General features: G+C 42.4%; 1 protein-coding gene and 2 long non-coding RNA genes across 3 annotated transcripts; 1 reads left to right on the top strand and 2 right to left on the bottom strand.

Moving 5' to 3' along the window:
- The first annotated feature begins 31215 nt into the window (after nucleotides 1-31215).
- Nucleotides 31216-63897, top strand: LOC139433239 (THAP domain-containing protein 5-like). The gene is made up of 4 exons (XM_071202163.1): nucleotides 31216-31607; nucleotides 59943-60074; nucleotides 60901-60987; nucleotides 61349-63897. Exons 1-4 carry the CDS (start codon nucleotides 31560-31562, stop codon nucleotides 61355-61357), a joined length of 276 nt encoding a protein of 91 aa, XP_071058264.1. The 5' UTR covers nucleotides 31216-31559; the 3' UTR covers nucleotides 61358-63897.
- On the bottom strand, nucleotides 63444-64388 carry LOC139433240 (uncharacterized). Its single transcript, XR_011642802.1, has 3 exons — nucleotides 64145-64388; nucleotides 63849-63899; nucleotides 63444-63533 (listed from the first exon to the last, which is right to left on the bottom strand). It is a non-coding gene; the product is annotated as an uncharacterized lncRNA (long non-coding RNA).
- Nucleotides 64389-70975: 6587 nt separating this feature from the next.
- LOC139433237 (uncharacterized) lies at nucleotides 70976-71543 on the bottom strand. Its single transcript, XR_011642801.1, has 2 exons — nucleotides 71344-71543; nucleotides 70976-71123 (listed from the first exon to the last, which is right to left on the bottom strand). It is a non-coding gene; the product is annotated as an uncharacterized lncRNA (long non-coding RNA).
- Between the last annotated feature and the right edge of the window lie 546 nt (nucleotides 71544-72089).

Below are 72089 nucleotides of genomic sequence, written 5' to 3'. Positions count from 1 at the left end.
AGAAATAAAGCAGTTAGCGTGGATCTCAGGTAGTTTATTCCTGAAGTGGCGTGGAAGCGGTGCAGTTCGTGGGCTGTGGGTGTGATTCCTACACGACGAAACCTGGATGTTCGATATTTCAGATCGAGCCGCCGTTTAAAACTGGGGGTAAATAACAGTCTGAGGCCGAATAAGCGAAAGTGTCAGTGGACTGTTATCTGTTAAATCCTTGGGAGAGAGCGCTAACGTCACCTACATTGTGACGAGACCGGCTCTCGTTTCCCTTGTCTGTAAACATTAATTTGAAAGGCTGACGTAAACATAACGTTGATCGCAAGGTAGGCAGAGAGTCCTGCGTGACGACATATGAGGCACGTTATCAAGCTAGACAAACTGTACGGGGAATAAATCTGTGTGATTTTTACCTGAATAACCTGTGTGAGCATTGTCTGTGGTAATCAGACATTCGCTCAGAAGAGTGAAGCTCATTTGTGCTCTGCTGCTGCCATCTAGTGGCTGAAAGGGGGGGAAGCACGTTAATTAAGTCAGATAAATAAAAGCGAAGTCAATATATTGCGTATATTTAAATAAATGAGCTGTCTGTAGGTTGTCATTGTTGATTAGTACAGACCTTGTTTTATGTTGGTAAATGTAATGGTACAAAAGCAAGCTATTCATCACAATTGGATTTTTAGGTTATGAATAAAACGAAAAGTAGTAGCCTAAGGGATAAGCAGAAAGGTTTTTGAACGCTTGTCAGTTATGACAGGGGTGCTTATGCCCGCTTAGGTTTTCGATGTGCGCCATCACGTTAAAACAGGATTGGTGGCATTTTCAGTTCATTGCTTGCTTCCACACGCCTTCCCCCTCCTTGTCTCTTTCACGACTATAGTTAATGCATTAGAACGATTGTCGCTGTTCCGGAACGGCCTTTCAAAATAAAAGCCAAAGGCCGCTGTTCGCCAGACTTCACAATAAAACAGTAATTAGCTTAACGATATATTTAACTTATATTGCGTCCTTAAATATTGATTTTAATTCATTACAGATCTAACCTGCTTGCAACACAACTTAGATAAACAATTTCAAGTGGTTAAAGGGGGTTTCCTGTCTGGCTCATTTGATTTAGAACTGAAGTAAGGGAGAATAGTGTTTTATGAGTCATTCCTCATGGTTTATAAAGATAAATCATCAGTTTGTCTGGACTTTGATATAGAGATAGGATCATGGTGGAGAAGGAAGACCTTTTTTGGTTTCAAATTAAAGAAGAGTTTAAAGATGAAGTAAGCAGGACTTCAATTGGCCAAAAGAGATTTTAAAGTTTAATATTCTTGGTTAGCAAACAAGACATCTGATTATTATGTCACACATGATAATCTTGTTATAGAAACTAGCTTAAAATATTGGAGAAAATATGTAGATGTTCTTTCGTAGTGTGTGGAATATGTGATGCTGGAAACATGTACGTTTTTCAATGTATAGGAGAAAATGGTTTCCTGAAAGAGTTATGTTGGGTAAATATGTAGCAATGGATGAAACAATTTTTAGAGTGAGTTTTTTGTAATATCATTTGTAGACATCAATTAGGTTGTTTAGATGGCATTTAACAATTAAGACAGATAGTATGATTACAAATAGTCAGAGTGGAAAGGGTTGGATTTATTTAACCTCAGTGTGGTAGAGTTTTTATAGGTAATGCGTCCCGAGACCTGGACTCCCCCTCTGAGTTAGAAAAGGCTACGATCCCGACCCTCCAAGCAGACAAAACACCTAACCCAACGGGAGACTCCTCCTTCTCCATCGAACAGACAGAGAACCAGAGCTGAAACAACAACAACAAGACTGCAGCCAGAACTATCTCCACCTGTGGCATCCAGAACCAAACAGCATGCTGGCAGGCAGAGATCTACGCTCATCAGTCCCTCAGACGGGACCATGAAGTTCCAAGCTGAGCACAAGAGCAAAGTGTGGGACATGAGAGCAGAATCCGCCCTCCATAAAAACAGCAGGGAGACTGTAAAGGAGGAGATGAAATGCAAAGCAGTGCAAGAACATGAGCATGATGGGGCATGCAGATGTAACTGGGCCAATGGCTGACAGCGGATGAAGTTACAGCTGATGGACTGAAGAGAACACATAATCGGAGGAGTTGGCATGGTCGATTAGAAGTGAGGAGGCCGGGGTCACGGCTTGAGAAAACCAGAGGAGGGGAAAAGGAAAACGGGAATGAGTGAGTTTACACATAAACACACTTATTCACAAAACGCACATTTAAAGCATAAATACGTAAAGACAGAAAGATTTATTAAATTAAAAATAGCAGTAAACTATTAGAGTAAAATGAGAACACACTGAGGGTTAAAGGGGGCCACATGACAGAGTACAACCATATTCTTCAATCTTTTCATCATGTTAACAAAATATTCTTTGACATTTTTTATTCACGTGTGAATAAAGTAGTGGGATAGTTTTAGGAACCACTCTATAAGACAAATCTTTATCTGTATGGATAATGTTAAAGGGAGAGCTGGTGCCAAGCCAGATATCGTATTCCAATCTAAATAATTTATTTCACCATTGTAGCATAGTTATTACCATAGGAAATATGAAATGACTTCTGTTTTTAAATCCTTGATAAAGGAGGAAGTAATTGTTGCATGTGCGGACATCCAGGGTTCCACACACTGCTAAAGAGTTTAACATTGATTTTTAGGTGGACCAGAATTGAAGACGTGTGGTTGTTATACCATTGTTATCGTGAACAAAAGATAAATATAAATAAGTGAAGATAAGAAGATGTATTGACCATAAATTAGTCAATTGGTAAATAAAAAATAGCGGAAAAGAGGAGAACTATTAAAGGGAAGTGGAAAATCAGTCTAATACACACTGATAAAAAAAGGGGGGGGGGCATGAAGGAAGTATGCACTGGACTTTTTATTCGTGTGTGAATTTGGTAGTGTTTTAATTTGTTACAGTATTGATCAGTTCAAAGGGAGAGTTTTAGTAACAGCTCTATAAGATCAGATAAATATTTATTTATATAGGTCATGTTGAAGGGAAAGCTGGTTCTAAACAAAATATAGTATTTCAATTTGAGGTACTGGTTTCATGTTCAGACACCCAGAGTTCCACGCACTGTTAAAGAGGGTAACATTGTTCTTTAAGTGCACCAGAATTGAAGATAAATTGATAGAATGAGTTATGGAATACATAGCAGATCTTTACAGATCCTAGTAATGTTTTGACACAAGATAGTGATGTACACATGTTTTTGAAATAGATCTATTAGTCATTTTAATACGAATTAGGTGTAAATGAATTGCAGTAATAGTACAATAAGGAAGTGACATTTTTTTGGCTAGACACTTTTCAGGGAATGTGGGAAACAGCAAGGAGGGGTTGGAGATATCTTGAACATTATAGTTGTAATTGTGAATTAATAAATGATGGCGCTCCATATATACAGATTTGTATAGACGGAGGATGCTGGCCTGTGCTGGAACATCAAAGTCTCTGCAGAGCAAGACACATGGCCAAAAAGACTGAGACCAACTGACCGACAGGGTAACTTGGGAAGGCACTGTCAATGACTGACTCTGCGGTGAACCTGACCAAACCTGACTTTACAACCTGACAGTGTGAGTGTAAGTGAGTGTATGTCTGCACCTGATCAGTGCAACTGCATGATTTAAAACGATGACTAATCAAGCATGTTTTGGACTAACACATTATTTATGGGTGATAATAATGTGTGAAATGAGAGGTTTCCTAACATTGCACAAAAGGGGAAACCGTATCTAATCTGCTTGATGATGTTTCACTCCCACAGGAGGTGGCGGTTTGAAGAATGTGAAACTCAAACTATGACATTTGGAATTCTGTTTCTTTTAGGACTGAATGATGGAGAGAAACACTCTCAAGGGTTTACTGTGGAAATGATGGATGTACATTTGGGAAAAATGTTTGCTATTGTCTTATAATCCATTATGACCTGAAGTTTTTCTTCCCATACAGGTTTTTGTTTACACATGAGAGAATGTGTAAAAAAGGGGGAGTGTAAACTTTACAATGTACATTTTTCATTTAGGGACTGAAAGGAACCGGCTGGCCCAACTCCATTGTTCAATCTGACCATTGATTGACAGTTTTAGAATTGACCTGCTCCATATTTGGGGATAACACACTGTTTGATGAATGTTGACATGTCTCTAATATTGATTGAGTTATAGCAGGTAACACAGATAAAGAATCAGTGGCCAAGGGGCTACCAGAGAGATGTCAGTCCAGAATGGAATAATGGAAGAAACTGACCTGTGAGTAATGTGTCAACTAATGTTTCAACAGATATTAAAGTAACTAAGGTTTGAAATGTAGAAAGAACATATTTACAGTTAAAGTTAAAACATAGTAATGTAATGAGATAGAATGTAATTTGGACAACATCATGTAACTAGCCTGGTAAAGAAGTAAGAGCCATAGACTTTATTGTTGAGGTCATTATGGGGATATACATTTAATCTAAATACATAATAGAAAGACATTTGATGACAGTTTGTTGGAATTCTGTATTCATTTTTTAGTAGGATAATATCTAAGAACTGACGGGTAGAAGCAGTATCACCAGGAAGCCATTCACTTTGTTAGTATTGTGATTTTGGTTGTTTTTGAATCCATAAGATTAGTGTGTTTCTTTACCAAAAACATTAGCAGTTCAAATCATATTTTTTGATTTTTAATGGGATCTCAGGGATTTCATTTAAATAAATACAGATGCTTGTCAGAAATTCAGAGCTATTGAAATATGTTATTTAGTTTACCTAAAGATGTTGTGGTTCTTATTTAGTGGGCACAGTCCAAGTATTAAGATTCTGAAGCTGCACAATTAATTTAGAAAACCTGTGCTCAGACGTCTGTTGTTTTAAGACACCCCACCAACAGGCTCCAAGTGGCCACGCACTGGTGGGTCAAACAGCCGAGGGCCCCAGAGCCCGGAGCGTAGGCTTGAGGGATTTGTATCAGATTTCTCCACACAGGTTGTGGATGCCAAAAGGGGGACCCGAGACGCAGGAGGCTGACTGTCAACCCCAGGCTCTCCGGCCCCGACCGAGTGACCCAGAGGACATCCAATGACGTCCGCCTACAAGGAAAGGGGGACAACTGGTACACCTGCGAGGACCCTAGACGACATCAGGACGGATCGGGCTCTCATCATGGAGGTCGACTCGGATGCGGTCATCAGCGGACTGGAGGAGAAGGACCTCGAGGACATCCATCCAGCAGTCGTATGTTGTCCCAGGAGGCATCATCATCGGACCGGAGAAGGAAGATCGGGAGGACATCTATTCAGCAGCGACTCGGAAGCCGCCATCAGCAAGCCGGAGGAGAAGGAAGACATCTCTCTAGCAGGCAGCCCAGAAGCCGCCGTCAGCGGATCAGAGGGGACAAAGACACGGCAAGCCAGGATGGCACAGGGGACTCCACTCTCCGCTGAAACAGGAGTGTGTGTTAAGTGCAACAAGACGGTGTATGGAGCCAGCCAGGCCTGCCAAGCTATGGGCAGCCTCTACCATGACAGCTGCTTCACCTGCAGCGGCTGTAGTAGGGAAGGCGTTCTACTATGACGCAGGAAGGGTTTTCTGTAAAGAGGACTTTAAAATCTACTGTCTGAAAGACTGCCACAGGGTCCTGGCGCCTAAATGTGCTGCGTGTAACCAGCCCATCCTGCCCTCAGAGGGGTCTGATGAAACCATTCGAGTTGTATCCAGAGAGGACAAGTATGGAGACTCAGCAGACAAGGATGCATTTTTTGCAAGTGCCTTGTGTAAGTTGCACTCTTGTTTAAGAGTGCAAAAGAGGGAATTGTAAGGAAATATTTGTATGTATTCATGCAAACTGTGAAGGGCTGTTAAGGGTTTTATTGCTGTGGGGGAGCTGGAACAAGACCCCACTGTGGTCTCTGGAATGTGATGGGGGGATGTGTGGAGGCTGCAGAGGCTGCAGAAATAGGAGACAGTGAGGGTCAGAGGTGTTTGTTTGAGATGACTGAGAAAGACGACCAGTTGTCCTTAAACTCCACCCCCTCCTGTATCATTTGGTATGAAAGCCTATCCGGCTTGCTGTTCGCTCTGTCTCTTCTCGTGCTGCTTGGACTGGAGGTCTGGCGGCCTGTGGGCAGGAGCCAGGAGTAGGCCAACTCCTGACATTACACATATGATACGATATGGTTGTGTATGGTAATGTATTTGATTGTATTGCATTGTATATTACCATTAAAGTGGATTATTGTTTAACGGTTAAGTGTATGCTCTGGATTTCCTTCATGTAAGATAACAGCTTGTGTAGGGACGCGGGGAGATTTGGAAATGCGGCCTAGTTATCATTTATATCTCCTAACAGTATCTACCGGAGATCGTTGTGGTTAGCATCTGGTGCTAGCTAGCCAAGCTAACGGATATAAGGAACTTTTTCAACAACAAGGTGGAGGGAGAACTCTCTCCTGTCAGACTGAGAGTCTCAGATAGTCTACATTTTTTGGCATGCCAAAGATTTTGCCATCGCTCACGAAGTTGCTGCCGGAGCCTGAGAAACTCCACCGGCGATCATACGATGGCTTAAGATACCATCGCGAATGGCCTGATGTTGTTACGATCAGAGCCGAATTTGAACATTTCCTTTATCATGTGTCCTTCTTGTGTCAATTGCCCCTGTCACACTGTCGTATGACCGCCGGTGGAGTTTCTCAGGCTCCGGTGTTCGAGATTAACTGGTTTTTGAATGAACTGGTTTACAGCAGGCAGATGTGTCGGGGGCATGGCCGTCGACGGAAATACACATTTCGATCGCTTCTTCTGTCGCTTACATACATCTTTTGGTATATTTGGCTCGGTAGGAATATACGGTGGCCCTGAAGTGCAAGACACTACAGCATTTCAGAAAACACCACAGCATTTCACAAAACACAACAGCATTTCACAAAACGCCACAGCATTTCAGAAAACACCACAGCATTTTACAAAACACAACAGCATTTCAGAAAACACTACAGCATTTCAGAAAACACCACAGCATTTCATAAAACGCCACAGCATTTCACAAAACACCACAGCATTTCAGAAAACACCATAGCATTTCACATTGGACGGAAAGGGTATTCCTTTAGTGATGTTTGTGATTGGACAGAGCCAGCCAGAGAAGCATTGCTGTGATTGGTTGTTTTTGCTGCCAGTCAAGAAATGACGCTTCGTGATTGGTCAACACCCGACAGAGAAATATGTCCCAACACATCAGCCGTTAGCACACACTCAGAGCTCACAGCTCCTCATATCTGTTCAGAAACTGGACAAAAGTTAATGTACAAACCACAGACTGTCTGTGTCATGGTGAATACAGTCGCTACAGTTTCTTTATTTATGTCTGTATGACGTTGTTGTGAGTGTGGACGGAGCAGCTACAGGTCAGTTTAGCCTGATGGATCCGATTCCATTCAGAAAACACTCATTTTAAAAGCTTTTCGCCTGCCGTCTTATCTGCAGACTTGCCAAAGCGTTAATTCATGGTTTTTACTAACCGTTATCAGTATGTAGTTACTTCGGCATCACTTTGAAACGTGTATTACAATTAAATCACGGTCAAATATGTTCATTTTGTTGTAGTTGGTATCTCCCATAGGATTTACATGGAGATACGCCCCGCCCCCTCTCAGCGCCTCTTGTTTGAATGACAGGAGCAAACACAGCTGACAGCCGCGGTGAAACTCGAGCGATTATTAGAGCAATGCGAATATTGGGTGGTCTACCATAGTATTTACATGGAGATAAGCCCCTTAAAAACCATGAATTAATAAAGCATTAATTCTGTGTTTACTACTGTGACTGTCATTCAAACAAGACGCTGGAGAGGGGGCGGGCCGTATATCCATGTAAATCCTATCGGAATCGGATCGATCAGGATAAACTAACCTGTAGCTGCTCCGTCCACACTCACAACAACGTCATACAGACATAAATAAAGCAGCGACTGTATTCACCATGACATAGACAGTCTATATTTTGTATATGTTGAACTGTTGTCCAGTTTATGAACAGATATGAGGAGCTGTGAGCTCTGAGTGTGTGCTAACAGCTAACGGCTGATGTGTTGGGCCAATCACGAAGCGTCATTTCTTGACTGGCAGCAAAAACAACCAATCACAGCAGTGCTTCTATGGCTGGTTCTGTCCAATCACAAACAAGAAGCGTTCTCCCTAAGAAATACCCTTTCCATCCAATGTGAAATGCTGTGGTGTTTTCTGAAATGCTGCGGCGTTTTGTGAAATGCTGTGCTGTTTTCTGAAATGCTATGGCGTTTTGTGAAATGCTGTGGCGTTTTGTGAAATGCTGTGGCGTTTTCTGAAATGCTGTGGTGTTTTGTGAAATGCTGCGGCGTTTTGTGAAATGCTGTGGTGTTTTCTGAAATGCTGTGGTGTTTTCTGAAATGCTATGGCGTTTTGTGAAATGCTGTGGCGTTTTGTGAAATGCTGTGGCGTTTTGTGAAATGCTGTAGTGTTTTGTGAAATGCTGTTGTGTTTTGTGAAATGCTGTGGTGTCTTGCACTTCAGGGCCAATGTAGGAACACTTTGATGCACATTCAGTACCAGTGTGTGAGGTTGTGGTTACCATGGCGATATCCTGACGCGTACAGCGAGGACTACAAAAAGACAAACGAGGTGGCTGGGGATTTCTGTTCAAAACATTGCAAGCTCGAATAAATAATTTAAACCAGCTATTGTTGCCAGACTTATTACTGAATATCGTTCTTAATGGGATACCGAGTCCATCTTCAGACAGGCTCCATGTGAAGCGTACGTTGTTAACTCACAGTTTGAAAGCAGCGTGGAGAAGTCTTCAGCTGTGGTAAGCTGTGATCCGCTCAGGTAAACTGCGATCTGCCCAGGTTAAACTGTGTTACAACTTCTGTGGCTATCTACCAGCGATCATATTTAATATGAAAGACTACACACACATGTATCCTTTATAAAAACGGTATTCTGCAGCACTCATCAAGATAAGATGTGACTGTTAACTCGTTTTGCAAAGATATTAGCAGAAATGTCATTGCTGCATGTGCAGGGACATTTAGACTTTAAAATGCTGCTTGGTCATTAATGTTGGTCTCGGCAAACAACATTAGGAACCTTCTATTCAAACATAATATTCAGTGTCCATCGACATGAAAATAACAAAAAAGTTCATGCTGGACTCAAACCCGAGTCCCAACAGCAAAAATCACTCAAACCCTGCGCATTATGAGTATGCCATGGATCAACACAACATATTAGACCACCACTAGTGTTGCACGGTGTATCGATACATGAAAGGTACCGCGATACACTGCCGTTAAAAACGTTACGATTCCTCCTTTTCATTAGTATCGGTACTTTAAGAATGACGGGGAAAAGTACTCCGGTGAGAAATCGCTGTTTTAATAAGAGCCGTGTGTGTTCAGCACTCTGCTTCCACTCCCTGCACTCCACTCAAACTTGGCTAAGCACCTGGCCGACCGGCATCCAGAGCTGTTTAAAAAATGTAAAGTTGTAAAGACAGGTTAGCGAATGTGATAGATAACATAATTACATCATGCTCAAGCCCATGCCCTCAAATCTAAGTCAAACAAGTGTAATTGATTTTATGACAAACGAACGTTTTCGTAGTTTGACGAGGCAATTAATGGCAATGATAACTGTCTAATATGGCTATCTTTTTAGCTAACTTACCAATGTGGCTAACATCTGCAATGTACATTTTGTCAATAATTATTGATATTCCTGTACTATTACATGTTAATAAAATATAAAAGTTAACTATCAAAGAAATCACATAAACTCAAGTATAAAGAGACCATGTTGTAAAAAAACACTTAACAGATAAACTACAATTGTATTGATCATGAAAATAATAAAAGAAAAGTATCGAAAAATAATCTGGATCGCAATTCTTGACTTGGTATCGGTATCGAAACCAAAATGTTGGTATCGTGACAACACTAACCACCACAGCTCAGCTTGTTACATTAACATTGTTAAAAAGTTCCAGAAAAATGCAACCCGACCATCATTTATAATGTGAGCGAGTTGATGTACACTTTAAGCCATACAATATATAATATACATATTATAGTAGGCATTTGCTTAGAAATAGTATACTGACTGAGGTCTGTATCAAGCCTCATTAAGACCCACCGAGATCAGATATTATATTACATCAGCCTGCGAGCCCACATTATGTTGTGATAAGTGTTCATTTTACATATAAATGTGTTCTAGTACACACATAAAGTTCCAATATGCAAATCAGGCCATGTGTTTCGTTGTAGTAGCAAGGTATAATCATCACAGACAGATGGAAAGACAACAATAAGGAATTCATATTAATATTACCAAGTTACAGAAATAGATACAACAAATATAAGAACAAAGATAAAAGCATAAACTTTAAGATAGAAACAAAAACATGTCCACAGCAGTGTAAAAATTATAAACGTGTTTGTAGTTCTCATCGTATGTGAGTATCCTCGTCATTCAGTTTGTGTCGCTGTATCGATGCATAACGAAAGTTAACCAAGTAAACAGTAATGTGAATGAATGACTGCTGCAGAATACCATTTTTATAAGGGATAAATGTGTGTGTCGTCTTTCATATTAAACATGATCGCTAGTAAATAGCCACAGAAGTCGTAACACAGTTTAACCTGGGCGGTCCACAGTTTACCCTGGGCGGATCCCAGTTTACCCTGGGCGGATCGCAGTTTACCTGAGCGGATCACAGCTTACCACAGCTGAAGACTGTTGTGTCTCGTCAGATTTGTTAGTATTATTTCTCTGTTTAGTTAATATCGTCAAGTCCGTGTCTGCTAACCCTTTTTTGTTGTCTCTCATTTCCTGTTTTACTTTGATAATCTCCTCTCTCATTTCAGGTAGTTCAACTCCTACCCATGTGTGTTAACTGACCTGATTACCTGCCCCGCCCTTATTGTTTGCACCTGTAGAGTCCCTTGTGTGTGTATTTATTCTGTGTTTTCTCTGTGCCAAGTGCCAGATCGTTTCGGCCCTTGTGATACTTGTCAGCCAGTTTGTTATCTGAGCTACAGTGAATTTAAGTTAGTTTTTTTGTAAAGTCATTTTTTGGAGTCCTAGCTTTACTTGAGTGATTGTATTGCCTTGCTTATCACCACAAGTAAAATCCTTTTTTTTAAATCATCTTTTGTCTGGAGTCGTGCATTTGGGTCCTATCATTTTTGTGTGCCCCAGTCGTAACAAAGACTTCTCCACGCTGCTTTCAAACTGTGAGTTAACAACGTACGCTTCACTTGGAGCCTGTCTGAAGGTGTACACAGGTCTCATATGGACTTGGTATCACATTAAGAACGATATTCAGTAATATCTGTCAGCATTAAGTAAGTCTGGCAACAATAGCTGGTTTAAATTATTTATTCGAGCTTGCAATGTGTTGAACAGACATACCCAGTCACCTCGTTTGTCTTTTTGTATTCCTCGCTGTACACGTCCGGATATTGCCATCGTAACCACAACCTCACACACTGGTACTGAATGTGCATCAAAGTGTTCCTAAAAGATTTATGTAAATGACAGAAGAAGCGATTGAAATGTGTACTTTTATTTTGAAATTCAGTTCCTGAGGAATGGCAAAAAAGCCAGAGATTATAGAATTAAACTAATACATAAAAACAAGGATAATTGTGTGTTATTGTTGAGTAAATAACAGTGTGTTATTTAGAAAATAATAACAAATTAGAAGGCTCTGAGCCCCATTTATTTTCCTCGTGTACGGCAAAAAAAGTCCGACATTATACGATTTTAAATAAAAACAACAATCGTGGCTTGATAATGAGTAAGAACATGTTTTTATGAACCACACAGCTTCCGGTCTTCCAAGACCCGACCGGACAAAAAGGCGTGGTGCAGGCACAAAATATACTACCAATAGAAATACATTGCTTTGAAAATTGTTTTGTGTGACACGAAAAAAAGGAGAACATTTTGTTGGTGCACACGAATCAATAGATTAAATGTCGTGACAATAACACGAAATGCCGTAAGACTGGGTTGTTGAGTCTGGATACATTCTAAATCATCAGTAAAGTCTACGACCATATTTTCATGTGTGGTTCGGGTGCCATCGCATGGCCTTCTGTAGGCAACGTATTTGCTTCGGCTGTTGCTTGGCTGTTGACCAAGTTCGGGGCCATCTTTGTGCGAAATTCACAATTCCATATTCGTGTGTCCATCTGGTGTCGATAATGTGACGCGGGCTTTAACCATGACACTCCAAGTCAATGCCCATATAATCCTGGATTCTGGTTTCCTACTTGCCTCCTCTGTACCAAGCAAGAGGCTCACCCTCCGTCCTCCTACATGTTTTGCACTATTCCTGAGTTGACAACAACCACCATACTGATTTGGCTCTGCAGCCTATGTCCACAGGGAACAAATATGCCTCCCTTCTCTTGTTCTGGCACTCCTGAACTAATGATTCATACTTCAAGGCCTTTCTCTCGTGGCCCCGTTAGCATTTCTCCTCCTACGGCAAAGTCAGCTCAACCAGAGCTTGCTATAAGAGGTAATCTTTGGAGTTTTTCTGAATTAATAAGATTGCTTTTTGCCACCTTGGATTCCAACCGAATAAAGGGGGATATGTAGTTTAAAATGTATAGGCCTACTGAAGAGAGCTTGGCTAAATTATTGGTTGTTTCGATATGTGCTCTTCTCAAGGCCCTCTAGAGCAGTGATCTGGAACTTGTGAACTGTGAAGAGCCAAAGAAGCATGGTTAGAAGTCCATGCTGGTAAAGCCAGGTTTTAAAGTCTGGATTTTTCCTTCTTCCTTCTTGAACCATTTGTCAGGCTTTCTAACATTAGTAAATGTGGCTCAATCTGTCATTGATACATTAAACCCCCTCCCAACTTGTTCGGCCAAAAATATGACTGAATGATAATGTTGCTCTGTTGTGAAAATGTACAACCGTCAACTTCAAGGGTCACATGTTTATGATGTGTTACATTTCATTTATAGTGCTTCCAACTTACCGAGCAACTCAATTATTGCTGGTTTAAAGATGACGCTGATGACAGAATGATGTTGAATTATTGCTTTTATCTTTTTTTATAACAATTAATTTGCAAGTTTCATGCATTGGAAAACATAATTTCTTAATGATTATATGTATCACCGATTCACTAAAAACATTCCACCAGTCATGCCTTACTAAATTGACTCTCATGAAGAGTCTCTCTCAATGACTAAAATAACTAGGCATGACTCTGCCAATGTGTTTTTTGTGAAGTAGATTGTGAGGATCTGCAGTACTTCCTCATTATTTTCCCCCTTCTGTGTTTGTGTGTCTGGCTGGGCGAGGCTGTCCCACTTTCGATTCCCGCCAACTCACCTCCTCAGCTGCTGTTCATCTCACAGATTGCCACTACTCACCTGCACTTGCTTAAAACCCTGGTTCCCATCCTCAGACTTCGCCAGTTCTTCGTTTATTCTTCAGTGGTAAACTATGGTCCAAGCCTACTAGTGCTTTTCCTAGTAACTTTTTGATACTCCTTGTGACAGGAGATTCTTTCCTAATCCTGCTTGTTTTTCCTGTTCCAGATCCACATACTCCAGCCGCTCTGCCTGCCACGTCCAGCCCTCCCTCCTGGTCAGCCCAGCTCCACGTCTCCCCTCTATGTGAGTAGTAATAAGGATGCCGCTTCAATCACATTAGTATGCATGAAAAGTGACAGGTGGGCCCGCCCCCAATTATGCAAATGAGCTAAGTCCCACCTCCCCGTGTCCGAGATCCTTTGATGTGAGGGGTACAATTATGCTAATGAGCTAAGTCCCGCCTCCCTTTGTTCGAGATCCTTTGATGTGAGGGGTGAGGTGTCATCACACGTAGGTGTGAATGCCCCCCTGTGTAGCGCCTTTGTTGTCTAATCCTTTGATGTGAGGGTTGAGGTGTTATAACAGATAGGTGTGAAATGCTCCCCTGTGTAGCGCCTTTGTTGCCTAATCCTTTGATGTGAGGGTTGAGGTGTTATAACAGGTAGGTGTGATTTCACACCGGTGTGTTATAAGCCTCTGATGTTAATCTATGTGTTGATTAAAGCAGTCTCTTTGAAGTTATGCGTGTGACTGTCTGGCCACTGTCCCCTCACAGCCCTTTGTTGTCTAATCTAATTAGCCTTTGATGTCTGTCCTTTGATGTGAGGGTTGACATGTTATAACAGGCAGGTGTGATTTCACACCGGTGTGTTATAAGCCTCTGATGTTAATCTAGGTGTCTCTTTGAAGTTATGCGTGAGACTGTCTAGCCCCCGCCTCCTCACAGCCCAGGCCTCTCCCCCTTTCTCCACCCCTTCCTGTCACACGATATGAGGCCAGAAGATAGTGGGGGGTGGAATTAGGTGAAAAAAGAAATCCATGCAGACTAAATAAAAAGCCAGTCATTTCCACTCATCAAGTCACCTTTCAAAAAAAGAAAAATGGCCAGGAGACGCATCGATATGGGTTTAATCAGCGAGACGCCTGTGACAACTTACCGCCATCCGTCCGGAGCGCCAATCAAGAAACGGATGCAGTATCTGTGCCAGGTTCAGACGCCTCCAGCCGAAGATCTTCATGAAGAAAGGAGTCTGGAAAATGGATATGTTTGGGGTTATGTGTTCAACTATATGGCGATTGAACTGCATTTCTACAATCTGAAGAATGGAGAAATGTATGGACCCTGCAGTGTTAAAGCAACGTTGACCTCAACAGATTGGGCTGTGTTAACTCTGGTGTCTTACAGAGATCTCCACGCAACCATTGTATGTATCGGAAGAAGTAGTGCATCAAGAAACCAGCGTGGAACCAGCTGTGTACAAGATATTTGCAGTAAAAAGCAAAGGAACGCAGAAAAGCGAGATCAAAGAAGAGTTTTCACCGCTACCCCTCAATGTTGATGAAGAAGAAGGAGAAATCCCCCCGCCACCAGAAGTGAGAAGAGTCCTGACAAGCACCGTCTGGGAAACTAAAAGCGGACCATCTGGGCGATGGTATTACCGCGCAAGCCGTTTGGTGACGCTGGGGAAGGACTCTGATGATTTTGTTTTGGAGTATTTCAACTCTACATGTGGGGTTTTTCAAACATCCTTGCGGGTGCCTCTGACTGCTTGGTTGGAAATGATAGATGAAAAAGCTACAAAGCTTAAATAACTTTTTAAACAGAGTCAGACATCGATGGACATTATACTGGTGAAAAAGACTCTCACTTTTGCAGATGACTCCTCCTCCCACTCAGCATAACAAGTCACACCCTCCTCACCAGATCATTTAAAACTAAGGACCCCTCAAAGAAAAGCATGGTGTTTTCTACCTATGTAAAAGAGCGTCTGGGTTGTCTTACGGAAATGTGTTATCTCTGTATCAAGATGATGTGATAACAAATGATGCTGCTGTAACACATTTTGTGAAAAATACCAACGGTGTGAGAGACGTCATAAAGACACTCATTTTAACCACAGTGTTTGTTCTCTACAAATGTTTAAAGATTGTTACAAAATGTAAAAAATAAAAAGGTCTGGAGACAAAATTAATTCAGGTGACTCTGTCTTTATTAGGAAAACAAAAATATAATACAAATGGTTTAGGGGGTAAAATGTAACCATCTTGGACTTAATATTCTAACTCTCCTTAAGCGTAAGCGGGAAACTCGGAGGCTCTTCCTCCTCTGCGGATATCACTGGCTGCGGATATCACTGGCTGTTGCATAATGTGCAATACCTCGTTTCTTCAATAAGGCTTGAAAAACTTGGTTAAAGAATTATTTCCCTGCGTCTGTTTGTATCTTTGTAGGAATCTAACTTTTGTGAACTAATGTTTTAATTATTTTATTAACTGCAAGGAAGTCTCTTTGAAGAGGGTATTAATAGTTTAAAGATCTTAATGCCCCCTTGATCATGTCTTTTTTTTTTAAAGACTGTTTCTCTAAAAGGCACGTTTTGTGATTTTAACACTTTTTAGTGACACTCGGCAGATTTGTGTGTAATTCTCTCACAAAGGAACTGTAAGTCTCTAAGAAGAGTAAGTCTCTTACTTTTTGGATAGAGTTGTTATGTATGACAACTTTACAACTGGTAGAAAGTTAAGTACTTTTTCTGAACAGATTTTCTTTAAGACTGTGACTCTTAACATACCATCCCCCCAAGAGCCAGACATACTCATCCCCTTTTCAACGACCCCCTGCAGCAGCTCAGGTGTGAAACCCCCCATACAGAATGTCAGTCACTGTGTAAAACCTTTATTTTCTTAAAGACTGTGACTCTAAAAGGCAAATGTGTGATTTTAACACTGTTTCGATGAAGCAATGCAGTCTTGATAACTTGACTAACATTACTTTTTTAAATATATGTTTTTTAGATGCTTTACTTTAATTTATTTCATGTTATTTTAACCCAACATTACTGTGTGTGTGTGTGTGTGTGTGTGTGTGTGTGTGTGTGTGTGTGTGTGTGTGTGTGTGTGTGTGTGTGTGTGTGTGTGTGTGTGTGTGTGTGTGTGTGTGTGTGTGTGTGTGTGTGTGTGTGTGTGTGTGTGTGTGTGTGTGTGTGTGTGTGTGTGTGTGTGTGTGTGTAATTATCTCACAAAGGAACTGTAGGATACACTTTTATTAATGCAAAACCTTAAAGGTGGGGTAGGTAAGTTTCAGAAACCGGCTCGAGATACACTTTGTATTATATTCCATGGAATGCTCTTAACATCCCGATAGCAAGGCAAGGCAAGTTTATTTATATAGCACCTTTCAGCACCAGGCAATTCAAGGTGCTTTACAAAAATGAAAGACATTCAGATAAAGGCATTTAAAAACAGTAAAAGATAATAAAAGAAACATTAGAAGAAAAACTAAAAATATAAGACATTAAGAAAATGGCATTTAAAATCAGTCATTAAAAATAAAAGCTAATAAAATAAACATTAAAAGATAAAAGTTACAGTGCAGTCTAGGATATGAATAGTTCAATTATTTCGGTTCTTGATTTTTTATTTATTCACAGAACCTCCCTTTGGAAATCCGAACATTTCCGTCCCGATTGTTAATTTAGACTGATTGTTTTCACCATGTTATGCTCGCATGACATCCACAATCGGACCCTCAGGAGGGTGTACTAGCCCCCTACTCTGCTTTGTGTTACCAAAACACTATTTTTCACCCGTCGGTGATGTGATACTTGTTCCTCAGTACAAATCATCCAAAAACTGATCGTAAACCCTGGCTACGATGGATATCCCAAATATCCTACTTTCGAGCAGTCCCTCTCATAAATGTCATGGAGTTTCAGATGGTTTTCACCATGTTTTGCTCGCATGACATCCACAATTGGACCCTCAGGAAGGTGTACTAGCCCCCTACTCTGCTTTGCGTTCCATAACAAAGTCTTTAAGTGTTACCTGATAGCAATGAATATCTTAAGTGCCTTTTGACAAAAATTCCATTACACAATGTCATTTCAGTCAGACAACTCACGTGTTCCTTTAACATGTTTATTAGAAGCAGCATATAGTTGAGTTTGGCGACTAGGCTCGGGCATCATCACTCCATAGATATACATAGCACGATGAGTGATGATTAAATAACTAACCCCCGAGCCTACAGGTGGAAGCTGGGGTGGTGGTGGGGCAGGCAAGCAGCAGCGACGTAGCTGCAGCAATAGCAGCAGCAAGCAAGGCATGGAGAGAGATCTGGCAGGTTAAATAGAGCGGCATATTAAGGAGACTCTGTTTGGTTGGTTGTAGATCGGCAAGGGGGCGTTATGTATGAATGCAGCATAAGTGCTCGAGTTGACTGCCTGAACTAGCTCGCAGGCTTCGCCCTATTTCAGTCAGACAACTCACGTGTTCCTTTAACATGTTTATTAGAAGCAGCATATAGTTGAGTTTGGCGACTAGGCTCGGGCATCATCACTCCATAGATATACATAGCACGATGAGTGATGATTAAATAACTAACCCCCAAAACTGCGTGGAGATTAGATACTATCCCCCAAAACTGCGTAGCCCGAGCCTGACGCTGGTGATGTGAGACTGATAAGTAGAGGGCCTGGCGAGCTGCCATGTGGCCATTCCCCCTAAGCACAGCGGCTTTAAGGGGAATATACTACTAAGTGAGACTGCTATGTGTAGGCCCGAGAAATAGCCCAGAGCCGATTCTTCCCTGAGCACAGCGGCTTTGAGAGGAATATACTACCTATATATGCTACCTAATGAAACTGCTATGTGAAAGCCCGGGAACAGCCCGAAAAGCCATCCCCATTAAGCACCGCGGCTTTAAGGGGAATATACTAGTGACTGCTATGTGAAGGCCCGGGAACAGCCCGAAAAGCCATCCCCCTTAAGCACCGCGGCTTTGAGGGGAATATACTACCGAGTGACTGCTATGTGAAGGCCCGGGAACAGCCCGAAAAGCCATCCCCCTTAAGCACCGCGGCTTTGAGGGGAATATACTACCGAGTGACTGCTATGTGAAGGCCCGGGAACAGCCCGAAAAGCCATCCCCCTTAAGCACCGCGGTTTTGAGGGGAATATACTACCTAGCGAGACTGCTATGTGTAGGCCTGGAAGTGACCAGTGCCGACCCCCCCCCCAGCACCGCGGCTTTGAGGGGAATATACTACCCATCAAGACTGCCGTGTCTAGGTCTTTGAGGCAGCGACAATGAGCTTTCCCCCCCAAGCATGCAGCTATGAGGGGAATATACTATAATGAAATAACTATAATCTAACCCAGCAAGCACCTGATATGCAATAACAGGATTCTACAGATATACATCTTTGAACGTTACTCATCATCGAGTAGTGCAAGAGCTCATGGTTGTTTGTGCTGCAAGGATCTCATTCATGTGAGGCATGATATAGCGCTGGTGGGCAGAAGATGCCCGACGGCCCAGGATACTCAGGGTTGAGGTAGGCAGATATAGAGCTGCGGTTGTGGCTGTGCAGATTCTTAAACAGTGGGAATAGCGATCTGGGGGCAGGTCGCAGCTTAGGCAGAGATCACACAGCTTGGAGGAGAACCCTCGTCGTTGGGTTTGCAGCCATCGAATACACATGGGTGCCGACGCATGTGTCAGAGGGCAATGATGCGAGAAGTTCAGCATGGAAGATAAAGGACAAAGAAAACAGTGTTAGTTTTAGCAATGATTATTCGGGGTTCCTTGACTCCCCAATCAGAAATGTCAGACATTGAATGTTTCAAAAAGTGTGTATATTTGATCTCCAAAGTTAATTCAGTATGGGAGAGATTATGCTGAGGATTGAAAGGTGAGAGCTCTGTGTATATTCACCACCTGAGAAACCAATAGAAGCTGTAACAACTGCATCTGACGTTTATCAATGTATAGTGAAACCCCTTTGCCTGAACTTATACATTAACCTTTGCACGGGTGCAAAGTTAATAGGCAGTCTTTATTATTGCGTGGCCTTCTAAAGGCCCTTGAGGAGCAAATTAATTAACTCTAGCGTGGCTTAATACTTAGCACTTGAAGATTGCAGGATTCGAATGAAAATACAATTAATGCATGAACAACTATTGTATAAGTACACAGAGGAGGTTGGGACAGAAGAAGATAAAGTACCAAGCTAAATTGTATGCTCTGAATCATGCTCTTGGTTGGAGGCAGAATATGGGAAATCCTTGAGGGCTTGACGTGTAGATCCAGAGTCGTTTGGTTGAACGAGGGCATGGCAAGCTGGTGGGCAAACCACTCATTGTGAAATCCCCCGAACCAGCAGAAGGCGCAGCATCTGTAAGTACCTAGAGAGGATCTGAGGACACCGCAAGGTCATTATAAAAGAATGAACATAACCTTCTACTCATCGCAGAGGGGCTAGACCAAAGATCTGAGCAATAGCCATCTCTAAGATTGCATTCATGCTGAATAGTCCGCGTCTTTACACCAGACGCAAGTGTATTACATCATTTAATTTACAGAAGGTTGGGTTTGCGTTCACCCAGGCAACCTCAAACAGACTATGAACTGTAAACTATAGTCATTGTACGGAGAAGCTTTTTCAACAATTGGCGGGACATTAAGCGGATAAAATGCAGATCCCAGCCATTCCCACAGTAGCCTGCATCATGGAGCATTGCAGGTTATTTTCATACTGCTGTTAATCTGGAGAGCACATCAACAGACTCTGCGGCCGGCGCATAGGATTATAAATCAGACAACGTGCATTAAAAACATTATAACACATAATGAGACGTTGCAGTGAGGAGGTTTCACCGATGCCAGGTGGCTCTGATGAGATTGTACCACTGCCTTTTCTCTGTACACAGGGGACCAGTGAGGTAAGCAGTCACCAGAAGGAATGCATGACCCTATAGGTTACTGGATGTTGCACACAGCATAGATGGCAAAACAAGCGATGACGCGCAAATAGTTGTTTCCCATGTTTTGATGCGGACTGCGTCACACCAGCAATGAACCTCTCCAGAGTTTACTAGCGAGCGACCCGAGACCACCTCTTTTAGACGGAGCAGAGGTATCGGACTGCTTCCACACCAATCCAACGAACCGCATCAAGGGGTTAACGCTACAGGGACCGATTCAATAGTACTAACCAAGCAGGTGTGAACGTGACCTAAGACTATGGTGCCTGAAGGTCATCACGTCATTGGAGGCAGTCGCAATTTCTACAGGCTCGCACTACCTGTTAGCATCTGGCATCTGTTAGCATCTAGCTCTCCTGCTTACAAACTTTTAGCCATCCCTGCTTATACAAGTAGTAGTTTTAGTTGTCTGCGATCTGCCGAGGTCGGCTGTACTGAGGTGTTTTCCCTTCGGAGACGTCGCGAAGAGACGGAGCGGCTCCACCTGTTGCTGCCTGCGATCTGCGATCTACGGAGGCCTGCTCCCACCTGTAGAATATGGCTGTACTGGAGAGGTTTTTACCCCGGAGTCGTCGCGGAGAGACGGAGTGGATCCACGCTTCGGGCTTGGCCTGCTTCCACCGGGCGTGTGCTGCTGTACACAGGAGGATTTTACCACCGCAGAGGCCTGCTACATGCCACATGCCATATGCCACAGAAGGCATATGGGATGTCTGCTTTCCCTGCTATGTCATCTACAGAGCAAAGAAACGGGAACAATGTTAGTAGTTAATACTCTTAACAGAATAATTGTGAGGAACTAACGGCTCAATAAAGAAACGTTGCTAGAATAATTCCTCCTAGCACTAGGCTAGGGGCCTGTCGTGTTTTTAAACATTTAAATAGCAGCACGTGTAATACTCCTGGCTCCTTCAGTGCAAACTTCAGTCTTGAGTGCAGGTTTCAACAGACATGGGTCCCTGGGAGCCAGCATAACCTGCTAAGAAACCTTGATTTAAGCCTGTGATAAGGTAATTTGACGAACATCTGTGATTAGGAAGAGCTTGGAAACGATTTGCAGCATGAAGCCTCCTGAGGCACACCCAGCGAGGGGCAGATATTGCAGGTAGCGCTTAATTCCTGTGAGGAAAAACTCTTCTTTGGTAGGTGATTCAATGTACATGGCCGCTTGGTAGAGAATGATTCATGGTATTCATAGAAAAGACACTGTAGGAGATTGAAGTCTAAAATGATGGTCAAAAATGTATCGAGCTTCCCTTCATATTCACGTGATGGAAATTATTAATTTATTTCCGTTTTTCATTTCATTGATTTATAGTAGTATAAATACTTATACACATACAACTTCTGTATAATTGCCTCAAATATGACTTACTGCAGGCCAAATATTTCCATAATAAAACATTGCTTATGCAGAATAGTATTATATACCTGTCAGGAAGCAAGGACTCGTGGCTGGATCTGGGACTCCAATTCCCAGACTCCTCGGGAGTGTGACGTCAGCGGCACAATGTGGTTGAACGCGGAAGTAGAAACATTTGTTTACATTGCAGGTAGAGGAAATCGAGTTTGTTCACGGGAATATATCGTGCAATTAAAGGCTTTAAGCGCTGATTTTACTTCGAGAAGGTAGGACAGGATGGCAGGTACTTTGGGAATGCAGGAGTCAGCTTGCTCCTGCCTTTTTTGGTGTTTAAATAGCCACCGACCGAGAGACAGTGCGACTCTTAGCTGACACACAAGAGAAGGGTTGTTACCAGAGCTGGCGTAGAACTCGGGACTTCCTCTGGCCCAAAGGATATTCAAAGTTACTCCAGATGAGGACGGAAGGGACACCTGAATGTGTGTCGTGCGGGAGCTGTGGCTCGTTCCAGCGGCGTCTGAACCATGCTCTGAGCTAGCCTGTGTTTCGGGAATGAGGCATTTCTTACGGCTTCTTGCGTATGATGATTCGGTTCCGGAGTCGGAGATTGCAATAGACATTTGCAAGGACAGCACCGGCAGGCAAGCAGCAGCAACATGAAACACAGCAGCACGAACATGAACGCAGCAATAGCAAATGAACGCAGGCAAGCAGCAGCGACGTAGCTGCAGCAATAGCAGCAGCAAGCAATGCATGGAGAGAGATCTGGCAGGTTAAATAGAGCGGCATATTAAGGAGACTCTGTTTGGTTGGTTGTAGAGCGGCAAGGGGGCGTTATGTATGAATGCAGCATAAGTGCTCGAGTTGACTGCCTGAACTAGCTCGCAGGCTTCGCCCCATCTGTGGAAGCCGTAATACTGTAAAAAGCCCTGCTTGCCGCCCTGTCTGTCAGCCTTCCATCTCGCGCACGCACAAATGTATCTCGTGCCCTCATTGGGCGTACCGTAATTGGGCGTTCATGTGTGTTGGAGGAGGTGCTCTGTAAGGAAGTCTGAAGGAAGGGGCGGATTCTTTTCGGCTGTGTACTTTCAAATGTTAGTGCACTCGAGCCGGTCTCTGAAACTTACCTACCCCACCTTTAAACATTTTTGAAAATAAAATACTTTGTCTGAATACATGTTCTTTAAAGGCACTTTTGATTTTAACGCTATTTCAATGGAGCAATCCAATGTTGTTGACATCAATGCTTTATTCTCTTCTCTTGTGTTACTAAGACACTTTAATGGATGCAAAACTTTATAACCTGGTAAAATATTCATTAATTTGTAAGGAATTTGTTTTCTTTATGTTTCTCTAAAAGGCAAGTTTGTGATTTTAACACTGTGTCGATGAAACAACGAAGTCTTGATAACTATAGGTTTACTTACGTAACCCCAGGGCTCAGAGTAACATTCAGTGAGATGTCTCACTATGGGATGCGCCTCATCGCGGAGCAAACAGCAGAAGCATCAATCTCATTACGCCAATCCTGATTGGCTGGTGATCTTGACGTCAGCGTCAGGGGAAATCACCCCCTATAAGTAGCTTGCGCCACAACGCATGCGTCATTCAATAAGCAGCATCTTACTTCATGTTACTCTGAGGACTGGGGTTACGTAAGTAACCTATATTTCTCATTCATAACACTCCGTTCAATGTCTGACTATGGGATATTGTAGCTCCCGTATTGCCAGACGAGCTTATCTCGAAAATCACCGATCAACCAGAATTTAACAGGTAGAGTCCCGACTCAACAAGGTGCCCAGCACTGCTCGGGCCACGCTTGGAGCGGAGACGTCTAGCCTGTAAAAGCGGACAAAAGTGAGCAGCGAGGACCAGCTCGCTGCTGCACAGATGTCTTGGATGGAAACACCCTTGAACAAAGCCCAGGATGTAGCCAGGCCCCGAGTCGAGTGAGCCCGCAGACCCGAAGGTGCTTGCAAATTCTGACTCGTATAGGCCAAAGCAATTGCCTCCACAATCCAGTGGGAGAGCCGTTGCTTAGTAACAGGCTTGCCCTTGTGAGGGTTAGCCCAGGACACGAAGAGTTGGTCATTAAGACGAAGCTCTTTTAATCTGACCATAACCACTGCCAAGTCCCATAAGGGCACCAGCGACATGGAGACAGGGAGGAGCCTGGGAGCTCCCTTCATAAAACGGCAAACCAAAGGATGTTGGCTAGCCGTCTTACCCTCAAAGCCCACATGGCATGCAGCAATAGCAGCCAGGTACACCTTGATCGTGGAGAAAGCTCTGTGTTTATTGATCAAGTCCTGTAGAAATGATAAAATCACCCCGACAGGACATTGAACAGAGTTGTGTCCTGACAATATGTCCCTGCTTGGTGGGGGCTGCCATGGCTGCCAGCACAACAGCTGATATATCTCCGCCAGTCCGTACGTTGCGGGCTAGGGCGGACACATCAGAGTAAGTGTGTGGCGTTGCTCCTTCACTCTGGCCAGAGTTGGGCGTAACAGAGCCAGGGGTGGGAACGCGTACGGAGGACCCGGAGGTCAATCATGTAAGAGTGCGTCCCCGCCTAACAGTGCGTTTAAATCGTGCATTAAAGAGAACAGCTGTTATTGAGCATTTTTTCTTTATGCGAACAGATTTAACGCGGCTCCGCCGTAACGCACCCACAGCGGACTCACGATCCTTGGATGTGGAGTCCAGTCTGCATAGAGTGGTGCACCTCTGAACAGTAGTTCTGTCCCGAGGTGCATCCCTCTCGGTACCTGTGTCGCTCTCAGAGAGAGGAGACGTCTGCCGCTCCAAGGGATCAGTTTGTGTGCCAGTGTGTGTGACTGGAGACAACGCAACCTCCCTTGGCGCTTCATACACGATATTGTGTTGTCTGTCCTCACGAGGACATGGTGTCCTCTGAGAGAAGGCAGGAAGCGTTTTAGGGTGGGGAACACCGCTAAAAGCTCCGGGTAATTTACGTGCGCCCGCTGGAGGTCTCTGCTCTAGAGACCTCTCACCGGGCAACCCTCGTAAATACCCTATCAGCCTGTCTGACATGCGTCAGTGGTGACCACCTTCCGTGAAAGGACAGCACCCGTAGGCGCGTCCCGCACTAGAAAAGTCGGGTGTAGTGCCACTACGCATTACATAATAACCAATACTCTCCGCACGCCGTGGCGCACAGGGTTTAGTTTTATTATGAGACCCATGTTGAGCGGGTGCTTTACGAGGACATTTGTCTGCGTAATCTGACTCTGCTCGGCGGGCATTATAGATAAGACCCTTCTTTCTAGGAGAGAGAGAGCCTCTCTCTCCAGAATATGGGTTGAATCTCTCTGGGCTTGTGAAAACAGATAAAGTATAACCGGCACTGCGCATGCGTGTGACGGTGGTGCCTTCACAGCTCCAGCCGGCACTGCGCCTGCGTGTGACGGTGGTGCTTTCACAGCTCCAGCCGGCACTGCGCCTGCGTGTGACGGTGGTGCCTTCACAGCTCCAGCCAGCAATGCGCCTGCGCGTGCCGGTGGTGCCTTTACAGCTCCAGCCGGCACTGCGCATGCGTGTGACGGTGGTGCCTTCACAGCTCCAGCCGGCACTGCGCCTGCGCGTGTCGGTGGTGCCTTTACAGCTCCAGCCGGCACTGCGCCTGCGCGTGTCGGTGGTGCCTTTACAGCTCCAGCCGGCACTGTGCATGCGCGTGACGGTGGTGCCCTTAAAGCCCCAGCCGGCATTGCGCGTGCGCGTGGCGGTGGTGCCTTCACAGACCCGTCAATAATCCGCCTTTTTATAGATGCCGTAGCTGCTCTCAAAAGGGGAAGAATTGGCGGGCTATTTATTGGTTTTATTGATTTTCTTTTCATTTTTTTGAGCTGCGCCCTCGGCCTGAAGCCTGGATGCGTCAGCGGCAAATGTTTTATGACAGAGGAATCAATCAGCATGTGACATGTGTTTGTGCGGACTTGAGGATGGTGTTTAGGCATCTCTCGAGGCGGCGGGAACACAGTCACGGAGGGGAGAAGGAGGGGCTGTCACGCCGCACGCTTCTTCTTCCTCGACTGCTGGCCGAAATTCTGGGTTGGCTGAGCCTGAGCTGCAGCCGGAACCGGAGATTTTCTCGGCCAACTTGCCCTTGTCTCCAGCCTGGGCTGGGGAGTCGGGGTGGGCTGCGACCTCTGCTTGACCGGTGCTTTGAACCGGGCAGAGTTCGCTTGGGTGAAGGACTGCTGCTGCGAGGGCAGCGGCTGGACCCTTTGAGGGAGGCAGAGGCAGAGGTGGAGTGCCTCGTCCTCCTTCTTCTTCGTCTCGCACCTCCTTTGCATGGAGGCGAGAGCGGAGCCGATAATTCCCTCTGGAACGATGGGCATATCCAGCACATCTTCCCTTTCTCGCTCAGGGAGGTTGGTGAGGTTGAGCCATCTCGCTCTTTCCTGCACCACCATGATCCCCATGACTTTTCCCGTGGCCTGGACGGCGCAGCGCTGGACACGGAGGCAAATGTCCGTGACCGCTGCCATCTCGTCCAGAGTGGCTGCTCCCGGGCTACCCAACAGGTCCTCGCAGAGCTCCGCTTGGTAGGCGGTTAGAAGCGAGGACACGTTCAGGGCCCTGGCGGACAGCGCTGCAGCTTTATAGGACTTTTCAGTCATTGTGGACTGAAAGCGGTCCGCCTTTGCTGGCATTTTCCAGACTCCTTTCTTCATGAAGATCTTCGGCTGGAGGCGTCTGAACCCGGCACAGATACTGCATCCGTTTCTTGATTGGCGCTCCGGACGGATGGCGGTAAGTTGTCACAGGCGTCTCGCTGATTAAACCCATATTGATGCGTCTCTTGGCCATTTTCTTTTTTTGAAAGGTGACTTGATGAGTGGAAATGACTGGCTTTTTATTTAGTCTGCATGGATTTATTTTTTCACCTAATTCCACCCCCCACTATCTTCTGGCCTCATATCGTGTGACAGGAAGGGGTGGAGAAAGGGGGAGAGGCCTGGGCTGTGAGGGGGCGGGGGCTAGACAGTCTCACGCATAACTTCAAAGAGACACCTAGATTAACATCAGAGGCTTATAACACACCGGTGTGAAATCACACCTGCCTGTTATAACACGTCAACCCTCACATCAAAGGACATACATCAAAGGCTAATTAGATTTGACAACAAAGGGCTGTGAGGGGACAGGGGCCAGACAGTCTCACGCATAACTTCAAAGAGACTGCCTTAATCAACACCTAGATTAACATCAGAGGCTTATAACACACCGGTGTGAAATCACACCTACCTGTTATAACACCTCAACCCTCACATCAAAGGATTAGACAACAAAGGCGCTACACAGGGGGGCATTTCACACCTACGTGGGATGACACCTCACCCCTCACATCAAAGGATCTCGAACAAAGGGAGGTGGGACTTAGCTCCTTTGCATAATTGGGGGCGGGCCCATATGTCACTTTCCATGCATACTAATGTGATTGAAGCGGCATCCTTGTTACTACTTATGTGCTCATCGTCAACTCCTTGCCAGTGTTGTGGACAAAATAAAGCCTTTTTTTGACACTTCACCACTGTCTCAGTTTTAGTGCTTGCATAGCGGATTCTCATCTCCAGTCACTTCTCGGGAAGCCTAGCATAGATATCTAAAAATAAAGTGAGACATGGGTATGCCTGGGTATGCCTAACATGTGTCGGTTAAACTGATTTGAGTCATAATGTTAAGCTGTAATTTCTCCCAGTAGTTACAAAAGTAATTACATATTGTAATCCTAGCTGTGGTATCATTTGATATCATTCTGCTGTGTAGAGTAGTTAGGGTTGGAGAGAGAGAGAGAAGTCTTAGGTTGACACCCAAAACCATTCCCAGTTGTGATAAGACGGAGCAGGGATGCAGATTCAGTTCCCAGTAGGCTGATCACTAGAATGGAGAAACTGTCTGGACCGCTAAGGGGGTCTGCTTCGACACTGGTAACTGGCAGGGAAAACTACCTATGTTGGGGGAACAGTGCTTGGAAACCTCAGAAAGCTACCCAGGGGAAAGGAAGGACTGCTCAGGAGTGTGGCCCAGATGCAGGGAAAAACAGGCGGGAACACCGAGGAGGGTGATCACAAAAGTCAATTTATCGAACTGTACACACTACTTAAAATCAAAGTGCAGGCTGAAAACAATGAAATGATGTACGACTGGAAGAACAGGCTTAAAGGTGAAATACAATACAGGGTTATGGCTCAGAACAATTTGACATGGACATTAGCCAATCTTTGATTTAAACAGGCTTGAGCAGAGGCTTACAAAGGTAAAGCTGGAGAAGAGAAAGAGGCTTGCAATGACAGTGAGACAGATACATGTTCAACAGACTTGGTTCGATGCACAACCTTTGGTTGAGGGACAGAAAACAAAGGATCAGACTGAGATACAGGTTCCAGGTCTGGTACGGATATGGGAACTGGCTTAGGCAGTGAGAAAGGAACACATTCAGGGTGAAGCAGAACCATATAAAGACTCTTAAAGACCCCGTGAAGTGTGCGCCTGTGCATGATCTGTTATGCTAATACCAACCTGATCTCACCAGAATGCGTGACTCCACCACGACTCCTTAACACCACAATGCGTGGTGGAGTCACGAACTTTGTTACATTTGCGTGTCGGCACCACGCAAACAACCCCAATGTAAAGTGAATGAGGCTCCTTTGTCGTGGTGCACACACGCATTTCTACAACGTGCATTGTGTGTAATGCAACTGTTAATTTTATTAAATTAGTTTGTTTTTAAGGAAGGCCAGAGCTTCAGCTGTGTCAAATAGATTGTTCCCTTTAGTTAACGTTATTTAAAAGATAATGATCATGTCTTGTATTACGAGCGTCCATTCCCATTGGATAACGGAGAATTTTACACCCGGAAGTAAGTAGCCTATTCTCCTTACTCTCGATTGATTTTACAGTGATATCTTTACTACTCATCGACTAAAAAACACCAAATTGTCCTTGTTAATTACACAACATTGATTGGTTTGAATTGTGTGCAATGCTTTTGTATTTTCCCCCTTCGATTCGGAGAAACAAATATTTTTTCGGAGTTTTTGGACGGCAGAAGACACTACACTACCCAGAATCCTCAGCTATCGTTTGGGACTACACCATGAACCCCGTGATCAGTCCTCAAGTTCTTTGATTGGTTGACCTCCAACTGCATTCCATATGAAAAAAAACGTTTCGTAAAAGAGAAAATCATACTTTATTCAGCAGTGCTTGCTTTACTCTTTGATAGTCATCACATGAATGCATTGTAATAAATGGTTTGGCTGCATTAAATATTACACATCTGTCTTAGTTCTTTATTTATCTACAGAGATCGGGCATCAGAATACACCGGAAACTATTCTTTTACCGTTCTGTTTTAATTTCACAATAAAGTTAGTAGTAATATTTTGTTTTGATATTATTGTTTTTTATTAACTACTAGACGACTGGGTCATGTTAAGACCATCTTTATTTGGTTGCTATGGGTTTTTCCATCGCTTTTGTGTTACAAATATCAAAACAATAACAAAATAATATTCGTCGTAAACTAAACCGGAAACAGCAGTATATTTTATTTTGTTAACACTGTAAACTTGACAGCCTTTTAACCCAAACCACCTACTGGTTAAAGCACGTTATTACACGTTTAGAGTAATTGCAATGCAGGAAGATTGTGTTGCTTTTTAATGACTGTTTAAAATGCCTTTTTCTTAATGTCTTTCATTTTTGTAACGCACTTTTGAATGTGTTATATTTTATGAAAACATTCAAATATTAAGAGTACATACAACATAGTGGGAAAGTAGAAGGTCAATTATATAAATATAGAATAGAAAATATCAAGAAGATACTCAAATGATATCTAGAATAAAACAGTTTAGTGCCTGATAGGAGGATGTGCTAACTAATAAGGCTTTAATTAAAGAAATGTGCAGAATACGACAGTGTAATGGTGGAAGTATACACACATTGATAGATGTCTTGTAATGCACTGTTGATGAACCTGTGACCCAAGTTGTTCATTCATTGCATAACTACACTGTTGTGTATATGATATGTCAATAAACCTTAGAAAATCTTGAAATCTTGAAAGGGATGTGCAAAATAGCAATTATATACAGTCTTTAATGAACTATTAGAGAATAACGAGTAATGAATATGCTTTAAACGGATCTGCAGATAAATATTTAGTCTTCTCAAGCAACCAACTATCAAATATCTCGCCTGATTGTTGGCACTTGACAATCACCTTCACTGAATTTCATTCAGGTGTAACTAAAGTCTGATTTAAGGGTTGTTTATATTTAACATCATTAATCCAAATCTGTAAAGTAACTAAAATAAATGTAGTGGATTAAAAATACCAGGTTAACCTTAAAGAAAGCCCTCAGGATTATAAAAGACCACCTTCACCCCAGCCACAAACGGTTCTGTCTGTTGCAGTCTGGCAGGCGGTACCACAGCATTCGGACTAAAACCACCAGACACAGAGACAGCTTCATCCCACAGGCCAGAAGACTATTAAACACCTGAACTTAGAAATAACATTCATCTGGCTGCTACTTAGAAATTATTTATCTAATATATCATATTCCAATCACTTGTATATAGACTCTTATTGCACTATTTCACAATTTTTTCTGTGCATCTGTTTTATTGGGTAGCACTGTTGGAGGAGCCTGTGACCTAAGGGGGAGGGGGGTAGGACACGTTCGATTCCTGTTTTGAATAGTGTGCCGTAGATGGGTTTCATTCCATTTCAAAGTCCTTTTGGACGCTCTGTGTAAACGTCGCGCATCCAATCACAGAGGTTGAGGACGCACATGGTGTAGTCCCAAACGATAGCTGAGGATTCTGGGTAATGTAGTGTCTTCTGCCGTCCAAAAACTCCGAAAATATATTTGTTTCTCCGAATCGAAGGGGGAAAATACAAAAGCATTGTACACAATTCAAACCAATCAATGTTGTGTAATTAACAAGGACAATTTGGTGTTTTTTAGTCGATGAGTAGTGCAGATATCACTGTAAAATCAATCGACAGTAAGGAGAATAGGCTACTTACTTCCGGGTGTAAAATTCTCCGTTATCCAATGGAAATGGACGCTCGTAATACAATACAGGGGACATGATCATTATCTTTTAAATAACGTTAACTGAAGGGAACAATCTATTTGACACAGCTGAAGCTCTGGCCTTCCTTAAAAACTAACTAATTTAATAAAAATAACAGTTGCATTACACACAATGCACGTTGTAGAAATGCGTGTGTGCACCACGACAAAGGAGCCTCATTTACTTTACATTGGGGTTGTTTGCGTGGTGCCGACACGCAAATGTAACAAAGTTCGTGACTCCACCACGCATTGTGGTGTTAAGGAGTCATGGTGGAGTCACGCATTCTGGTGAGATCAGGTTGGCTAATACATATAGTAATGACCAAAATTGTCCATTGAAACCCATATCAAAAGATGTTGGAATAGCAACTAATTTGATGAGTTTTGAATTTGCTGCCGTGAAATCCGCAGTTGACCTCCGCCTTCGTGGGCGTGGCTTGCGAGCTACTGCGTGACGTCACAAGATGGTCGCCTCCGAAGTGTTTACATTCATCACAGTGTATTGTTTCTCTGTTTCAAAGTCGAATTTATCAAAGTTTTTGAGCGAGTATTTTACTGGAAAGTGTGTCGGAGTCGACTGGAAGTGATTGCCAATCGAGAAAACCTGACAATGGAGGCGACAGTGAAGAAAAAGGGAGGAAAAACACACGGGAAGCGATGCATTGCCGCTGGCTGTAGTAATGTCAAGTCTGCCGAAGTGGCGATGTTTCTGTTCCCAAAAGATGAAGGTGAGTCTGGCTGGTGTCATTGTTTCGTAGATTCGTTGATTGTTCATGACAAATAAAGGCCACTGGTCGATTCGAGAGAGAGAGAAAGAGAGACTGAGAGAGTTACAGGGTTGTTGTTAGCATCTAGTGCTAGCTCGGAGCTAACGGAGATTAGCTGTTTCAAGAGGGAGAGTCCTTTCCTGTTGGACTGAGAGAGATAATGTCAGCTCAGGGAGGTGATTAGTGATTAGATTGTAAACTGTAGCCTAAGTTATCTCAGTTGGTTTGGTCATCTATGTAAACAAATATTTCCATCTATGTTAGTTGTATAAAATAGGTTAAGAAATCCTTCCAATGTTTTTTGATTATTGAAATATATGTTTGATATGAGTGTTGAGAGCTGTATCCATAAATCTCTTAATGTTGCCCTCAAAGTGCACCAGATTGATGCCTTTAACTTCAATTTAAAGAAAAACATCTTCCCAGGTGAGGGTGTGAGGTCATCACAAATAAAACAGGTTCACATGGATAGGATACTAGATAAGTGTGCACACTCATTATGTACATTACACATTTTTCTTGGATTTGTTAACACTATAGTCCCTAATATATTTGTAGAAAGGCAGGAAATGGAATTAAATCGAGAAAAACTGTCAAAATCAATCATTTCTCTTACACTTGTATCACTTTCCAAAGTCTCCGCCATGTTTACAATCACAACTGGGCCCATCTTGTGACGTCACCGCCGCTATCGTCTGCAACTTCCGGTAGGCTCAGACGGCCGTTATTATTAAAAGATATTTTTTAATTTTTCATAATTAATTAATCAATAATTAAAATTATTTTAGCCATAAACAGGCACAATGATATGTAAGGAATGAAACTGCCATTTCATTTTGGCGCAAAAACATGCACTTCACTGGCACTTTAAAGAGCCTGTGACACGGTTTTCCCCCATCATCCAAACCCATCAATTTGAGTACATATTGTCCCCTTGAAAACCGTTACTGAACTGATTTTGGATATTTGTACTTTGATAACCATTAATCTGCCTTCAATGTTGACAATTTTATGGATCTTCTCGCGGATTCTTCAAGTCCCGCCAAATGATGGGTGACGTCATTGCGGGCACAGCGCTCCAGCTGCACCGTCCAGGATCCCAGCATCTGCATGTAAACCTTTATATATATACAGTCAGATGTAAACGCACGATGGTGCACACAGCAGCAAGCTCAGACAGCGATGACAGGTTAATGTTGAACGTGTCTGAGAGCTCATATGAGGCTGAAGGATCGGTTTATGTTGTATCTTCTAAGTTTAGGAATGAGGTGCGTCAATATGGGCGATCATATGGTCATGTAGCCAGTGGTGGACTGGGACTAAAAATCATCCCGGGACTCTCGACCGGCCCACTTCGGTACCGCTAGTAAGCTGTCAACGGGGGGAGTGGGGGATGTAAAATACAAATATAATGTATAATGTCTGTGTCTTTGACATTAGCGCTGCTAGCCACCTGTGCCCTGTACTACGAAGCCAGTTCAACAGACCCTGGATATGTTTGAGTAACAAACTAACAACAACAAACTAACAAACGAGATCTCGCTAAGCGGTCCTACGACGCTGGTTATCAACTCGGTAAATCAAGCCAGGGTTTCTCTCTCCAGCTGAGAGCGCGTTCACGTCTAAGACACGAGTGGATCTGACTTTAATTACATTTGACTCGAGTGTTTCGTCAACATAATGTGTTAAATAATACTTCTGCATCCAGTCTGTGACACTGTGAGTGTTGCACGGCCAGATGAGGCTGGAGAAGCTGACTCAGATAAGGAAATATATGATATATTATCTGATTGATGATGTAATATGAATGATAAGTGCGACACGTCGGCGTCTTCTCTGCATACGGCAGTTTACACTGTATTTTCTTTATCCTGTAATATGACTTGAGAGATTTAAATTCCGCACACTGAGTGGATCTCTTTTCTATAGACGCCGGAGGCGGACAGCGTCAGGTAAAATAAGTTATTTAGCCTTCTCAAACCTGAGCCTCACGCGCCGCCTATGGGGGATGTGCTAGTTACTTATCCGACCGGCCCACTTCGGTACCGGCCCATCGGGATTCGTCCCGATGGCCAGTCCGCCACTGCACCCACAGTCCGCCACTGCACCCAGCCCACGTAAACTGTCAACGGGGGGAGCCTCGCTGCGGGGAAACGGTGGACCTAGTGTCCCGATCGGAGTGGGAATAATAATAATAATCCGTGCATTTTATCTATTAATTTCCCCAACATTGTGGTAAAAAACCACACGTTTAATCCACGTTGTTGGTGTACTACAACTACAAAAAGCATCGGTTTGTTTTCTCATCAGTAAATGCAGACCGGCTCAAACAAACGATTTTTAATCATCATCCTCACTCATCATTTAATGTATCATATGTTCGCCGAATTGACATGAAAGCACTAATAAATGTAGTTTCATCCACTTGAGTTTATAACCACAAAAATAATCGATTTGTTTTTATATCACATCTGACGGGAGGAAATTCAGCAGCTCTCACTCCCGATTTTTAATCCTAATGTAATCATCATCTTCACCACGATCATTTATGTTTATGTCGCCGAATTGACATGAAAGCACTGACAAATATGAATATACTGTAGTCAACTTCATTAAAACGTTCTTAACGTGCCTAAACTCAGTAATTCACCATTTCTACGCATGACACAACACACTTTGTCCGTGTTTGGCTCTCGAAGCGTTCCCGCATTGACGTCACTTCCGGCTTCCCCCAAAACTTCAAAATGAGTGAAGGAATTTCCCCGCGATGTTCGAAATTATTGATATTTAACGAAACGGTATCGCTTTTTCTTTTTTAAACTGACGGTTCGAGATTACTAGTAGCCCAATATTTCATTGCACAACAGTTGTTGGGATGGTGTCACAGGCTCTTTAAAGATGGACAAAAACATTCACTGAGAGATAAAGAAAGGCTCATGATCTAACAATAACTGTTGAGTTATTCTGTACTTATCAGTATCGCAAAGTCTTGATTGACAAAATGTTGTTTTCATTTATGTGGAAGAAAAATTAGAAGGGTACTAAATCCTAAAATAATTTATTAAAAATAACTTTAGACAAGGTGTGTCACAGCCCGAGACAGCATTACACAGAACAGGGACTGGCTGAGTGTATGGTCAGGTGAAATATATTGAAAAACAATACGGACACATATTGGATATAATAACAATATTCTTTATATAACAAAACAAAAAAACATCCATCCATCTTCCCCCGGGCCTTCCTACCAGTTGGATCTGCCTCGAACCTTTAATGAGAGGTGCCCAGGGGACATGCTGTTGAGATGCCTCAACTTGCCCTTTTTGACGCAAGGGGCCGTGGCTCTACTCCAAGCTCCCTCCAGATATCTGTATGCCAAAGCGAAACGCTTGTGACAGACTTGTAATGCAATCCTATTATAAAAAAAGTGATGTTATAGTAGATATTTAAAACTACAAAATAATAATGTGGTCATAATTCAGTTAAACAATAATAATCCATCCTTGCTGTGAAACATTTCCTGGTCTCAACACTTTGCTGATCCACGGCAACAATCATTTAAATGTTCAAATTGAGCTTGTGTGGAAAGGACAGTGTGTCATTAAGGTTTGTAGAAAAGGATATCAATAACATCTAGCTCTATTTGATTCTGGTTTATTGATTCACACAGATACAAATTATACAGAGGGCATGTAACACCCTCTAAAGAATGAACCCAAAACTCACAGATCAATGCTTGCATGGCTGTGGAGAATTGGCACTTTAGAGTTAACACATGGTGGGCAATGAAGCCATTGGGTGTGTTATTTAAACTGGATACATTAAACAGTCTCCACTAAATGCACATTGAATATAACCTGTGAGCTTCACTTAACATGAACTATACAGGAGATGTTTGTGCAGCTAACTTTGCTTTGCTGAAGGAGAAGAAAATCTAGTGGCAACCAAACTCTCATTATTCAGGATCAGGCTGAAGTTGGGGTGCAAGCAAACAAACAAACAAACAAACAAACAAACAAACAAACAAACAAACAAACACTCCCTTACCAAATTAGCCATAGCTTTGCCCTGATGTAACACAACATCCATGGTGACATCAGCAAACTCATAAAATCATGTCCTATATTGATTCACCCATAGTTACTGTAGGACATGTTAAGAATAATGATTGCAGTAACTGTGATTGATATGAGCATTACATATACTTCATATGTGTAGGCGTTTGGACTGTGACATATATTTCAGTGTATTAGCTCAGTACTAATTCAAACTGGATTTCAAAAGAAGCAATAACTTTAAGATTAAAGTGCCAAGTCTCAGTTTCCCTGGTGTTTGAGGCTGTTAACCAGTAGTGAGCCGTGACTTTTATACCTAGGCCCTCTGACCCCCCTTCCCTCGAGAAAAAAAAGAAGAGTTATTACGTCACAGCGTATACTTCAGCGGAATATCAAAACAACAGCCTGGGGTGCAAAACGCATCAATGACAGCGACCCTCTACCACACAAAACAACACCATTTATATAAACACCTATCATGACAGGGCTCCCAAAGCCAAGTAACAATTACAAATGAATTAAGTCGGCACAGCGGCCCGCATTGAAAATGACTTAGGCCTACCTTTGATGATCAAATCACTTAAACACAAAGTCCATCCTCCTGTCCTTTTGGATGAAGAACTTGCGGGTCATTCAGCTGATGCTTTGCCACTCCAGTTTATCATTGTAACTCAATCTTGAAAATGACTCGGTTAATAATTTCGCAACGATGTCATCACTATCACTGAAGTGAGCCATCATGAACGAACTTATGCTAATCATAAATCTATCAATCATAAATCTATCGATCATAAATCTATCGTTTAGATTTATGATTCGAAAATAATAAAAGTAGGGTAGACATGTGGATATTATCCGGCTGAACAAAACGTGCATTTATCCAACAGGTTTTTTTTCCACAGACCTTATTTCCAGCTATTTTCCAAAATCCTATGGAGAAATCCCGTTGCTTTCTGTCGAGGGAATCCGAGCGCAGCTTACTTCCGGGTTTTAGGACGCGTCACTGCACCACTTGCATAGACCTCACAGCGGGCGGAACTTGTCATAAAGTCCACGAAAATAAAGCCCGCCCATTTAGAGGGAAGATATGATTGGTCAATTGTACTGTCATTTGACATTACTCTCTCATTGAGTTACTATAGCTGGCCCTCTGTGAATGTAGAGAGGGACCAACAAGCTATCCCGTCTTCACATAACTCGCAGAGACGGCATTTAACCCTTCACATTCCAACAGAAACTGAACAGGCATATTCGAAGGATTTATTTCTTTGGAAATATTATTTTAAATACAATTAAATCAAGTTATTTTGGTAAAACTAATGAAAAATGTAACAACAAAAAATTATTTAAAAAAAACCTTTTTTTTATGTTTTCAAATATTATTTTTTAGAATATCTTAGGCCCTCACAGAGGCTCGCCACTGCTGTTAACATTCATACAGCGCAATCAATGTGCTTATCCACGGGGATCTCTACAAAGTGTTGCATTAAATCATTATGTGTTGGTAAACAGCCTGAAATTAGTGACAAAAGTTGGCACTCTCACGTCATAGTCAGTGAATAATGTCATGTCCAGTGTGCTGGAATACAGAGCCACAGATACCTGTCCTAATAGTTATGAACTGCCCTGTAGTTTTACTTTCCGATGTTCTACATCATGAGCTCAATCTATTTCAGTCACAGTATGGCTCACAGCATTACCACCCTTGAAAATAACATGTTTCCAGTTTACATTTCCAATTATATTGATGCATTCTCTCTGTGTGAACGTGCCTTGCAATTTGGCAGGTTGGCCTGGTTGTGTGCATGAACACTGCTCTGATTGGCATTACTAATAGTGCCTTTAGTATTGAGTTTGGCTGCGGCAGTATACAACCCCATTTGTGAAAGATGATGTTACTTTACTGATTGATGCGCCATTCCCTAGGTGTGGAATGATGTGTTTTACCTCCTTGACCTCTGCTCCATATGATATACCGAAAGACCCTGTTGTGACCCTGAATCTATTTTCTGGCATGCATTATAGGCGAAACATCCACAAGTCTCCCACCACAATCCACTGGACTAAATGAACCCCATTACAGCTCTTCCTCCCCTGAAAGACAAGTGACTGTAATCAACACTTGGTTTAATCATACCTCTCGCATAGTGTGAAAAACAGAAAAAACAACCACTTGTTAAGCCATGAAAAGTAGTACCAGTATAGACAAACACAAATTAACACAATCTTGTTAAACATCTGATACAGTTAGTTCCTAATGTAATACCTAACTAGCAATGCCACGTTTCATGTTGTTTTTGGTGCAGGTATGATACTTGGGGGCTAGGTAATATCATTTAAAAATGGGCAGTTGTGGACTGAGTAAATATAGACATTAGACATTTAATTTCACTTTCACAATTTACATGATGAAATGGGGATACATTGTCCAACCATTTATATTTTACTAAATAGATAATGTATTTAGCAAGTTGTTCAAATTGCATGAAGTATTTCTTTTTTTACTTTCAATCAACACCACACAAAACTGCATGTTTTACACACATTAAATCATTACATTTAATATACATCTTTCACAGACTATTCTGTTCTGCATTTTCCAATTACTCCAGAGGCCAGTTTAATTGCATAACATGCCAGTTTAATTAATATAGGTTTTTGTTAATTATATTGAATATTGTCACTGATTCAGGGCAATAAAATGAACCAAATCATTTTTGGTGTTTTGTTGAAATGGTAATAATATTGGTGTAATGGCATTCAGTCAATGGCCCCTATTACCCTCGTCTTTTTGAAATGTAGTTCTTAAATTAATATTCCATTTTCATGTAAATTATCTAACAACATTTACAAGGCTTCATTCATTTTTTGTACTAATTTGACATGGAGACAAGTGCATGTGACTGACCGCATTGAAGAATTATTCATACTCTGTAGGATTAAACACGAGATAAACTCTCACAACCCAAAGTCACACCAGACTCCTTGAGTCCCCTTCAATGTGACAAAAACTGTGAAGAAAAATAAATGAAGAGACGGTGATGTGCTAAATGGGTTCAAATGTGTGTCGCAGTTAACCATTACAAGGTCACTGATACATTTAAATGCTCCAGAGGAGAGCGAAAGAGAGAAAGGATTGATTGAACAGATTCCACGTCCCGCTCTCCTCATTAGACTCATTTCTCAGCTGCCTGGGGTTAATTACCACACACACACCTCACGCTGTTGTTCCACTTACATCATAATTACTGTGGCGGGGATCGAGAACAATCTAAAGATCATGATATGAGGCCCTCCACCAGCCACACATGCACGCACATACGCATACATGATACACACACATGTACATACAGACACTCACATCACAACAGCCTCCGTCCCCATTAATATGTTCTGCCTGAACCTCCCGGTATATTCCCAGATCCCCTTCCCTCCCCAGGAGCCAGCTGTTTTTGAGATTGATTTCATTTATTTAATGATGGCTGTTTTAATGACCCTTCCAACACCGCTGATGGTGCTACAGACACCACAACATCTCAGAGATGAGGATTGGATGAGGGCTTTATGAGTGAGGGTGGGTGATATTAAAGAGGGCAGATTGAAATAGAGGAACCACAACAGAAATACGGGGTAGGTAGAGACATGTTTGCAGCCGGTCTTTGTCTTTCTCAAACAAACAAGGACACTGGATGCAGCACAGAAATTAATAACCTCTCCATGGACTCGTTTTTTCACTGTGACACAGATGAAACGAGACCTATCCACCTCTCATCAGAGGGGGGTAGATGGTTAGCATGACTCTTGTGGATAGTTGTTTCTAAGGCGCTAGTTTGGTAGCTTTGGAGTAATCCCAGGGTATACAAATGGATTTTTCTGCAATGAACCCTTTCCCTGGAGACAGAAAAGGAAATCATGTATCAATTTGCATATCATGTAATGGCGGTAAAATAACGTTCCACCCCCTTCAAGGATCAAAACTTGAAACCACCAGAGTAAATCCAGACGACAGTAGATCAGAAATGTCTCTATTAGAAAAAGTAGAAATAGTTTTAGTAGTTTTTAGTAGAAATCTCCCTTACAATAAAGGCAGTAGGCCTATAGTATGCCCGTGTGTCATCTCCAATAAATGTCTTCAACCAGGCCCGGAGTGGCCATCGGGAGCACCGGGAGGTTTCCCGATGGCCTGGCCTGCTAAGTGGCCTGCTGGCCTGAGGATTTTTTTTATGTATGTATTGTGAACGCAACGCTGCGCAAATGTGGGTCTGACTCTGCCTCACAGAGGGTGACTGGCTGTCTACATGATGTGGCCTGCCGACATGGCCACTTTCATACAGACCATACACTAATGCCCTCGATTGGTCTATGTGTGTCATTCAAGCTCGGGAGGGTGTGTGTTAGTGTATGTGTGGCGCGAGCGAGCGAGAGAGAGTAAGCGCGTGCACCGGTTACGTGTGGCTATTGTTGCTGTTAGCATCTGGTGCTAGCTAGCTGCGCCAACGGATATAAGGAGCTGTTTCAACAACAAGGTGGAGAAGAGTCCTCTCCTGTCAGACTGAGAGACTGATAACTACAGCTCAGATGAGGTAAAGGACTCTGCTGAGTGTTTAGATAGTTAACTTAGTTCTCAGTGGGTCTCACGGTTTGGTCACCATTCATGTAAACACATATTTCCATTTGAAGGGGGAGTGATTAGTAAAATATGCATGAATAATAATAAAAAAACGTTAACTAGGTGAAAACATTTAAGATAAACTTGAAAAACTTGTTAAGAGCTAAAACTAGTCTTTGCTGCTGCCTCAAAGAGGAGAAGGGGGAGACAGGTGAGGCTGGTTCAGGAGCCCAGACACACTCACAACTATAAATGAACCAAAAACAAATAAATAAACAAGTTTCAATGTGTTTTCATATTGGATATGGTATGTTATTGGTTATGGCCATGTTATTATGATGTTATGATTATTTAAATGTATACAGTTCTGTTTCATGTGGGTGTAATCTCTCTCTTTATTTCCCCCACGAAGTGAACCAGATTGATGTATTTAAGTCCAACATTTAACAAACAAATCTTACCGGGGGAGAATGCCCCCGGACCCCCCTATAGTATTTGAGGTCCACCCCCACTTAAAATTGTTAGAGATTTATAGGGATTACTAGTCCGCTTTTTCAAATCTCCGCGCGTCCCTAAACAAGCTGATATCTTACAGGAAGGAATCCAGAGCATACAATTAACCGTTAACAATAATCTACTTTAATGGTAATATGACAATGCAATACAATCAATACAGTACAAATTCAATACAGTTATCTTTGGGATCCCACATTTACCTGATACTCACGTGAGCCAGCCAGAGGAAAAAGAGAGAGCACACAGCGTGGTTCCTGTGTTTAATACATCGCTAACAATGGGAGGAGTTATCTGATCCTCCCTTCCAGACCTCCGTGATTGGCTGCCCAAATATCACCAACACCTCACTTCTTAAGTTTCCCAATCACAGTGGTTGTAGCTTTATTATCTCCTAGATCTGAGTTGACTGTAAGTCAACTCCTCACCTTCCCCCTTCTTCCTTTGTCCTCAAAAACCACATGTTAACAGGCCCCAAATCCAGCTCACAGTTTTTACACAAATCATTTTCCCATTTTAAGCTTATTCATAGTTTACTAACATGAATACATACAAATATTTCCTTACAATTCCCCCTTTTTATCTCTTTTTCAAGAGATAAACTTACACAAGGCATTTTGAAACATAACTATTGTCACTCCTCTCCACTGTTTTCATCTCTCAACATTATATTTAGAGCCCTTTAAACATTTGGAAACAGCCCTTCATAGCAATTTCTTATGGCAGAATGAGAGAGAGACCAAAACATGTCAAAAAACTGCGTCCTTGTCTGCTGAGTCTCCATACTCGTCCTCCGAGACACAGGCCAACAGTGTCAGGAGGGGGAGAAGCAGCTTTTCCCTCAATGGTGGAACAGATTAGTCTGACACATAATGAGCGGATGCACGGCACACAACAACACCCACATGATAGTCTTTGTCCATGGATACGACTCGAATGGTTTCATCAGACCTCTCTGAGGGCAGGATGGGCTGGTTACACGCAGCACATTTAGGCGCCAGGACCCTGTGGTAGTCTTTCAGACAGTAGATTTTATTCTCAGTGTCCACAGTGAAGGGCACTCCGTCCAGGCTCTCGTTGCAGATGACGCAGCGGATACAACCGGGGCGGTACGACTTCCCCAGGGCCTGCAGGATCATGTCCATGATCAGATGTCCACATGCGTTGCACTTGTCTGCAGACTGCTGGAACCCAGAGTACAGAAAGTCCTCTTCACAGAAAACCCTTCCTGCGTCATAGTAGAACGCCTTCCCTCTCAGCCTTCGACTACAGGCGCTGCAGGTGAAGCAGCTGTCATGGTAGAGGCTGCCCATAGCTTAGCAGGCCTGGCTGGCTCCATAAGGCAAGGCAAGGCAAGGCAAGTTTATTTATAGAGCACTTTTCAACGCAAGGCAATTCAAAGTGCTTTACAAAAAACTAAAAATGAAAGACATTAAGCATTAAAAAAGAAAAGCTAATCAAATAAACATTACATACACCGTCTTGTTGCACTTAACACACATTCCTGTTTCAGCGGAGAGTGGATTCCCCTGTGTCGTCCTGGCTTGCCGTGTCTTTGTCCCCTCTGATCCGCTGACGGCGGCTTCTGGGCTGCCTGCTAGAGAGATGTCTTCCTTCTCCTCCGGCTTGCTGATGGCGGCTTCCGAGTCGCTGCTGAATAGATGTCCTCCCGATCTTCCTTCCCCGATCTTCCTTCTCCGGTCCGATGATGATGCCTCCCGGGACGACTGCTGGATGGATGTCCTCGAGGTCCTTCTCCTCCAATCCGCTGATGACAGCATCCGAGTCGACCTCCATGACGAGAGCCAGATCCGTCCTGATGTCGTCTAGGGTCCTCGCAGGTGTTTTTCCCCGCCGCACACTGGCTCCCGTGGTACCAGTTGTCCCCCTTTCCTTGTAGGCGGACGGCATGGGATGTCCTCTGGGTCACTCGGTCGGGGCCGGAGAGCCTGGGGTTGACAGTCAGCCTCCTGCGTCTCGGGTCCCCCTTTTGGCGTCAACAACCTGTGTGGAGAAATCTGATACAAATCCCTCAAGCCTACGCTCCGGGCTCTGGGGCCCTCGGCTGTTTGACCCACCAGTGCGTGGCCACTTGGAGCCTGTTGGTGGGGTGTTCTTAAAACAACAGACGTCTGTGAACAGGTTTTCTAAATTAATTGTGCGGCTTCAGAATCTTAATACTTGGACTGTGCCAACTAAATAAGAACCCCAACATCTTTAGGTAAACTAAATAATATATTTCTATAGCTCTGAATTTCTGACAAGCATCTGTGTTTATTTTTAAATGAAATCCTTGAGATCCCATTACAAATCTAAATATGATTTGAACTGCTAATGTTTCTGGTAAAGAAACACACTAATCTTATGGATTCAAAAACAACCAAAATCACAATACTAACAAAGTGAATGGCTTCCTGGTGATACTGCTTTTACCCGTCAGTTCTTAGATATTATCCCCACTGAAAAAATGAATACAGAATTCCAACAAACTGTCATCAAATGTCTTTCTATTATGAATTTAGATGAAATGTATATCCCCATAATGACCTAAACAATAAAGTCTATGGCTTTTACTTCTTTACCAGGCTAGTTACATGATGTTTTCTGTTGAAACATTACTCACAGGTCAGCTTCTTCAGTATTCCATTCTGGACTTACATCTCTCCCAGCAGCCCCTTGGCCACTGATTCTTTATCTGTGTTACCTGCTATAATTCAATCAATATTAGAGACATGTCAACATTCATCAAACAGCCTCTTATCCCCAGATATGGAGCAGGTCAATTCTAAAACTGTCAATCAATGGTCAGATTGAACAATGGAGTTGGAGCAGCCGGTTCCTTTCAGTCCCTAAATGAAAAATGTACATTGTGAAGTTTACACTCCCCCTTTTTTACACATTATCTCATGTGTAAACAAAATCCTGTATGGGAAGAAAACCTTCAGGTCATAATGGATTATAAGACAATACCAAACATTTTTCCCAAAGGTACATCCATCATTTTCCACATAAACACTCCAGTAAGTGTTTCTCTCCATCTTTCAGTCCTAAAAGAAACAGAATCTTCATGTTTTAGTTTGAGCTTCACATTCTGCAAACGGCCACCTCCTGTGGGAGTGAAATATCATCAAGCAGATTAGATACGGTTTCCCCTTTTGTGCAATGTTAGGAAACCTCTCATTTCACACATTATTATCACACAAAAATAATGTGTTAGTCCAAAACATGCTTGATTAGTCATCGTTTTAAATCATGTAGTTGCACTGATCAGGTGCAGAAATACACTCACTCACACTCACACTGTCAGGTTGTAAAGTCAGGTTTGGTCAGGTACACCTCAGAGTCAGTCATTGACAGTGCCTTCCCAAGTTACCCTGTCGGTCAGGGTTAAAGGTCAGTTGGTCTCAGTCTTTTTGGCCATGTGTCGTGCTCTGCAGAGACTCCGATCTTCCAGCACAGGCCAGCATCCTCCGTCTATAAAAATCTGTATATATGGAGCGCCATCATTTATTAATTCACAATTACAACTATAATGTTCAAGATATCTCTAACTTTTCATTGGAACAGCGGTTTCCCAAATTCCCTGAAAAGTGTTAGCCAACAAATGTCACTTCCTTATTGTACTACTACTATTACTGCAATTCATTTACACCTAATTAGTATTAAAATGACTAATAGATCTATTTCAGAAACTTGTGTACATCACTATCTTGTGTCAAAACATTACTAGGATCTGTAAAGGTCTGCTATGTATTCCATAACTCATTCTATCAATTTATCTTCAATTCTGGTGCACTTAAAGAACAATGTTACCTTCTTTAACAGTGTGTGGAACTCTGGGTGTCCGAACATGCAACAATTACTCCCTATTTCATCAAGGATTTAAAAACAGAAGTCATTTCGCATGTCCATCCGAAAGCCCTCCTATGGTAATAACTATGCCACAATGGTGAAACCAGTACCTCAAATTGAAATACTATATTTTGTTTAGAACCAGCTTTCCCTTCAACATGACCTATATAAATACATATTTATCTGATCTTATAGAGCTGTTACTAAAACTCTCCCTTTGAACTGATCAATAATGTAACAAATTAAAACACTACCAAATTCACACACAAATAAAAAGTCCAGTGCATACTTCCTTCATGCCCCCCCCTTTTCCTATCAGTGTGTTTTAGACTGATTTTCCACTTCACTTTAATAGTTCTCCTCTTTTCCGCTATTTTTTATTTACCAATTGACTAATTTATGGTCAATACATCTTCTTATCTTCACTTATTTATCAAGTCAATTCAAGTTCTTTACAATACATTAGTAGATACCTTGTGAATTATTCACAATAACTAATCCCCTCTAGGATATGAAATCCATTCATCTTTATGCAGATACTATTTCCTTATTTACCTTTTGTTCATGATAACAATGGTATAACAACCACACGTTTTACCCATAGCTAGTTTCTATAACAAGATTATTATGTGTGACATAATAATCAGATGTCTTGTTTGCTAACCAAGAATATTAAACTTTAATCTTTTCAGCATTCCAGACCATCATATAAACAAGCAGCCTCCCATCTAAACACTAAGCATTAAGGTTTCTACACCACCAACTGGGAAACTCTTGCACAATTATGTTGTAAAATCATTGCATCATTCCTCCAGAACAATCTGAGACAAGCATGTCTCAAGATCTTGTCATAATGAGCACAGTCAGTGATGCAGCTGTAGTCAGTGGCAGGGTCCCCAAAAAAGCTAGGACCGGCCCCCAAGGAAACTCTCCCTGGCTTTGAGATGAGGGAAGGAATCACTTGGCAGACACACATTGTCCTCTGTACGGCAGAAATCCCCCAAAACCGCAGTACCTCTTCACTATCCAATGCTGCTGTAATCACATTCCAGCTACTGAGAAAAACTCAATTTAAATCTCTCTCCCAACGGGTTACAAAATAAAACGGCTGAGTGTCTATATGGTCAGGAATGCTGAAACATGTGAATGTTAAAACAAATCAATGGCAGTAGTCTACCCAGATTCTTTACTCCATTAAAAGTAGTAAAACCACATTGTAAAATCTCTTTTTTATCTTTAGAAACCATGAGGAATGACAGTTCTCATAAAACACTATTCTTCCTTACTTCAGTTCTAAATCAAATGAGCCAGACAGGAAACCCCCTTTAACCACTTGCTTATTCTATTCTTTTTGAAATTGTTTATCTAAGTTGTGTTACAAGCAGGTTAGATCTGTAATGAATTAAAATCAATATTTAAGGACGTAATATAAGTTAAATATATTGTTAAGCTAATTACTGTTTTATTGTGAAGGCATCTCTGGCGAACAGCGGCCTTTGGCTTTTATTTTGAAAGGCCGTTCCGGAACAGTGAGTTCGATTTCTAGAAACACGGCAAGTTAACAATCGCTCTAATGCATTAACTAAAGTCGTGAAAGAGACAAGGAGGGGGAAGGCGTGTGGAAGCAAGCAATGAACTGAAAATGCCACCAATCCTCTGTTTTAACGTGATGGCGCACATTGAAAACCGAAGCGGGCCTAAGCACCCCTGTCATATAAACATTACTGACAAGCGTTCAAAAACCCTTCTGCTTATCACTTAGGCTACTACTTTTTGTTGTATTCATAACCTAAAAATACAATTGTGATGAATAGCTTGCTCTTGTACCATTACATTTACCAACATAAAACAAGGTCTTTACTAATCAACAATGACAACCTACAGACAGCTTATTTATTTAAATATACAAGCCTTTTCTTTAGCTCCCTGTTTGATTCCACTTAAAATCAATCTCTTAATCTGTTCCCATTGCTCCCGGTAACTCCCTGGAATTTCAGAATTGTCTTAACCATTCTGACGTTCCATATTCACTTCGCTTTTATTTATCTGACTTAATTAATATGTGTTCACTTGTATTAATATACTGGGCTATTGTCGTCGTTAACGTGCTTCCCCCCCTTTCAGCCACTAGATGGCAGCAGCAGAGCACAAATGAGCTTCACTCTTCTGAGCGATTGTCTGAGTTCCACAGACAATCGCTCACACAGGTTTTTTAGGTAAAAATCACACAGATTTATTCCCCGTACAGTTTGTCCAGCTTGATAATGTGATGGCAGACCAAACCTTGAACGGTGCTTCAACACCCATAAGGAATGTGACCATTCCATGGGGTCTAAAAACCCAGGTTTTAGCGAGCCCTTTATCACACGTTTGCTTTTCAAATAAATGTTTACAGACAAGGGAAACGAGAGCCGGTCCCGTCACAATTTCGGTGACGTTTGCGTTCTCTCCCAGGAATTGAACATATAGCAGACCGCTGGCTATTAGCTATTGGCCTGAGTCTGCTATTTAACCCCAGTTTTAAACGGTGACCCGATCTGAAATATCGGGTTTCCAGGTTTTGTCGTGCAGGAATTTCACCTCGCAACCCACAAACTGCATCGTTTCCACGCCACTCAGGAATAAACTACCTGAGGTCCACGCCAAACCGCTTTACCTTTCGTTACGCAGGACTTTCTGTCTACCTTGCGATCAACGTTCACGTGTTTTATATAACTTTCCTAACATAGTAAAATATGCATTGTATATTCCATTTAAACTTCAAAAACACTGTGAAACGCCTACAGACAATCCTAAAGTTTTTTACCTTATTTGTAGTTGCAGGGCCCTGCTTATTGTCTGAGATGTCTAAAAGTGTTTGTTCCCGACCCATTCCGGTCATCTGGACCCCTCCACAGCTCTGTTTATCTGGCACGTCGGATCACCATTTGTTAGACATTTATAGGGATTACTAGTCCGATTTTTCAAATCTCCGCGCGTCCCTAAACAAGCTGATATCTTACAGGAAGGAATCCAGAGCATACAATTAACCGTTAACAATAATCTACTTTAATGGTAATATGACAATGCAATACAATCAATACAGTACAAATTCAATACAGTTATCTTTGGGATCCCACATTTACCTGATACTCACGTGAGCCAGCCAGAGGAAAAAGAGACAGCACACAGCGTGGTTCCTGTGTTTAATACATCGCTAACAATGGGAGGAGTTATCTGATCCTCCCTTCCAGACCTCCGTGATTGGCTGCCCAAATATCACCAACACCTCACTTCTTAAGTTTCCCAATCACAGTGGCTTTAGCTTTACTATCTCCTAGATCTGAGTTGACTGTAAGTCAACTCCTCACCTTCCCCCTTCTTCCTTTGTCCTCAAAAACCACATGTTAATAGGCCCCAAATCCAGCTCACAGTTTTTACACAAATCATTTTCCCATTTTAAGGTTATTCATAGTTTACTAACATGAATACATACAAATATTTCCTTACAAAATATGTTCACATGAATAGATTCCTAAATAGAAAATGTTGCACATTTGTTTAAATAGTAACCCATCTCCATATATTTATTTTTTGGTAGTAGATTTAGAGGGCTATCACTATGGGCAGCAACGCTGTAAATATTGACAAATAAATCCAGCAAAATGGCACAAAAAACTATAGGTTACTTACGTAACCCCAGTATTCAGAGTAACATGAAGTGAGATGTCTCACTATGGGATGCGCCTCAACGCGTATGCAAACAGAAGCATCAATCTCATTACGCCAATCCTGATTGGCTGGTGATCTTGACGTCTACGTCAGGGAATCCACCCACCCTTTAAGTAGCTTGCGCTACATCGCAGTCTGGTGAGACATCTCACTTCATGTCACTCTGAGACCTGGGGTTACGTAAGTAACTTATAGTTCTCATTCATAACACTCCGTTCAATGTCTCACTATGGGATATTGAAACTCCCGTATTGCGAGACACGCTTATCTCGAAAATCACCAAAACAACCAGATCTTAACAGGTAGAACTCTGTCTCAACACGGGGCCCAGCACTGCACGGGCCACACTTGGAGCAGAGACATCTAGCCTGTAAAAGCAGACAAAAGTGTGCGGTGAGGACCAGCTCGCTGCTGCACAAATGTCTTGGATGGAAACACCCTTGAACAAAGCCCAGGATGTAGCCAGTCCACGAGTAGAATGAGCATGCAGGCCCGTTGGTGCAATCGCTTCCACAATCCAGTGGGAGAGCCGTTGCCTGGTAACGGGCTTGCCCTTATGAGGGTTAGCCCAGGATACAAAGAGTTGGTCATTGCATCGAAACTCTTTTGAACTGTCCATATAGGTGCGTAAAGCACGGACTGGACACAGCAAATTCGGCCGCTGTTACTCAGAGGAACACAGTGGCGGAGGAAATGCCTCAATGTCAATGGGGCAGGGGCGGATCTACGGGGGGGCAAGGGGGGGCAGCTATCCACGTAAACTACACATCACAGCAATGAGGCCAGATCAATGAAACCAGGATACATCCTGTACCATAAAAACTGGATCTAAACACAGCTGCCTTTGTGCGTTTGATAAATACTTTCTGATGATATGCTACTTATTAGCTAGGCTACATGGCCCTAACGTGTAAAGTTATACAAGCATTTGTACCAGTGCTTTTCACAAGTAGACTCTTGCAGGCCAGAGTATAGGAGTGATTCAACAACAACAAAAAGACATATCTGAGAAGAGATCAGGACGAACAGAAAGAAGAAAAGGAAAAGAGAGTTCATTGAAGAGACCAGGAGGGTCAGGAGGAGATGAAGAGACCAGGAGGGTCAGAGCAGGAGGAAGAGGAGGAGATGAAGACATTAGTGAAGAAGAAGAAATATATGTGAGGAATAAAGATGAAGTATCAGAAAGAGGGACAGAGGCAGGGATCAGGAGGCAGATGAAACTCCAGCTGGACCACATGGTATGTTCTTATTCTCCTTACATGTTGCATTACAGGAGCACAATCTAGCAGCTCTTAGTATTGACAATTATTGATTGAAATGTGTTGCTGCACAGGTCACCTTTAGCTCTCTGAAGAGATGGGTCATGTCATTTGTGTACTTAATTATAACTAAGTACTTACAGTATGCAGAATTAGAGTATTCTCTGAATCGGGTGCCTTTTTGAAAAATGAAACCAAAATGTTTGGTCATAACATCTGGTAGTGGACTACATACATTTTCCCACCCCAGGCACAAAATATAAATAATTACTAGGAATTTACTTGAAAACATTTAACAGGGTTGAAGTTTTTGACAACAAGTAGGCATGAGACCTTGTTTAGCTAAGATATGGCACCACATGGAAATCAAGGACATTACAAATTGTAATATTTTGCAAAACTATTGTTTATTTTGTAATAACCAATTATTTACTATTATTAATTCATATAACAGAGTTGAAATGTTGAGCTTGTCAATCTTAATATGAAAATACAAAAACTGAAATATAGGTAAGAGAAGAAACTGACACTTTTGTGATGTAATTCCCTCAATGCAGATCACACAAGGACTGATCCATTATTTTAATAGGAGGGTAAATGGTATGGCGTGACAGGGTTGAAACAAACTGAGGGACGTGTGTCAATATTGCAATTTCATAGATAATTCAAGTATTTTTTCAGAATTTATTTTTGATCAGTTAAAGTTGACAAGCATATGATTATATTAGCAGCAACATTTTGGAATAATTGGCCATTTGGATTTGTTTAATATTAAATTAATATGTAATAATGCTTAGTGAGCACATGCAAATATGTCTGTCTAATACTTCGACAACACATGTGTTGTAATGCAAAACAACCTGTTCCATTAATTAATTGCTTTAAAATACATTTTGTAGTTTCCTTTAATTTAAAATTATTGAAGTAAGCTTGGGGGACTCAAAGGGCACCCGATTGTTTGTCTGAACACCTTGTTTCTCTTGTGCATTAAGAACACTTGTGTTAGGGCATGAATTAACAATAAATAGGTTAAAATATCACGTACTGTCCGCCCTCCCATGCCACCCTGGCATGACCTCTTGCCCCCCCTTTGCCACCCCATGAAAAATGTTCTAGAACTGCCACTGCAATGGGGGTACATGAGCCAACCACCTTAGGTACAAAGGCAGGGTTGGGCTTCAGCAACACTCTCGTTTGCCCCGGGGCAAACTGAGTGCATGAAGGATGTACAGAGAGTGCATGAATGTCACTGACTCGCTTGGCAGATGCCAGAGCCAGTAACAACACTGTCTTCAGTGACAGGTGTTTCATGTCAGCTTCTTCCAGGGGTTCAAATGGAGGTTGAGTGAGCCCATCTAAAACCACTGTGGCCTCTGCTGTTTTGGGATCTTGAAACGGGCAGGGCGTGAGGCAGCCTGAGCGAAGGACTGCCGCGGGGCCGTTGAAGGCGGCGGCTGGACCCTTCAGGGAAGACAAAGCTGGAGAGCCTCATCCTCCTTCTTTTTGGATTCACACCGCTGCTGCATCAAAGCTAGAGTGGAGCCAAATATGCCCTCGGGAACAATAGGCATGTCCAAGACGTCCTCTTTTTCCCAGTCTGGAAGGTTCGTCCGGGTAAGCCACCTGGCTCTCTCCTGTACCACCATTATCCCCAGTGCTTTGCCTGTGGCTTGGACTGCACAGCGCTGCACACGGAGGCAAATGTCCGTGATCGCTGCGATTTCGTCCCACACGGCAGGCTCAGGTTTGATCGTTATGTCCTCGCAGAGCTCCGCCTGGTAGGCGGTCAGCAGCGAGGAGACGTTGAGCGCCCTGGCGGACAAAGCTGCGGCTTTATAGGCTTTTCGGTCATTGCTGACTGGAAGCGGTCTGCCTTTGCCGGTAACGTGGGGTTGCTCGGTGCCGAAGCCAGCCGCGGTTGGAGGTGGGCTGCCACCAGCGGTTCCATGGGCGGCATTCGGAGCAGGCCGAGCTTCTCCATGCCGATACAGTCCAAAGAGGAGGCACCCTGGATTGGGGCCTTGTTGCTGAAAGGGCGACACCGTGTCCAGCATCTCTGGAAAGACTGGGAGAAGCTGCTTCCTCATCCTCGCTGCTTGGGGCAAGTTCTTCCCCTCATAGCGAGATCTAGACGTCTCCTTGGCCACTTCAGGCCAGGGGATGTCCAGCCTGGACGCAGCGCGTTGGCACACCGTCTGCAAGTCCATACTGAGGCAGGGCGAAGCTGTTGTGCTTTCGCCCGGGGGAGCGGACATCGCCTCCGGCTTGGCAGCCTGGGCAGATGAAACGAAGATGTCATCTTCGTGCTCATCCGAATCGGATAAGAGGAACTCAGAGGCATCCTCTTCATCCTCCTCCATATAATCCAGCTGTAGGACATCCTCCGCGGGTGGAACCACGGTGAGGTCCAGTTGGGAGCCCCAGCTTGACACAGCGCGGGGCTCCGCTCTCGCGGCTCTTGCCGCCACCGGGCCCCAGCCTGACACAGCGCGGGGCTCAATCTCCGCGGCGGTCGCCACCATGTCCCGATTGCCGGCCGGCGAATCAACGGACATGAAGGGGTCCCGTCCCGACAGGCTAGCTTGGCGCGCTAGCTGTCGGCGGAGGCTCTTGATGGTGAAGCGGGCACAATGCCCGCATGAACCGGGGGTATCGATAGCTGCCTGGGCGTGTTCCAGCCCAAGGCAGGACGAGCAGACCTGGTGTGAGTCCGTGACCGAGATCCTAAACCCGCAGCCGCAGAGCCGAGCCTCTGAGCCTCCGACTCCTCTGGTGTGAGGGAGAGAAGGGTCCATCCTCGTTTGCCGGGGTGTCGGCGCGGAGGGACAAGCTCGTAACAGGTATGTTACTGAAAAAAATCCAGCCTTATCGTTATTCTGAAAGGAAAAAACGACGGGGTAGATTTTTCTTTAAAGAATATTAACTGGTGTGTTAATATCTTTCTTATCTCCGTCTCCTCTGGTGTGAGGGACAGAAGAGTCAGTCCCCACTCGCCGTGGTGTTGGCGCGGAGGGATACACTAGCAACAGGTATGTTACTGTTTGAAGAAAAAAATCAAACCTTACCGTTTTCGAAAGAAAAAACGGCGGGGCAGATTACAATATTAACTGGTGTGTTAATATTTGTTCAATTCTTCTGCAAAGCAAAAAAGTAACCGGCAAGCGCCCCGTCGACCGAATGTTAGCTTGGGTTCAGTCTGTGGACCGTTAAGCTATCCCGGCTACTGATATTCGAGATGTGCTATGAAGCGAGAAGAGGTGTTTGCATGACGCTGCAACGTAGCGCAAGCTACTTAAAGGGTGGGTGGATTCCCTGACGTAGACGTCAAGATCACCAGCCAATCAGGATTGGTGTAATGAGATTGATGCTTCTGTTTGCATATGCGTTGAGGCGCATCCCATAGTGAGACATCGAACGGAGTGTTATGAATGAGAACTGGTAGTGGCCTGGCTGGGTGTATAATTCCCGGCCTGACTTATTGTCCCAGTCCGGCCCTGTCTTCAACCATCCTTTAAACTCAGGGTTTGATTCCCACTCCTTTATGATCACAGGTCTGATTTATTAGGCTCATACTTTAAATGTTGATTTTCAATAATGCATTGTCACATAGTTGTGGTGGGATTTTTTCCCCAGGGTAAAATTAAGTTATTATTTGATTGCATGTGAACATGCTGATCAACAACACAATGCAATACACTGAAGGAAAAATGGCAATATTATAGCTTTTGTTTACTGCCACTCCTTAAAAGTGTTTGGCAGGGTATTCTTGAAAAATCAAGTTATTGCAAGCTTACAATGGGGCAAAGCTGTAAACAAAAAAACATTCTGTAGTCTGCAATATCTGCAGTCTATCTTTATAGATTAGTGTATTAACTCCCAAAACTGCATCCAGTGAAATTCTAAGCAGCTGTTAGTTGGTGATATCCTCAAAACTGTCCATCAGAAATGGAGATCATTGTACTAATGGGCAAACAACAAACAGGGGAGTGGCTCTCCCTGTTTGTCAGATTGACAGGTTCATCCCTAGAAAAGCTTTCAAAAACGGTCTGTGGTCTTCCTCCCTTTTATTTGATGCATCTCTTTCAGATCAAAAAATCCAGCAGGGACACTACAGTAGATGTTTTTGATTTGATTTTGATTTTGATATACTTTATAATCCCCGTGGGGAAATTCGTTCTCTGCATTTGACCCATCCTAGTGTTAGGAGCAGTGGGCTGCCATTTTGAACGGCGCCCGGGGAGCAGTGTAGGGTGCCTTGCTCAGGGACACCTCGGTAGCACTTGGTCTTGCCGGGACTTGAACTGGTGATCTTCCAGTTGCCAAGCCAAGTCCCTATGGACTTCGCCACCACCGCCCCATGTTGTAGATGTGTCAGTTATGATCGCAGAATTGACAGGAAAAACATTAAACAACCAAGCATCACACACTGCCAGCTAAAAGGCCATGACAGATCTCAAATTAATATCTGTAGATGACCACTGCACATCTATTTAGAACCATTTTGAAGAACACACATTATTTTGAAAATGTTTAAGTTTTCAGGTTGCCACCTTATTTTATATTTCAATTAAGGATGACTGTTTTATGTAACTTACATGTTTCTATAAGTACTTATCCCCTTCACTTAAATGTTCTCTCAGAAAAGAGCCTAATTGAAATGTCCTGCTGCTATCACCTTGGGAATGGTAATTTTAAACTGAGACATTTATCTCTCTGGCATTGTTGTCAGTTTAACTTATGTCCTCTGAAGAAAAAGAGTGAGTCAAGCATGCATCAAGCTGATCAATGTAAACCAAGTTGGATTTAAACTTTTGTGTCTGGGGGGGTCCGAAAACCAGTCAGTATCTGGTGTGAGGGGTAGGGGGGTAGGGTTAGGGTTAGGGTTTGAGTAATGTTGTGAATCGAGTGGCCCATGGTGGGGTTATGGTATGGGCAGGCGTATGTTATGGACGACGAACACAGGCCACTCAATTCACAACATTACCCTAACCCTACCCCTCACACAAGATACTGACTGGTTTTCGGACCCCCCCAATAAAGCAAAAATGCACGTTTCAGAGTGGCCTTTTATTGTGGCCATTCTAAGGCACACCTGTGCAATAATCATGCTGTCTAATCAGCATCTTGATATGCCACACCTGTGAGGTGGGATGGATTATCTCGGCAAAGGAGAAGTGCTCACTATCACAGATTTGTTCAGATTTGTGAACAATATTTGAGAGAAATGGTTATTTTGTGTATATAGAACATGTTTTAGATCTTTGAGTTCATCTCATGAAAAATGGGAGCAAATGGGAGCAAAAAGTGTTGCGTTTATATTTTTGTTCAGTGTAGCTAGGGTGACACAAGAGCAATGTTTATTTTACATATTTTATTTAACGGATTCGAAGACAATATTCCTGAAATTAAAAAGACAATTGTTTGTTCCTAAACTCACTAGTGTATATAAGTGTAAAAGTGTAAGATTGTATTAGCCATGCTTGTAGCATAGCTCCAGGGAAAGCAACGTTGGCTGCAGTGGCGGCTGGTGGAAAATATTTTTGGTGGGGCTATTGATAGAGTTAGACAAATGACCCCTTAAATTAGGACTTCTGGTGATGTAATGGCGCGTTTCCAGTGCAACGTGGAGCTCGCCTTAATGCTGCGTTCAGACCGGACGCGATGCGAATATTCGCTTCGCTCTAAACGCTCCTATCGCATCGCTCTAGTCGCTCGAGTTTCACCGCAGCTGTCAGCTGTGTTTACTCGCATCATTCAAACAAGACGAGCTGGCTCGGGAGCTACAGCTACAACAACATGAACATATTTTACCGTGATTAAATTGTAATACACGTTTCTAAATGATGCCGACGTAACAACATACTGATACCGGTTAGTAAATACCATGAATTAATGCTTTGACAAGTCTTCAGACAGACGGCAGGCGAAAAACCTTTTAGAATGCTTGTTCCCTGAATGGAGCTTGGCTAAGCTAACGCTATATATGCTCCGACCGTACACACTCACAACAACGGCCTACAGACATAAATAAACCAGCGACTGTATTCTCCATGACACAGACAGTCTGTGGTTTGTACTTGTTTAACTTTTGTCTAGTTTCTGAACAGATCGTATCTGTCCCGGGCTGTTTGAAGAGCAAGCATGTGAAACAAAAGATAGCATTTACCTGTTTGCATCCAGCTAGCCATGTGAGAAGCCTTGTTGATACGTTTTGTCTTTTTCACGAGCCTGCTGTGATATATACAAATCGGGTTGGTCCGGTCCAAGGTCTTTAAGTATCAATTTATCTCCCAAACTTCTCCTTTCAAAAGGATTGGAGAGTAGCTCTTGGGCGGACCGAAGCTCCGGCGACTCCACCTGCACACCATTCTCATCCAAATACTGCGTCACCTTGGTTACTCACGAGTCTAAAAAACAAATCACGTCAACGCACGTAAGCAACATGGGCGCCAACATGGGCGCCAACATGGGCGCCAACATGAGCGCCCACGTGACCAAAATATTTGACGGCGCTGATTGGCTGAAATTATGTTTCGGCGGCACAGTTTACTATTGAGACTTTTGCAACCTGCTGGTTGCTGCTGTTTCGCTCGGGGGCTCTGCCCCGTAATGATAAACTAATGCCATGGGCAAGGCCAGGCAGGAAACAGGTGACTTATCAGTAACTTTAGACATCGTAACACAATTTTAAACGAGATTGTATTGTAGATTATACATTTTTGTGATACTAATTGTATGATATTTACCTTGTTCATTACAAATTTAAATATAAAATATATATCTTTTTTAAATATATTTTTTTTAAATATATATTTTTTTATTTAATATTTATTTTTATTTTTTATTTTGTATCTGGCAAGAGGTGGGGCGGCGCCCCTAGCGCCCCTATGGGCCGGCCGCCACTGGTTGGCCGATTGGCCAGCCCACCACTTTGGACTGATATATCTCAACATAATATATCATTATGGTCTATCGCAGGCATCCTCAAAGTACGGACTCCGGTCCGGATCCGGACCGAACCACAACTGTCTCTGGACTCTGAGCAAATTATACTTTTCATATGTATTATCTGTGTTATCTGCGAGACATCGCCACAACGCAACGAGTCAAAATTATCCGCTATGTCCATAGACTGCAAACAGCGCTCATCGGACATTTATGATAGAAAGTCTCTAATGTCCGAGTGCAAGTGAATGCAGCACAAGATGCACGTCATGTAACCCCTCCCCCGGTCCTGGCGCGAGCCTGGACATATGATTGGCGGCGATTTCATTTGAACGGGGCGGCGCAAAACGAGAAGCATTCGGACCCAAGCACTGAAGGAATGAGGTATTTGCGGTCTACACTGACAGAGAAGAGACTGTCAGTTTGGCTGTACTCAGCATTGAATCAAAACGCACTAAAGCTGTTGATCTTAATACGTTTGTGAGGCGTTTTGCTGAACAAAATGGTAATCGCCGCATTCAGCTGTAATACACGTCAACTTGATGCTCTGCTCACGGATGAGCATACAAAACTATTAAGATGATGACCTTATGTGTGTAAATATATTTTTTTCTTTGAGGGGGTCTGCTCCCAAAAAACAGTTTTAAGTCCTGAGGAAGTCAAATAAGACGGTGTGTAAAACTACACTGCCCAGCCAAAAAAAGGTAACCACTTTGATTTAACTAGGCCAGTAGGTAAGGACTTTCCACTGGATAATAACTGAATTATAAAGAATGCATGACTGAAGTGATGGAGACCATGTTGAAGGCAAACAAAAAGAGAAAATAACAGGTAAAATCAAGCAAATCCCCCTCTCAGATTCCACAGCAACCAGAAGAACATAAATACTTGCTGGTGATTTGATTAATCAGCTTTGTGATGGAATAAAAAATGCACAGTGCATTTCCTTAGCTGTGGGTGAGTCCACTGACACCACTGACATTGCTCAGTTGCTGGTGTTTGTGAGTTTTTATGATGAGGCAAAGGGGGAGTTTGTTGAAGATGTGTTGGGCCCAAGTGGCAAACTCTGGGGAACAGCCGGGAAGCCAATACGGAAGTGCCACACACTGCAGTTCATATATTGGCCGATAGGCGATGGCTGCAGAAAGGAGCAATTTCCATAGACCCCCATGTTAAAATGCCCAACTTTACAGCAGAAAAAAACATGTTTCTCTCCCTGGCTCCATACATTTTTATTATCGATATAGTTAGATTCCACCTTCATGATTATGGATCTGTGAATGAATTGTTTTCTAACACGACCCTTTTATTTATAATAGGTCTTAAAGTGTTTGCATAAATTAGGGCGTGGTCACGTTGATGGACACGTACATGCCTCACTGTCAGCTAACAGCAACTTGTCCACTCTGCTAGGCTACAACCATAGAGGCTACAACGTTAGTTAGTCGTAGTTACTGTACTTGACCCTTTAGCTTTAGCCGTGTTCGTGGTGATTGTGGGAATATTGTTACAAATACCAGACAATTAAGATGTCGTGCTATGCGCTTGAATGTACTAACAGAACTTCCAAGAAGTCTACTTTCAGCTTTTTTCGGTGAGTAAAATGATAATATTATACATGTTAACCCCGTTAGCAGGTGTTTGTGTGCTTGTTAGCTTAGCTTGTAATGTAGCTTATTAGCCAGCTAAGGACGTAACCCTTTATACATGTGTATATGTATATATTAGGGCTGTCAAGTTAACGCGTTAACGCAAAAAAAAATTAACGCCATTAATTATTTTAACGCGATTAACGCATGTGTATTTTTTTCCTCGGCCACCCCGTAGTTTCAGAGTGCATCGAGTTTAAAATACCATCTACAAGCTGATGCTGACAGCCCCGCTCCTGCCGCCCGCTTGTGGCAGACCACACTTCCACGCTCACCGGCAGGCACCGACTGGCTATTGGGAGGACCGGGAGGGTGTGTGTTTGTGTGGCCCGAGCGAGCGAGAGAGAGACCTTACGTGCATTGTTGTTGTTAGCATCTGGTGCTAGCTAGCTGCGCTAACGGAGCTGTTTCAATGAAAACAGAGGAGCGAGCTATCCACACAACTGTGCCGAGCACTTGACTTTATGCAGGAAGCCAGACAGTGGGACATTGTACGAAAAGTCAGCACACCATAGTGTTAATGCGCGCAACATGATTGCAGCGTCCAGGCAGCTCCCGTTCGAGCATATGCCTTGAGTTGCACATAGCTCCAACGATCCATCACACTCTCTCACACACACACACACACACACACACACACACACACACACACACACACACACACACACACACACACACACACACACACACACACACACACACACACACACACACACACACACACACACACACACACACACACACACACAGTATTGTATGAGAGGTTCCAGGTTGAATTGAGGCGAATATTTGTAATGTTCAGAGGTTGTTGTGTTTAATATTCATGAGAATATTTGTCATTGTTCAAATGATAATAAACATTAGCATAAAGCATAGTTGTCCACTCATATGTTGATAAGAGTATTACAAACTTGAAAAATATTCCTCTAAGGAACATTTAGAACAGATAAAAAATGTGCGATTAATTTGCGATTAATCGCGATTAACTATGGACAATCATGCGATTAATCGCGATTAAATATTTTAATCGACTGACAGCCCTAGTATATATACAGTTTAGTTTATGATTCAGCCTTGGGTAAGTCTTTTATAGTATATGACTATGACGCCCATAATGCTAAATAAGAGCAAATGTTAAAAGGGGACCCAATTATCCCAGTGGTAGCCGCCGGAGTCCGCTGCCGAAGCTAACCGGAGCCGTAGCTAGCCCTTTGCGGCTCCATTAGCTTCGGCCAGCGGCGGAGCCCGGCGTTATAACTGGAGATCAAGGAATGCAGCGAAACGCGGACTTGGTTCGCCTGCAGCCCGCTATAGTATTAGCTAAATAAATGATGTTGAACAAGGCTTATTAAGCTGAACATCGCCACAATTGTTCTGCTATGTATCGGTACTTATTTTATTTTATTAACGTGTGAATGACAAGCATTAAGAATAACAACAAATAGCTATTTATCTTGCATATTGTCTCGTTTGATTATGAATGTAACGTTTATATAGTGGAACTACACTGTTTTATCAAAACCAAAGTGCCACGCAGTAACTTGGTAGGCATGTATTTCAGCAGGAAATGTGCAACCCAGATTACATTTACCAACACAGACTATATAGAAATATTTGTAAAAGTTGTTCATGCGTTATTAAGTGAATATGGCATTAACCCTCCTGTTGTCTTTGGGTCGGTTTTCATGTATTTTTGAATAAAGGTTTCCTTAGGTGATCCAGACAGGCTGGACCAGTGGGTGCTGAACATCCGGAGGAATAAATGGACCCCCAACGTTTCTTCTCGCCTGTGCAGTGAACACTTTGAGAGTCATCACTTCAGCACGGACTCATGGGTACAGATCCTTTTAAAAAAAATATATAACTTGGTTCCATTTGTGAGTGTAAATTGTTGTTACTAATTAAATACATGTTATACATCATACAATGCTAAATAATTGTTATGGCACAGCTTGCACATCAGTGATGAGTAATGTTCTTTTGATTAAAAGCCAAATTAAGATTTTGCCAGTTAAGTAAAGAAACATAGAAATCGATCTTTTTGCAAACCATCACATTTCTCTTCAATTTATGCAAAGACTCTTTATCATAGATAGAGAATTGCCATTTCCCCCACATACTCTATGTTAAAAACAGATGAATTATATTACCTTTTTTTACATTATTTTAATAGCAACATTCATTCATCTGTTGTCATCTTATAACTTATTTATCTTAATAGCTATCACTGTAAAAAAAAAATGATTTAATTTAATTTTACTATACAATATTTATCTTTACATTCTGTTCTTGCATATGTCTTATTATATTTACGTGTATATAGATTTCTGCCTGCACTAATTTATTATTCTTAATTTAATTTTCAATTTCTTTTATTGTTTTATGTCTTATAACTAAGTTGCATTGTTGGAGGAGCTCGGGACAGATGATTTTCATTGCCATTCCCACACTGTAGCCTATGTGCTATGACATAAATCCTTTGAATCTGCATCTTGGAAACACGTAATTATTGAATAGATTAACTGCATAGTTAACATGTTGGCCCTCTATTGTCTTTTATAATGCACTCTTACATTTAAAACAACATTATTCAAAAGAAAGTTGAATATCTACAGACCTCAAAAAGTTATTTTATGTGTTTTTGTTTATTATTTTTATTAGGGAAGGAGATGCCTGAAAAACACTGCAGTGCCCACCATTTTCTATTTCACCAATGGCAAAGAACAACAGCCTAGAAGGAAAAGCAGGGTGAGTAGCAATGACGAGGTAAGTGACAGTCCTAGTTCGACTGTTAACAGCAAGGAGGAGGTTGAAGATGGAGACCATGGTAGTGGTGAAAACAGTCTTGCTGCTGATCAGAGCAATATCATTATGATACAAGGCACACCTGAGGAAGCCTTTGTTGTTCCACATGTGGAGAATAATGACATTCCAACAGTCAATGCTTGTGAGGATGTTGGTTTGGGCAGCAGCAGCCAACAAACAAAACAAATTGGAAAACAGACAGACTCCGCCTATGTTCACTCTTACACTTGGGCTTTAAACTAAGACGGGTCATACTGAATAGTTTGTGCACACATTTGTAACATGTGATCTTTCTTTCATGTAGGACGCTTGAGGGAAGTTGCAACGCCTCGGCCAATGGGATGTCTTCTCCACGTGAAAGAGATTGAAGGCATAATTTATAACTTGAGACAATTTTCCAAAAGTTATGACTTGTATTGGCTTAGATAGTAATGGATTACATCTAACACGAATCAAGATCGTATAGAAAAAAAGGAAAGTGTGATCCTTAGATACATAGGAAAAGATGTAATCAGATTAGTTTTACTTTTTTTAATAATAGGGAAACTCAGGATTACAATCTTATTCAAAACCTAAAAAGAGCATATATATGTAAAATGATCAAATGGTATCTCTTCTCTGGAAGTGGTACTGTTCTATAGGCTAATACTTTAATTGTGAATCTATACACCTACTGCCTGAATCTGCTTTATGGTATTATATTATACATTTAAGTAAAAAAATCATATTAATATTTCTTCTCTCCTGTGTTTATTTGCATTGCATTTGATATTGAGGTAATCCAAAACAAAAATAAAGATATCACGTTACATTACTTTTATATCTTGATACTCACATGAAGTTACTGGTGTTTTTGGCAAGTCGCCCTCCCAACCCTGTACATAAGTTATATCATTTTAATTACTGATACAGTTGTTGCACATCTTTAATTTATTTTCTAGTGTACTTGAGTCATAAAATGATTCGAAACCTTTACTTTTCATAAAATGCAAGATGTAACTTTCAATGTAAATAGATCTGATTAAATAAAGAGTAAAAGCACAATCTTAAATGTTGACATTTATCATTTTCCTATGCTTATTGTTAATGTAGTGGTGTTATAAACAAAATGTTGTCCTAAAGGAAATTAAGATGTTTTTTATTTGTTGACAAAAGATTTAAAGTTGATGCTCACAACATGTGGGAACATTTATGGAGAAAAATGTTTCTATTGTAAAACAAATATTGATCTGCATACTGAACAATTTCGAAACTCTCTAAAAGGTATTATCTTCTGTGACGTTACGAGCCTGTAGGGATTGTGGGTGTTGCACTTCATAATTACATTCTATGGTATGCTTATGACATTGATGCCAACATACATGGGACTAGGGGAGACCTTCTTGTTGTTTGCATTGTCACTGATAAATGACAGCGTAGTATTCATTGTCAAGATTTTGTGTTTTTAAACTTGGGACTCTTTTCAGACTGCTCCGGCTTGGGAAAAGATTTGAGCCTTAATGTGTAATGTTTTCTGTATTGTATGGTAAGCTTATCCTTTCATTTGATAGTCCCATTTGGATGTGATGGCTAACATTTTCAGTAAGCAGTAGACAAAAGAAGTGAAAATATGAATGTAATTTATTTTCAATATTTACATAAATACATCATTATTTTAACAAATAAAATAACAAAAAACATGATAACAAATACAAAATACAAGGTTTGACAGACAGCCATGCCCAGCATGGGCCTGGAGAGCTGCAGAGTCCATTGGGGGAAGAGGGGGGGGTGGGATGTGGGCAAGAGGAAGAGCAGCCATGTTAACAGTGTTATGGCTACAGATGTGTAATATCTAACTCAACATTAGCCATGACAGTCTGGGCTTAGCAAGGGCCTTAGAATACATACTCTAAAGGCCAAATCCAAAAACAGTGATTCTGACATTTTAGCAGTTCACAGTCTTTGGAGGTGGTCTTCCAGGCAATTGGCTAGTGACTTTAAAAAATATATAATTTCCCCTAGGGGTGAAATGATCTCCATCTCGCAAAAACAGCCCAGGACTGTCATATCATATCTAATGTTGGAGTGGTCAACAATGGCACCATTTAGGCTATGAACAAAAGTAGCCATAACACTGTTAACAAACTTCCGGGCCTTGTCAAATTTGACAGGATTTGCACCAGCCCTCCACCGGCGCCTCTGGGAGAGCATGATCTTCAAGCCAGGGTGCCGATGGTGAAGCTGGTGCAGGTTCTCCTTCATCTGGTTCAGCAACTGAACACTGGGCACATCCCCCAAGTCATTGCCGCCACAGTGGATGAGGAGGACATCCGGGACTGCTCTTCCTCGCAGGGAGTAGGAAAAGAAAGGGAGGATACCTCTCCAGCGCAGTCCACCCCAACCGAACCAGCACACCCTCAGGTCGAGGCCAAGGTTGCTGCTGATGGTCTCTGTAGCTCTCTGGGCTCCACGCCGGATATAGCTGTCTCCGATTATCCATACAGTCACTATGGGAGGAAAATAAATGAGAGTAACAAACGCTTAAGATAATGAGGAATATCAAATTAAGTATAAAGGGTTGCTCATTTTGTTCTTTTGACAATAACATACAAAATAACTATGAAATCACACCTGTATGGTTAAAAGTAACAAGAGAGCAAAACCTCAAAAAACAGATTAACAGCACACAGTTTATATATATATATATATATATATATTTATATACTGTGTGCTGTTTATCTACAATTGTGTATGTATAGTATGTTTGTGTGTAATGTCAACCATCTGAAGTCATGTAAAGTAAGCCAGGACCATCAACTTACAGGTTGTGCAGTTTGGCGTGGAGGAGGTTGCAATCTTCTTTTTTCTTAATGCTGAAATAAATAAAAATGGTTATTAAAATCAATATAAAAGCACCTTTCTTTTTCTACAGTCATATTTCATTAATCACATTTAATGCACGCAACACTGGCCATATCTCTGCTAGTTTACAAAGTTTAGTTACAAATGACATTTATATTTGAAAAATGGTGAAGCACTTAAAAAACAATTGTATAGTATAGGTTCAAGAACATTTAAATCAAAAGGACACGTTTTGTAAAGTTACAGGGTATCTTACCTTCAGAATATGCCGGGAACGAGGAGTAGTGACCTCAAGCTGGGTTGTTAGCATAGGTTGTTAGCTTAATACTGAGAGCATGTTAGCTTAGCTTCTAAGCCTGACCTAGCCTGAGCTAGGTCTGGAACGTCACGCTCGGTGGCAGCAGGTCCCGCCCTGTCCCACCTCGGCTCCGCCTCAGCACCGCCTCTTTGCCCTTATTTGGAGCAGGCGGGAGTTAGACTCTGACGTCACTGTCGAGCCGTTAGTGGCCGACTCCGCCTACTAAGGGCTTCACGGCAACTGCAGAATCCTATGGGTGACGTCACGGACCCTACGTCCATTTATATATAGCCTACAGTCTATGGTTGGGCCTGACGAACCTCAGTGGACACACAAGGGGGCAAGACATTTATAAAGCAATAATGGGAATGCTGAATAAAAAAGAGTGCAGCTGCCTTTATTCATAACTGTGCAGCTCTTACACCGCGATTCTGAGGGATCAAGCACAGACACAATAACAATGAAAACTGCTGCATACAGATTATTTTAGTTTTTGCAACCTCATGTTAAGAATCTTGTTGCAATTGTTTAAAAGTTTGAATGACCGTAATAAACGGACCTTTGTCTTATTGAAACATTTATTTTGGACATTTAAGATTTGTATTTGAGTACCCCTGGTCTATGGTCTACATCTCAACAACCATTGGATGCTTTCCATTTTATGCCATTCTACAGATGAGGTATGAGGTATGAAAAGTATGAAGACTGATTAACATGTCTGCTTAAATTGTTATACACGATGAAAGCCCCTTATTTCCATTCTGTCCCTCTTCTTCTTAACCAGCGTCGTCATCCCCTTTTTGCTCTTCAATTAGCCATTTGTTATACCTGTAATGCACAACACTGCACACTTCATTATCCAAGGCACTTGTAGTTGTTAAAACATTCATGCTTCCCAGAGGAAGCATCATTTGGATTTTGGCAAATGGATGATCTCTCCTTTAGTGTTAGAGGTTCAGCAAATAAACCATTGTTTGCAACGTCTTGTAATAATATTGTATCATGACCCTGTGATTCCTACCTCTTCAAAGAATATTGCAAGCCTTTCATTCCACAACATAAATAAGATCTAATGTCAAATTTGTATACTGGAGATTTGTAAAGACTTGACTTGCATAGTGATACCTGAAGAAACTGCTCATTTTGGGGTTTTCCCACGTATACTCAGATGCACTGTGACGAGAGTTCAATACTGAGCCTGTTTACTGGAACCACAACCACCTCCACTCACATTTGAGTGATAACGGATACAGCTCATCTAAGTGCCTGTTGTTTAAATATTCAGGATAGTCAGTGCACATCTATTGAGAGCTAATCTCAACCTATTTATTTTAAGTCATCTACAATCATTCATGATAATTGGTATTGGGGAAACCAAAGCTAATGGTTGACTTCCTCCTGGTATGTGGTTTACCAACCAATCATTGGGATTTGTTGGTAGTGCATCACAACCAATGTCTGTACATTATGGTAGTTTGCTAGTTTGCTAACATGTCCAGGTAACTGTACGGGCTTACATGTGCATTAAAAGCACACAATAGAATTGTAATTGACATTGTGGCTCAAAATGATGTCAACATCATGGGATTATTCTGTCAATACTAGGACGGAAAAGTATTTATATTTTTGAAAGTTATGGCACAAGTGGAACAGGATTACCACAGTGGGAAGGTGCAACAACCAATTAAACCAATAAAAACATTGTCACCAAATATATCACAATAGGACACATAAATGGATAATAACAGAATACAAAGTAGTTGCAAATATTATTCTTTAACAAGACACATTTAAGAATGCTAATAAGCACATAATCAATTGAAATAGCTGGCAAAAATGAACACTTGCCAATGTCCATTTTAGTTTGGCCCTATCAAAAATGCTTCTCTCCATACTGTACATTTACAATATGTATAATATGTTTGATTGTCATGCCTCGTCATACCCGAGATGTTTAGTTTTACATCACAATAATAATAATAATACGTTTTATTTCGAGGCGCCTTTCAGGACACCCAAGGTCGCGAGTGCATTTAAAAGTTAAAACAGCTAAAACAAAAACGGAACACAATTTAATCGAACCGACAAGGTAATACAGCAGCATAAAAGCATAAAACAGGCAAGACAAGAGTGTGGAGTGACGGAGTGAGAAGGGGATCTGTGATAGCAGGTTGAATGTGTTTTAGAGTGAGTAGGCCAGTTTAAACAGGTGGTATTTGAATGTCGTGATGGAGTCAGACTGTTTGATGTGTGGAGGCAGAGAGTTCCAGAGCCTGGGTGCGGTGCAGCTAAAAGCCCTGGCTCCCATGGTGCTAAGGCGGGAGGTGGGGACAGTCAGGAGTCCGGCTGAGGATGAGCGCAGGGAGCGGGAGGGGGTGTATTCCTGGAGGAGGTTTGAGAGATAGGTGGGGGTGAGGTTGTTGAGGGCTTTGTATGTAAGCAGAAGGTTTTTGTAGTCAATCCGGTGCTGAACAGGGAGCCAGTGAAGTTGGATGAGGATGGGGGTGATGTGGTCAGACGATTTGGTACAGGTAATGATCCGGGCAGCTGAGTTTTGAATGATTTGCGCCATCTTACCTTAAAGAACTCATTATACCCTACTGTCCTACTAGGGCATTGCGTTCCAAGAATGCAGGGTTGTTGGTTGTTCCTAGAATCTCTAAAAGTACAATGGGAGCCAGAGCCTTTTCTTATCAAGCTCCACATTTGTGGAATCAGCTTCCAGTTTGTGTTCGGGCGGCAGACACCCTATCCGTTTTTAAGAGTGTGCTTAAGACCTTCCTTTTTGATAAAGCTTATAGTTAGGGCTGATTAGATTTAGCCCCTAGTTTTGCTGATATAGGCTTAGTGTGTCGGGGGACATCTTACTTCTTCCTTCTCTCTGTCTATACCTGTGTACTCTCATGTTCCGATTAACCCAGCTTCCCCAAATGTCTTTCTTTTTGGTGTCTATATACGCTGGGATCCGGAGTCATGGATGATCCTGCGGTCCTGAGTCCTGGATCGCGAGCGCTGGATCTTGAGTCGTGGCTGTGGTCATGGATCATCGGTCCTGATGGATATCCTCGTGGATTCATCTTCCTATTATACACACATGCATTTCCAAACATTTGGACTACCTATGTTGCAAATGTATTATCTTTTCAACTTACACACGGCATCTATTGCACGTCTGTCCATCCTGGGAGAGGGATCCCTCCTCTGTTGCTCTCCCTGAGGTTTCTCCCATTTTTCCCTTTAAACTGGGTTTTCTTTGGATGTTTTTCCTTGTACGATGTGAGGGTCTAAGGACAGAGGGTGTCGTATTGTCATACTGATATTCTGTATAAACTGTGAAGACCACTGAGACAAATGTAACATTTGTGATATTGGGCTATATAAATAAACATTGATTGGTTGATTGATTGATTTGGAGTCTGTTGAGTAGTTTTGTGGGTAGGCCAGAGAGGATAGCATTACAGTGGTCAATCCAGGATGTGACAAATGCATTAACCAGGATTTCGGTGCTGGATTGTGAAAGGGATGGGCGGAGTCTGGAAATGTTGCGGATATGGAAGAAGGCAGTCCGGGTGATGTTTTTTATGTGGGGTGCAAACGAAAGGGTGCTGTCCAGGATGACGCCAAGGCTTTTGACTTGGCTGGTGAAGGATACAGGGAAGCCATCGATCATGATGCTTGGGGGTAGGGTGGTTAGGATTTTGGAGAGGGTGTTTTTTGAGCCGATGAGCAGGGCCTCAGTGTTACTACCATTTAGCTTCAGGAAGTTCCTGCTCATCCAGCTCCTGATATCCTGGAGGCAGGTGGTGAGGGAGGTGGGCGGGAGGGCGGTGTTGGGTTTGGTTGAGATATAGACTTGCGTGTCGTCAGCATAGCAGTGAAAGTGGATGCCATGGTGACGGAGGATTGTGCCTGGTGGGAGGAGGTAAATGATGAATAGGAGTGGACCCAATAGAGAGGCGAAGTCCCTCCCTTTCCGGGAGCCTCCATGGGACCCCGGAAGCGTAAAAGTATACATTGAAGTCAATGGAGAGAGAAAGGTTATCTTTTGATCCCGTTTGAATTGTGCCACGAATGACACATATGATGTTTGTCAATTTAAAAGAATATTTTGCAAGTCAAACTAATTAAAATGTGTCGTAAAACTGTGAAGTTACAAATGTTTTCGTGTGAAACCGCTGAGTGAACTACAGGTCTCTTGGTCTCGCACAATACGCGTCACCATCACAAAGATGGCCGTCACGTTAGCAAATTTCACCTGTTTCTTTCAGAATGAGAATAAAAGTATAAAACGAGGTGACTACAAGTCTGGACACGTTGAGAGCTGTACATACACGAAAGGGGAGTTAGTCGGTTCTGTAAGAGCAGCGGGACCGGCTTTACAGGATGTTGGTGAGTAATATGAGTGCAATGTGTAACGTTAATGTCAGCTAGCTAACATTAGCTAACAAGGTACACTAACGTGTTTTGTTTCAGTAACTAGTGTTCTCCTTTAGAACTTCGTGGTCTGTGTGTGCTGTGGATAACATTAGTGTTCACAAGAACAAGGTACACTCCCGTGTTTTGTTTTAGTTGCTCTTCAGATTGAAGCGGCCAGTTTTATATCGACTATACTGTATGTGTGATCTCCTTTTACATCTCGTTGTGTCATTTGAGTTTATTTGCTGTGTGTAGATTCAAGGGTTTTGGTTATCTTGTCAATTTGTTTGGTTATCCAGGCACAGCTGTGTGTGACTCCCTCGGGTACACTGGTATGTGTTTTCCTAATGTAGAGAGCATTGATTAATTAATAAACTACACACTGAGTCTAGATCCTGACCAAATCCTTTTTTATTGTTGATCAAATGTTTTTCAAAAATGTATTCATACACATTTAGAAAAATACAATGTACAATCACAACCAGTACAACACACATTACAAAAAATACAGAAAAAACAAACAATAACAACAATCAGACAAAACTATGGAAAGATAACCCCTCCCACCCCCAGATCCGGACCATCCTTGTATTATTGCTCCTTCAATCTATTATAGCATGCTAACAAACATGGTACTTACTTTATTTGTACAGATCTGCATGGGAGACGATGGCGCGATGCAGAGCGCTGTCTGTGATTGTGCACGGGGGATGTACAAATGCAGCCACGCTGCAGCATTGGCAATATGTGCCATGTGGCAGATCAGCTCCACAGATGTTGAGTGCCAGTGGAGGAAGCCTGGCACTTCCAAAGTAGTCCAGCCGGTGTCTCAACTTTACCAACAGTGAGAGGAGACATACAACCCACTGGCCAGAGACATCGCCACTCAGGATGTAGACTGGTTCAGGTCTGCACTGAGGGGCGCACAGTGTGGCATGGCATGGCTTTTGTCACCTGAGCCAGAGCCGCGGCCTCAACATCAGGCCATTGTCACCGTGCCGGAGCTGGTGAAGGGGCATGGGGGTCGGGGGCTTGAGGCAATTATTGCCTCAATGCGACTGAGCAGAGACCAGCAAGCTGCCATCCAGACAGCCACCGGAGGACAGCGGACAAAGTGGCAGTTACACAGGCGGGGCAGGTTGACAGCCAGCAAGTTTGGTGCTGTGCTGCGGTCGGGACTTTCATCCACTCCATGCGCGTCCCTCATGAAGAGGGTGCTCGGGGGGTACAACTTGGACGGAGTCATGGCTGTCAACTTGGGGGTTGTAAACGAGGCCGAAGGGGTGAAGGCTTTTGTGCAGGCCTATCAGGAGACAGTGTTCGAGTCTGGTCTCTTTGTGAGTGAGTCGGTGTTTTGGGAGCATCCCCCGATGGACTTGTGCAGCCATCTGCCCTGCTGGAGGTGAAGTGTCCACCATCATTATATAGGATATATATATATATATATTTGTATACATATCTGTAAATTGTATAATTTTATTTGATTTAAAAGTATTTTTGATCTCTGTCTATAAACACAAACTGAGTAAGATTGACAATAAAGTTGACTTTGAAAAATATATATATTCTTTATGAAAATAGTTGACTGTTGGAGAAATGAATCCAAATGAAACGTTGGACTGAACTACAACTACGCCTTTAAATCTCTACGGACTGTTTTTCAGTGGGATGGCAAGTTCCTATCTTTAAACATGTATTAGTTTTTTCTCAGAACAGATTTGATTTTCTGAAGTTAATTTAACTTAACCATGTAAGGTCATTATTAAAAAGGTACAATCAATTTGTTTAGGGTTGAATAAAATAATGATAAACATTTCATTTGGATAATTTACTGACATAATAAGAAACTCAATGATGCTCTACTCACCTGTTCCTTTTTATAAAGTGAAACAGTTGAAACGATAGACTTTAGTAAACTTAAAAACAACCTTCTCCAAAAGCTATCAAGGAATATACCGAATACTTGTTTTAGAACTTTATTACATATTTTTATATAAATAGTTTGAGTGATCCATAATTGACAGAAGCTTGTGTTTACACTGACCTGTTACTCATATATTAATGTCTTTGTAACTTCAGTAAACCACTACCTCACTAATTTCTTTCATTCATCACGGTTCAGTAAACTAAGTGACACATGAACCAGTTTAATAATTATAATAACGTAGGATTGCAACTCTTTGAAACTGTAGGTGGCTCTTAAAAGAGCCGTTGTGTTTGGGTGTGCTGGTCTCAGGTCAGTCTAAGCCCTCTCTCGCGGATGCAGCGGGCCAGCTGGATGTCCTTGGGCATGATGGCGACCCTCTTTGCTTGGTTCATCTTACTGGGGGGGCAGCTACATGGATGTCGGTGCAGTCCACAATCATTGTGCAGTTGAAGGCAGAATGAATTTATTATTGACTCCGAATGAAGCACAACTTCATGTCATACAATACATTGACTTTGTTTGTAATTGTGTAAAAAAATAAAGCATTGATTAGCAAGCAGGACCTGCAGGAACAGAGCATGGTGATGGATGGAGCTGGGAAGAGAGAAGAATAAAGAAAACAGATCAACTTCATTATCGGATATTAAAAATTCAATTTCAAAACAAGTTGCCACTCCTACAGTTTTCTAGTATGTAAAGATGATTTCACTTGACCTATGCACAATATCACACTCAATACATGTGTGTCTCTGGGGGGTGCATTGTGCCTTTGATGTATATAAATAATATACCATAACCAAATACTATTACGTACAGTGGAAATCAGGTTGCCAGAGCAGGTCAGTCCAGTGTGCATGTTCCTCAGGGTCTCAGCAGTTATAGGTGAGGTAAAGAAAATAAAAGAGAAAAAGGTCAGTAACAACACTTTAAAGTAACAACACTTTGAATAATTATCTCTTTTAATAATGTTCTATCAGTAATCACTCAACTACTGTCTTTCCAACAAACAGATTGACTCACTATCATCACAATGAAACACGTCCATAAGAATGGACCACAGATGGAAATTAGCTATTAGCTATAATCTGGCATATTGCATCTCTTCTCTTTGCTGAGATTAATGTTTTTGTATGCATGGTCCTTCTATAAATAAATACATGTCATGCAAAGCTGCCTGCCTGCCTTCCTTCGACTCTCCCTAAACTGCCTGATCTTTTAATGTTCAATGTTAACCATTTGAGCAGATAGCATTAAGTAGAAAAGATCGCAGATGCTAATCTGCTGTTAGCCTACCTCCCGCCCCCTTAGCACCTGGTGGAGGGGGCGATAGGCTCCTCTTCAAATGTTTCACAAAATACTTACCATCATGACTACTCTTACTGTTTAACATTTGGGTTCACTTCATGTTAAGGCTAATACAAATGACAAGGCTAAGTAATGTGATGCTAACTAACGTGCTCGCTACTAGCTATGTAGCTAGCTTGACTGTGTTCCATGCACAACATGTGTATTACCTGATATGTTTGGTCCAACGACTCCTGGTCCTTTCATCAGACGGGA

Source organism: Pseudochaenichthys georgianus, chromosome 3 (assembly GCF_902827115.2).
Source record: "Pseudochaenichthys georgianus chromosome 3, fPseGeo1.2, whole genome shotgun sequence".
Lineage (NCBI taxonomy): Eukaryota > Metazoa > Chordata > Actinopteri > Perciformes > Channichthyidae > Pseudochaenichthys > Pseudochaenichthys georgianus.
This window is presented reverse-complemented; position numbering and strand designations above follow the sequence as displayed.

What these genes read in the sequence shown, in the direction of transcription:
- LOC139433239 (XM_071202163.1), top strand. Translation starts at nt 31,560, where the DNA reads ATGTCAAGTCTGCCGAAGTGGCGATGTTTCTGTTCCCAAAAGATGAAG. An exon ending in TCTGTTCCCAAAAGATGAAG is followed by an intron (nt 31,608 to 59,942) that starts GTGAGTCTGGCT and finishes TTTTGAATAAAG; the next exon opens with GTTTCCTTAGGTGATCCAGA. An exon ending in ACTTCAGCACGGACTCATGG is followed by an intron (nt 60,075 to 60,900) that starts GTACAGATCCTT and finishes TATTTTTATTAG; the next exon opens with GGAAGGAGATGCCTGAAAAA.